Below are 71,656 nucleotides of genomic sequence, written 5' to 3' on the forward strand. Positions count from 1 at the left end.
GTTGATATCTCTTTGATCTTAGACATTTCAGATCCTTGACCCCCTCAGAATTATTTTCATACCAAAAAAAAAAAAAAAGGCAGAACAATTTCAGATTCTACTTGGAATTTATTTTCTACCTTCTCCTTCTGAGAAATGAATCCCAAAGCAGAGCACAGACAAATTTACCTTCCCTCCTGCAAAATCCAGTATAGCTAAGATGTTTTTTAGATAAACAAATGTTACCAGTTTTCCAAAACAGCACCACTGGGGTTGAGCTCACATAACTACATATGTAACCAAGCAGAAAGTTCCCAAGATCCCCAGCTGCTTGGACTCATGGAAGATGAGTCCATTCAGTGCCAGAGGGATTTGGAGCACGTGCTGTTGGTGGCATGTAGGGTGTTATATTTTTCTTGATTTTGAAGCCTTCAAGCATGAGATTTGATTATAATCATTGTCCTGTTGCAGAGCTGCATAATTTATGAGCATTAAGAATGCAGCAGTATAGTGTATGTGCAGGGTAGGCCCCAGATTTCAAACACGCATACACACGTATGCACGCACACTGAGATTTCTCTGCTGTACCCACAGGTGAGACGGATACATAACTCACATAAATAGCCTTACTCCTTTCAGGGGTAAAGTTCTTGATCATTTTCTTCTTACTTCCCTTTCCTATTTCCTTCTTTCCTTCCTTTCCAGCAATTTCACTCAACTGGAAATGTAGAGAAATAACCCCTTTCCCTCCCCTCCCCAGTAACTACATGTTTCTGTAGATGTTAGAACCAATCCTTTGTTCTACAATTGTGTCATGGTTTTATGATATTTTTTAATAAGGTTTCCACATCATAACATCATGAGGTGTACTGGGAGTTAAAGAGTTAATGCTCCAGTCCCACGAATCATCGGAAGTTCTGGGTTTATCTGTCTCAGAAGAGAAGAAGAACTATACACCTTTGTGTTACTTTGCATTTCTGTTTTCTGTTCAGAGGGAAAGATGAAACTGTTGGCAAGTCACAAGACATCCTCCCTTCTCCCTTTCTGCTCATCTGCAGTGTGTGTGCACCCTAACCATCTCACCTTCAGCATTCAAGTAGGGCCTTCAGTTTTTGGATGCTCTCTCATTTTACTTATTAGCTTCAATTTTAATTATATTGTGTTATTTTGCATGCTAACAATTAGTTTTCCTCCTCAGATTATTGCCACTGTTTTGTTTTTAGGCCAATCTCCCTGCTCTTTCCCCTTTCCCAGGGTGGGGGTCCATGTGTCCTTCCATCCCATTTTTTACAGAGCTGGGCTGAACCAGCCCATAAACTATTGACACATTATGGCCATGCACATAACTGACCCAGAGCATACCAATTCCTCATATATTTTACTGATGCAGTCTTTAAAGATTCAATTTTTTTTTCTGGCAAAGACGCTGTGAATCATTCTGTGAATCATCCAGATAAACAGTGAATAGCCTGGGAAGAGAGACAAGTGCTGAAGCAGAAGCAGCCCAGCTGGGAAAGCCCACCCAATCAGGCACTCCCTGGGGACTTCTGTCCTTACCTACCTCAAGAGTTGTCTGTGAATACCTGCACTTCCCTCCCACCTTCTTAATTTCACCAGGTGAAAGCTTTCAGATGTCAATAGCACACATATACATTCACTGCAGAAGCCCAAGAAGATTGTTGGCACATTTTGGCTGTTGCCCAAATCATCACTGAGTCAAAGATAATGAAAAAGGATCTAGTAAGATCTCCCTTGCACGGAGCCAATGGTGTGGAGAAGCATCAAGGGGAGGGTCATGTTGGAGACTGAGAAAATGTTCTTCACCAGAGAGTGGTAGGCATGGAACAGGCTGCCCAGGGCAGTGGGCAGTGTCCAGAGCTGCTGGAGTTGAAGAAGTGTCTGGACAATGCTCTCAGGTATAGTGTCTAACATCTGGGTGGTCCTGTGAGGAGCCAGGACTTGAACTTGACCTTTGTAGGTCTCTGCCAATGCAGGATGTTCTATGAACTGTGACATTTAACCAGTTTTTTAAATCTCTACCTCTTTCCTGTCTTACAGAAACCATTCCAATGTTTTCCCTGTTGAGTTATCTTTCATGTGTATGTATATTTTTTGAATTATTTTACTGCATTGAAATAGTAACATAAGTGATTACAAGATCTTTTGCCGTATTTAATTTCTGCTCTTTAGTGTGAAACCTCCAGACCCATACATTTGAAATTGTTTAAATTTAGCACATATCACTTTGCATTCTTATGTTACTTTTACAAAAAAAATGAGAACACCTGAGCCCCACAGGACTGCAGACATTTGTCAAGTAACATCTCAGTGACTGTGCCAGCCTTAACTGCTGTCCACTGGTGAGTGCTATGCTCGCTGCCACATACACACACTCACACAATGCTATTTCCTCTTTGGCTTCCCCTTGAAAAGGGACTGTAAATTGAGTTCCCTTTTGGCAATGTGATTTGTAGCTTTCTGTTTGTATCCTGATCAGATGCAGTGTGAATCACCTGCCTCCTGATCAAATGCAGGTGGTTTTCTAAGCACTGACAGTGGTGGAGGAAGCAGCTCTGCTATTATAATGCTGTAGACAGTGTTTAACAACATACTGCACCTTTCTTCCTTCTCTGTTCTGCAGCATTCTGCTCCCCGGCATTTCATTCTGATCATCAGGGTGTATTTAAGCCCTACAAAATTTAGAAGATTGCAGAACATTTACTGTGTGTCTGAGCAGTAATTGCATTACTGGCCTCATTTTCTCCTACAGCTATTACTTATGATACCTACACCAGACCATCCCCCAGAGAGCCTAATTGGTATCAGTGTTATTAATGGCTGTGGTTGGGAACTCTGCCTCTCTGTTGTGGAGAAGTATTTTGCTCACAGGCTGCACCAAATACTAATTATCATTTTTAATGTGTTGAATCTTAAACTGCATAAATGAGAAAAGGATTATTTAAATGATTTGCCTTCATCATGAAGCAGACTTCCTACAGCTAGCTTACGTCCAGCACTGGAGTGGATTTAGGAGAGAAATCTCTCGTGGCTGTGTAGCCAGGGTGCTGCCCCTCACTGCTGATGCTCCCTTTGGTGGAGGCAATGCCACAGTCTGCTGTCTGTTCTTAGGTAACTTGAATAGGAACCTAAGCAACAGCTCCTTTAGCTGAAATATTAAATTCTAAGAGCTTTCTGCTGTCAGCTGGTTTTCTAAAACACACCTGATGCTTTAACCAAGTTGTCCCCAGCAGCTAAGTAGGCAAATAAAATTGTGTCCAGTCAAAAGAAAGTAATGCTTGCAGATATTTAGATACTGCATTATATTATTTTGGATTACAAGTACTTTTTAACTTAACGTACTTTTGTGTGAGTTTAGTTCATTTTTTACTGTGTTAGTATCCACTTGTAATCCTTCCATCCTGTTACATGACCTCACGTTCTGAAGGAAGTTAGATAATACTAATGGAAGAATTAAACATGAACCCCACCCACTTTTATAATAGCAGATAGAGTAATATAACCATGAACATGTAAGTAGGGGTGAATTCTTTTTCGTAAAGGCTCTTCAAGGAACTGTCAAACCTTGAGAGCCTCATTTCGTGCATTGAGAGCAGTTTCTGTTTCTCCCTGCTGTTTCTCCTCCAGCTGAGCTCTATCAGAGTATCAAAGATGAACAACATCAAAACAACCAGATCGTGCAACTGAGCTTCACTCTGCTTTTCATACATGGTAACTACAGGTTCCTTAAGCAAGCAGTGATTCTACAAATGCAATGCAAATCTGGGAAGATATTTGCCTCGTGTGGGAAATCAACCAGTCCTCCTGTGAGACAGAGAGGGGACAGTGAAAATACCAAATGAAACACCTTGCCATCTGAGAAAATAAGGAGTATTTTCCCAGCTTCTGTTAAGAATGACAGAATCATTAAGGTTGGAAAAGACCTCTAAGATCACCTAGTCTGTCAGCCCACCCCTATTGCACACACTAACTATGTTCCTCAGTGCCATATCCACACAGTTCTTGAACACTACCAGGGACAGTGACTCCACTACTTCCCTGGGCAGCCTGTGCCAGTGCCTCACTGCTCTTTTGGAGAAGACATTTTTCCTAATATCCAACCTGATTCTCCTCTGGTGCAACATAAGGTCATTACCTCTCAATCTAAATACAATTAGCTGTCAAAATCATTGCTTACTTCCTTCAGTGGGCAGCGTGGAGAATGTCAACCTTTACAGTGATTAAAGAGTCACAGGAGATGGCAAGTGTCAGGGAGGTTTTGCTGCCAGATCCCTCCAGTGGCATGTAGGAAACTCACAGCCTGTGCCACGCCTCAAACAGAAATTAGTGGGAACCCTCAAAGAACGTGAATGGGAACCCCCCAAGATGCCTGGGACAGAGTGTCAGCAACATCTGAAATGGAAGGCTGCTGCTTTCATTGATCTGATGGGAGCATGGGAAGAATGATATCTTTTTAACGACTTTTCCCCAGGGGATAACCATGTAGGAATTGTAGCTCTAATGTGGTACAAGTAATTTAAAGGACAGGGCTTTTCTTAAAAGATACGAGCCCATAATTCAGGAGTTATGTCTTTACTGATGGTTGGTTCGGAACTAATGATTTGGTGGTAGTAATTAAAAAAAAAATTAAGAACTGAATCTCTAAAGTGTCTAAGGTAGTAAAGCAGGAAAAGAGAGGAAGCATTAAAACACAGAGCATGCTAAAATGAAATATTATCCCTATAAAAATTTTTTAATCAAGTGCCCACTGTAAGTAAATCTGCACAAGAACGTGTTGCATAGGCATTTCGTTGGCTTTCTGCATAACTGAGAAGTTAAAAAAGATATCTCTGACTTGAGACATAACAGAGCCACAGCTTTTGTTTTGTTGGACCCTGTGAGTTATGGTCCCCGCTGATGTTAATTGAGGGAGATATCACCACAGCTCTAAGAGCTACATTTTTTTCTTCTACCATAGTGTCAGTTACAGAGTTTTGATTTTTCAGATTCCTTATGTCACTACTTTGTATCATAATATAAATATGTAACACATACAATTGTACTTGTACAGCCAGCAATAAATAACTCAGATACTTCACTACCTGTGACAAAAATAAGGTGATTAAACACCTTGGGATGAATGCCTGTCAGGGTCATCCCAAACTGAATTTCTCACGGTGTTGCTTTATTTTGTGCGGTTAGATCTAGCTGAAAGAAAACAGACTTTGTTTCTTAAGACTTTGTTTCCTTCCACTATTTCTTTTCCCCTGCTAAACCACAGATTGTAATCCTGTTTGTCATTACAAGCTGTGTGGGAATTATGATATGATGCTGTTCTCACTGATGCCCAAACTTGTTTTGATGTAGGAACACAGGCAACCACTTTGTGTAATCTCTTTCCTCAGTTTATATGATATAGAGTTGACCGTAAGGTATCATGTGGGATAGAGTAAAACATCCAGTTCTCAAATACAGAAAAGTATCACAATGTTCCAGATATAAGAAATATAATCAGAAGTGTCAGCATCCATTAGTTACTGAAAAACCTTTTATTCACTGGACATGGTCAGAGTTGGAGTAGGAGATGTGCTGGCACTGCTCATCCCAGCATGGCTCACGGCAGTGCAAGGGGACTCCCTGGGAACTCAGTGGCTGCCCATGGTTAGCCCTGGTATAATCTGCTCTCGTGTCAGGGTGCGACTCTGGTTTTGATATCCGTTCATCATGAAGAAGTCTTGATCGTATTCCGTCTCAACCACTGTTTCCTTCCACTGCTCTTTTGTCTGATCAGTATTAGCAAAGGCAGCAAAATTTGGCTACTGAACATCTGTATCTAATCTTGGCCCATTAAAAATTTGGAAAGAAAGAAATCAAAACTACTGAATTTGTCTTAGATAGCATCTTATTACAAAGGAAAGTTTTTAAGAGAATTAAAATACAGGCTAACATCCGGTGCAACAAAATGATCTGTGGATTTCCCGCTATGTTTTTATGCACCTGGAATTAGGAATGCACTTTCAATCTATTTTCATTTTACATTATGGAAATACACAGCCTAAGAATAACACTATACAAAATCTCCATGCATTATGAGAGAACAGGACGCTCATCCTCTAAAAGATCCTCACCTTAGGGCTCCACACAGATGCTGCCTAACACAAAGGCTGCCAGCCTCTGTACCAACAAGTAATCCCACCTGAAATTTTGCTTAATTCTGTGCAGATGAAGGTTCGGGCAGCAATACTCGGTGAATTGCAGAGGTTATCAAAAACCTTGAGAGGTTCATAGTGAGGAACAGAAAATGAAAGGTTTCATGCTAGCAACCGAGATATTGAGGGGAGAGATGCAAGCAGCACACTCTCAGCTTCTTTTCTGTGCTGATCTTTAGAGAAAAGGAAGGTCATCTTGTTACTGGATAAATGCCATTAGTCAGAGCTTGAAATTGGAGATCAGAAATTGTGCAGAAAGAAACAGAATATGTAGAAGGTGAAAGAGTGGGAAAATCAGGTAGAATCAGTGCCAGCTCACCAATGTCAGGATCGGTGAGGGAAGTTCCCAAGGAGGAAAAAAGAAGGCATTGGAAATGCTTCTGTAGAAGGAAGTCGATCAGGCAAAGAGAAAAGAGACGTGTATGACCTACAAAGTACATTTTAACAAAAGTGGTGGATGAGGACCTTGAGAACAACATGCCTTTCCTCCTCTCAAGACAGCCACACCAGTAGGCATAAATCACACACATTTGACAACAGCCTTCTCATGAGGACAGCAGGCAGAATTCCTGTGTGGACAGGCAGTGAATGCCTTGTGACTGTGTCCTCTCCTGCCAGCCCTTCACCTCTGCTCTCTCTCTGGCCACACCTCCTCCAGTTTTTCCTGTGTGTCCCTCTCCTTGCACCTTTTCTCCACCTGGCATATCTGATGCTGCTGAGAGGGTTTGGACTCCCACCATCCACTTGTCTACCTCTGCAGATTTGGAAGATGGGGAGATGCTTTTCTCTATCTTAGGCCAGTGAGTCTTGAAATGCTTTCCTGGGCAGTAGAAACTGTGTACTTGGTTAGGGATCTTCTTCCTCCCCAGCAGGATGTCCTGTTGCCTCTCAATTAGTCTATATTCTAGGGAGACTGAAGGCATACGTTTCAATTCTTCCAGCCCAAGGTAACAGTCAGATACTCCCAGGCCAGAGCTCATCTGAGATCTCCCAGCTGCTTTCCAAGCAATCCCTTCTAGCTAGAAAAGCAGATAAAAGGGACAGGTCCCATGGCACTATGTGGTCCACTGTACAAAATCCCTAGTTAGCCTTCCAAACAAAGTGCTTTGTTTTTGTGCTCAGCTCAATGCACACAGCTCCACAAACATGAATAGGAAGTTCCTGTTTGTATTACATCCGAAGTGTTTATGACTATGGTGTAGTTTTGGCTTCTAGGAAGGCTGGTAAGGCATGCAAATGTGAAAGGAAATGATCCTGATGACAGTGATAAGGACAACCAAGTAACAAAGGCATACTTGGTGTTTAGCTCTTGTTGCCTGAAAAGGAAACAACAAAAAATGATGGATGAGAGTATGATGCATAAGAGGAAAAAAATATAGCTGCAAACAAAGAAATGAAGTAATACCAAGACTACAAAGCATGCAGGGCCTTCCAGTAGAGCCTACATGGCATATCGTTCACATAGATCAAGAAGGCTTGTTGGTGAATATAGGCATATTTGTAAACAAGGTGCAGTCTGCAGTCAATGAAAGAGTAAAGACTAAATGAACTTGACTAAGAGAAACATTAATTGGGTCACTCAATCTTAGAACACACACAGAACTTCGAAGATTTATTTAAACAATATCCTTAATCTATATTTCAAAGGTTAACTAGTCATGGGTGCAAGCATTTCTCTGTTTTCAGGAAAAATTACCTTTTAACATTAGTACAACCAACAAGCATAAAAACTTCATGACTGGACCTATTTTTGTTCTTGTTGCATTCACTATGGATGAAACAGAAATGATAAGGAGTATCAAGGCAAGTAACCAGGCCTAAGCTTAATGTGTTTCAGTGCAAGTGAGTAAAGATACTTTGGTTTCCTTTTACAGACAATTTAGAGACCCCTTCAGCTTTCTCTTTCTACACCACAATAAAAGGTTATTAATAAATAAATAATTATAGTCATAAAACAAATACATATATATATATATTTAATAAGATTTTTATTTTCTATTTTATCATAGCCTTACTCTGACAAATTTAAATGTGATTTAATTCAAAAGTGAGATGAGATTATCTACTGGTTGCACCAGACACAGAAAATCACGAGGCACTTCTACACTGTCACGGACAGTTCATGATAGTTCTTCCATACTCCCACCTGCCAACATCAAACAACGTTCAGCAATGAAAAACAAACCAACAAAACAATCCAATAACAACAACAAATAGAAAATGAATTCTGAGTAGAGTGTTATAGAGCCCTTTGGATAGGGAGAGAGTAACCAAGGGATTTGCCTGGTACATTGATGCATTCATACAGCCACCCGAAATGTATGGGAAACACTGGAATGCCATTGTTGGCTCTTACTGATCCATGTATAAGCCCATGTGTAACCATGCACGTGCCAATGCACATGTGCCCTTTAGCTATATGCATAAAATGTAGGTGCAAATTTGGACTAAAATTAACTCTGGCCCCTCCAGACTGTGTCCGGAGTTAACTCTTTAACTCCCAGTACACCACATGATGTTATGATGTGGAATATCAGTAATACAACAGAAATCATAAAACCATAACAACTGCTAAAACCATAAGCTGATCTACTACATATCATTGCAGAATATCTGCAGATTTAATTTCTAGTTATGTTCTGGGGGAAGGGGGGGTTCTTTCTTTGTTTTATTAAAAAATTCTAGCGTGATGATTTAGAGGCTTCTCAGCACGTTTCCTTCCCTTCCTCATTCCAAATAAATCACTTCACATATCCATGCAAAAGACTCCACTGGTTGAAAGAACAGCAGAGGAAAATTATCTTCCCAAGTGAGAAGCGGGATTAACACTTGCTAGGAAACCTTTCAGGACCATTTGCAGAAATAGCTTAGGTTGTGTTGTTTGTGTTAGCACTCCGAACCGTTCCCAGGCTGAGACCAGATCTCTGTGTTTGCACAAGCATGAGGGGAAGTGTTAATGTTTACTGAGCCAGAACGCTGTTGCTTAAGGAGCTTAATTACGTTTATCGTTCCTGGCTTATGGTGCTTCAGGACAAGGCACAGAACGCACTGAGCCACCGGAAAAAGGCAGATAAGCACAGCACCATTTTCCACATTTTCTGAGTAATGATTGATAAAAGAGAAAGTATTTGTCAGAAAACTTTTGCTGTTAATGTATTTCTTAACAAATTCTTACCGTAAAAATTATTTCCGTGTGAGTGGAAATAATTGACTTGTGCACTGAAAGGCATATACTGCATCTGAGTTAAATACAGGAAACTGCTTCTTCGTGCAATTAAGAATCACCTGATATTCATGTTATTTTCCACTTACAAATGAATGCCCCTGGGACATGATAACTTAGCCAGAACTGTTTATCTTGAAATTAACTCTTGGAATCCAGGCCAGTATTCAAAGGTTAGTACCTGATTGGTAGCACTAGAGAAAATCTCCCTCTGGTTTTCTTTCCGGATCCTCAGTGCCTTCGATCAGAATATGAGGGCAGAGCCAAGCAGGCCAGTGACAGGGCCAGCCTTCTGCAGGCTCAGAGAAGGGCTCTTGGGAGCAGGGAAAGCACCATTCCTCATTCTGATTCCCCCAGTCAGACAGATCCCCATGTGATCCTTTTTAATACTCTCTGACATATCTGCCTTATCTCTGTCTGATCCTTTCAAACATCCCTATGCTTTTGGTCTCTATGGCACTCTGTGGCAGCAAATTTCTCAGTTTAATCATATCTTATATAGAAAAGCATCTTCTGTTAATTTTAAACCAGCCTCATGGCAATTTTAAATGATATTCCTAGTGATCAGATGATGAAAAATAGTTGTTTATTCTCTTTGTATCACTAACAATTTACTGATACCTAATAGAATTATAGAACTCTGTATGTCACTTTTTCTTCTAAATAGGAGACTGCTGCAATATTTACTCCCCTCATCTAGATGCCATTTCCGGACTCTTAACATAAATGCTGCCTTCCTGTGCCTTTTCTAGTTACATTGCATCCACCCTCATGAAAATGGAGCAACGCTACATGCAATTCTCACCACAGTTTCACCATAGGCTCTTAATTCTTTTCACTTTAATAAGTGGTTGACACCTTAAATGCCCAGTACATTAGTTAAGTGCCACTTCCACATAAGCCATGTATACTTCCTCAAATCTAAATCATTTATCTTTATTCTTTTATGATTCCTGCAATTTGATTTTGACTGGCTTCCTCATTTGTAAGCAGGTCCCTTCTTGAACTCGGATGCGAGGTAGTTATTTATCTGCAAGTGGTCGAGCGTAGTTGTATGTTGGTGCCTTTTCCATCTTTGCAGGGATGCTGGATGTGAATGACATAGGCTCACCACTGCAGTTTTTCCTCCAGAGTCATATGTGGAAATAGCTCCTGCAGACTGCTCAGGACTACAGCTGGAGTGGCTTTGGTTCTTGTGAGATATCTGAATGGTTGGGTCAAGAAGTAGCCATTCATGGATGCCTCATCCCTGGTGGAGTTCAAGGCCAAGTTGGATGGGGCCCAGGGCAGCAAGAGCTGGTGGGGGGTAGCCCTGCTCATGTCAGGGTGTGGAACTGTGTGTGCTTTAAGGTCTCTTTTAACTCAAACCATTCTATGATTCTATGATTTTAATCCATTCTCATATGCTCTATTTTATTTGCAATGTATGCACTGATCTTTGTTGATTCCTGTCTGGATTTTGTCATTTTCTCTAATGTATGCAGAGCGTTTCTGCTGTAATCCTGTAGATGATGAGTCACTCCGGCTTGTGTGCTCTCCAGCACCTGTCATCTTTTCCTCAATCCTTCATTTAAAATCTCTCCTATGCTCTTTTTTTAACCCCAAGTGCTAGCAGACTCATCCCGCTCCACATTTTAGGTTGTGTTTTTCATCCATTCTGTGTTTGCCTTTACTTTGTTTGCTGGAATACTGGATTATGGAAGCAAAGACTCTTAAATTTCAATTCTGGATATGTTCAGGGAAAATAAATCTTAAGCGGTGAATATGAATGCATGCAATGTCTTCATGGGAAGCTCAATCAGAAATCCATCTCAGGAAGAGAACAGAGATGTGCACAGTCTGTCTACCTCATAGACAAAGTGAGTGTTAAGTCAGGAGGGAGTGCAAGAACAGTTTGTGCATGGTTTATGAAAAATAGGGATGTGATTTTAAGCAGACAAACAAAAAATCAGGTATTTCTCAGACTATAGACCTATTGTCAAAATAAGGAAGCATGCACATGCATGCACAGAAATGAATCTTTTTAACTAAACAGTTAACTGAAAATTCTGCTCCCTTCTCCACTGTTCAGTGAGTTGTGCTATTAAGTGGAGCTCATTTCTCATGTCTGTGCAATGAAGCCATTCCTCTCACCATCAGAGGGTGTGCATATGCAGCACAGAGGCTAAGGATCACGAGGGGCACAAGAACAAACCATGCGTTCTCTTCCCCGTGGGACTTTGCCCAGAAAGCTCACACCACCACTGCTGTCAGTCCTGATAGCCACACAGGTTTCTATTGCTATTTGTGAGAATCTCATGTCTATACAAAGTCCATGATAACAACAAGGCTGGTCCTCCTCTGCTTTTTCTACATCACTAACCACTGCACAAGCTCACCACAAGCACCTAGAGAGGCTATGGAGTCTCTAGCCATTTTCTGTACCATAGAATCATAGAATCACAGAATGGCTTAGCTTGGGAGGGACCTCAAAGACCACGCAGTTCCAACCCCTGCCATGGGCAAGGCTGCTGCCCACCAGCTCAGGCTGCCCAGGACCCCATCCAACCTGGCCTTGAGTGCCCTCATTGATGGGGCGCCCACAGCTCTGGGCAGCTATGCCAGTGCCTCACCATCCTCCAAGTAAAGAATTCCTGCCTAACACCTAACCTAAACTTCCCTTCTTTAGATAGCCACCTAAAGCCACCCCCCCTATCCTATTGCTATTAGACTGTTTAAGAAGTCCATCCCCCTTCTTGTTTATAAGCTCCCTTCAAGTAATAAGAACTCAGTGAGGTCTCCCTGGAGATTTCTCCTCTCCATCCTAGTGCTGAGGTAAATCAGAGCAGCTGCTTTGTCAGAATGTTCCTGGAGTTCTCCCTCCCATTGCACCGCATCATGGGCATCTTGTATGAGAGAGAGGATGAAGCCCAGTCAAGCCAATAGTCCACAGGATTATTACCCCCCCAAAATACATTTCGAATTCCCCAGCAGATTAAAGTTGTTAGTATTCTGTCAGTATTCATGACATGATTAATGAGAGAAGACTGTGTGGAACTCCCTATATGTGCATCCAGAACTCCCTGGGTATTTTATATATAAATGTTGATAACAATTATAGTGCTAGAACATCGTTATCTGCCAGAGTCTGCCTTGCACCTGCTCTCCTACCATGGAAAGAGAGCAGTGAGGAAGAACAGAGACAAGAGCAGGAAAGGTAAAAGCAGCACTTCCGAAAACACTCCTTCAGTTTTCTTTAAATAAATTATTTCTTTAAATAAATTATTTCATCGTGGGGAAAAACAAACATGACTCCTCTCTGCTTCTCTATCTGTGGAAGCAAACAGTGTTGTGAAATGCATCTTGGCTCTCTGAAGAGGTTCAGGAGGAGCATGGGACCTCAGAAGATGATGTTTCCTCTGCACAGATTGGGCAGTTCTAACACAAGCTCTTTCCCACCTGCTCATAGGAATGCTTTTATTGGTTGTGGGTGGCAGCTGGAAGATGACACAATTCCTCTGGAGCTCAAAAGTAAAATCACTTCAGGTTTCAGAGGGAGCCAGGGCGGGCTTGAATACTGCTTTACCTTTTTGAGGCAATAAAATCCCCTTTAAACTGCCAGCTTGGTGTCAATCAGCATGAGACTGATTTTTATTTTTATTTTCTGATAAAAGCAGAAAAAGCACCAGGAAATGAAGCCTCCACCTACACTGCAGTTATTACATAGCCCTAGCTGTCAGTTGTGGCTAATATAGGTTACAAATCAGAGAAAACAACTGTTTCAATCGTGTGCTGGACAATATATATGTAAGAGTTGCTTTAACTCAGTTCACTCAATATCTGCATAAATTAGCCCAGCACTTCCTATTCATGTCATCTGAATCCTCTCTCAGGAAATCAGTGAATACATAAAACAGATGTCAAATATACATGCTTAAATGTATTTAAATTACGTCAGACAAACAGCTGTTTAATTGGTAGGCATTTCGAATTGGATTTTAGTTCAGCGTGTTTGCATGATGCCAATGTCATGTACAATTTGAGTGATTTCTTGCAGCGCTGAGATAATGAATGCCCAAGGTAATAATTTCCATGAGGAGATCTGCATTTTGGCTGGGAAGCATTCTGAAAATCCTTTGCATTTTAATATTTTTTCTTAATAAGAAGAATATATTCATATATATACTGGTCAAAAACTTAGGTACTCAGAAAGATATATCTGACAAGTTGTATTTTTAATGTGTTGGTTTCCAACTAGGTCATATTTATTCAGGTAGAGGTGCATTTAAAATGTATTGCATATATATGGATATATAAGGTATGCATGTATATACACTATGCAAGGTTAAGAAAAGTAACTGGTGAGACTTTACAATATCTAGCACAGATATGTAGTATTTCAACAAGAAAAAAAAGATGGACAAAAGCTGTTATTTGGAGTAAAGAACTAGTTTAAGAAGACAGCAGGTAAAAGTAATGGAAAAGTTTCAGACTTGTTCTACGTACATTGAAGTAAGACTTGGAGGCCAGAGAGGCACTTGACTAACAGAATGATCACTGCTGGGAGTCTTCTGCTCCACAGAGCAAAGCCACCCCAGTAACTTGGCAAGAGTGATCTGTGGAATTTTCACAGAGTACTCACGAAAAATGTCTAACAGAAGAAAATTTAAAAGGTGAGACAAGAAAACTTACAATATCACAGTGATTTGCAATTCTGTATTTTGTATTATGAATGCTGGAATGTGCAAGAATGTGATGTGTGATAACAGATCGTAACTGCATTTCAGAGAGGAAAGAAATCAATAAAAGGTTGAGCAGAGGAAGCTGATAAAAACATGGTGAATGCAGCTTTAAAAATTCTTCCATGATGATCATCTGGTTGTTTAAAGATGACAAGTCTATGCCTATCAGAGAACATTTGCTACCATCTACTTTGCAATAATCTGAATTCCTATCAACACCAAACATTGTGCCTCATAGTTTATCACTGGATATCAAGTATTTTGAATATTGTGATGTACTTTATCTTGAATATGTTAATACTTTGACTATTAAGTCAGGGCATATAAATATATGCTCAGAAGCTTTTAAGAGAAATTGACAAGGAGATCTTATGCAAAATCTCCAGATAAGATGAAACAAAGACATGTTCACACTCCTAAGCAACTACGTGCCAAAAAAACATTATTAAGACTGTGACAGCAAGCACCACAAAGTTAGAAAAATGCCAGAATCATGGTTGCCTGCACAACTTAAATTCAGTTCATGTGTGTTTATGCATCATGGCAGTTTCAATGGCATCAACATATTCTGTTTTTCACAAGTCTCCTTCCTCTCAGTGCCCAGAGGAGGTGATGACAATTTGTTGAGTTACTGTTCAATATATTGTTTGCTCTCTATAAAGTCTGCACACTCAGACATTTTTCTTGCACACCAAAAGCTTACAGACAGGATTTCAGAATGCTGCCCTGATGAACTTCCCTATGAATGTTCTGCATGCCAGAAACTGTAGTGGCTGTATAAACTAATGAACAGTCTTTCCCAGAGATTTTAGGGACTGATCAGTGTATTCCTAACATTCCCATTTTACACACAGACAACTAAGGATACACACTAGTGTTAAAAAAGCTCCTTATGTCTCTCTGGTCAGTTTGAAATAGCTGTGATCTCATTTTTACATAGGTTTGCATACACTACATTTCAGGCGTGATTCTTATTCATTTCAGCAGCAGTCTTGAGCCTCACACCCATTGTGTCCAAGCTATTTAGGACACAAAAATTACAAGAAGGAATTTGCACTTACGAACCCTGGGGGACCTGCACTGAAGCATTTCTACAAATCACATTGCAGACTCCCATCTCAGACACAAAAATACATCATTAGGATTTATACTATCTAGTCTGAGGCATCCAAAAGATATTTTCAAGCTCATTTAATCACTTTCAATCTAAACTATTTTTTTTTTATTTTAAATCAGTAGAGAGACAGAAACTGTGCCAGAGAACTCATCAGCTTGACTGCTCTGTGCATTTTAAACACCCTAGACATCTCCTCTCAGGATGAAATACATTTAACACTGAAGGCAGCCTAAATAAATCATTGTCTTAGGCTTGGATGACCGGCTCCTGAACACTGAACTTAGATGAGACATGATTAACAAGTGAACCGCTAATAACTTTTTTCATTGAAAGTTTCAGGATTTTTGAATAATTGACTTTGCATCAGACAATGTTTTACAAGCATCTAGGTGGGAGAACTTTGGCTGCAAAACGCAGGTGGTAGTTATGTTAGTAATTGTTAGTGGTACCAACCTGCAGCCTCCCTAGAAGGCTTTGCCAGGGTAGGGACCTGCCTCTTCTCTCCTTCTTTGTTCCCATTTATGCTCATCTGGGACTTGGACCCTCCCTCTATGCTCAGACATGACCTATCCCCAAGCTACTCTCTTCTACTGGAGCTGATTTCTCCAGGATGCTTTCTCAGGACTTCAGTTCTGTGGTCAGCCAGCTGCAATGTCTCTCATGAACTCAAGCCTATTGCTTCAGGATCTGATTGTCCATCTGCAAATGGGACTGATGTTGACATGAGGGGAAGAAGTGAGATGGCCTTAAGTGCAAGCCAAGAAACTCTTTCCAAAACCTGAACTGTCTGTCCTGTTCAGTAATGCTACTGTGAGGGAGGCCATGACATGGGAAACAATGTAAGGAAGAGTCAGGCAGTCAGCAGGGCCACCATCACCAGAATGGTTGTGTTGTTCTGTGAGAGATAGGTCTGCCATGAAACCTCTGGGTGTGAGTTGCTATAGCAGATGTGGAGGGGATCTCCATGATCACACAAGGCCTTTGGTGTTAGCACAGATCTCACAGGTTGAAATGTATTCAACTACATATGCCCATATTCTGGGACACCTGGTAGCCTAGGTGCCAGGTCTTGTGTCCTCCAGCTTCTCCCATGCCTACCTAAGGCTGTGGTGGTTGGGGACCAATGTCTGTGGTGGTCTCCAGTAATTAAATTCTTCAAACTGTGTTCATCGGGCAACTCAAGCTATCATTTTATAGACTTGAAAAGTGGCCATATTTGAAAGTCCTAAGTAGTAGCTGTTTAACTAATATCTCCAGTAGAGACAGACATCTTTTTTCTTGCTAACAGGAATGAAGAAAAGAGAACCTGCAGATCCTGTTGGTGTAATCATGGTCCTGGCGTGCAGTCTCAATTCCCATTTATCTTCTTTCCCAGTCTTCCAATGAATTAATTAAAACTCTCTGCTGCTTCCCCTTTATATCATTTCTAGTATTGGTTCTCAATAATCGACAAACCCCAATGTTATCCTTACCTCTCAGTAACTGCCAGTCACCAAAGCACTTCTCCCTCCTCCTCTCCTTCCTGCCACCCCCATCTTGCTGCAGCCTGTGTTCGGGTTATGTAAAAGAAGAGACAAAAGAAAAGAAAGAATCTCTGAATCTGGATAACTCAACCCAAAATGTACCCAGTCTCCAGCAATACAAAGCTGAGGCTCCAAGGTGAGTCCTGGCCTGTTCAGGGTGGAACGAGTCTCAGACACAAGCAATTCTTCAAAGAATTTAGTAATTAAATTCTTCAAACTGTGTTCATCGGGCAACTCAAGCTATCATTTTATAGACTTGGAAAGTGGCCATATTTGAAAGTCCTAAGTAGTAGCTGTTTAACTAATATCTCCAAAAAAGGCACTAGTTGTTTTTAATGTTGAAAGATGATGTTTCAACCATTTCTCCTTCATTCTTGGGAATGGCTCAATGGTTTGAGCTGTCTTATTTTGATTGCAGTTTTCCCTCAAACTAACCCTGAATAAACCTAGTGTGTAAAAAATCATGGCTCAAATAAGACTTGAAAAGCTAGGAGCAATGGAAAACGTGATTTTTAAGGGAACTGACAGACAGTCTTAAAAGTGATACCTATATTTATTCTTCAGTACCTCTTCTGTTTATGTGCCTCTTAACTGGAATGGGCAGGCTACTGCCAGCCCACAAAGAGAGCCCTATATTCCCTGTTCAGTGCTACCAGTTAAGACTGTGAGCAAGAAATTATGCCATGATGGGATTTTCAGCCTCATGATACCACTTGCCAGAAACCACCCTTCCTGGTGGGGAAGAACCATGAGCCCATGTCAGGACTCATCTCCAGGCACCTGTGTGAAGACTCTGTCAGCCACAGAGCAGCACAGGACACTGCATGTACTCCTCAGGGCTGGTACTGCTATCTTTAGGACCACATTGCCTGTCCTGGGTGCTTGTTTCTCTGAGGCATAGTTGTTTCATTCATTCCTTCCTGTCAGAGGATAAATGCTGACTTATCTCCATCCAAAATTTAGTGACATGCATCCTGTTTGAGGGCTGATGCTGTGCTGATGCCTTAGAGATACAAAGGAAATTGAAAAGCAACCTCTCTGTTTCTATAAATACCTCTGTAGCCAGGGAGGCGACAAATCTGAAGAAGCACTGAATTGAACGGTGCATTGTGAGAGGAGAGATGACACTGCTTGGGACTCTTATTACCAGCCGGAGGAGTCAAACCAGGATATGCAATGATTATCTAATTTCTCCTTCTTTTCTGTCAATAGCTGTTGGGCTAGAGTGACTGCACCTCATTTCTCTTTAGAGGTGGGAGGACAAATCCTGCTGCTGCCACACTGTAGCATGGAGAGCTCTGACTGCAGCAAGTACTGTGGCAGTGTACTGCATTGTGCTGATTGTGCCAGACACTTCTGCTGAGTACCAGCATTAGTGATGTATCAGTGTCTTATTAACTCCTTTTGTATTAAAGGAAGTGGCAACACTGATGCTCAGCATTCAGGCCTTCATTTCTTATTTGCATGGAATGCAAAGTGCTCATAACTCAACAGTAAATTATATTCATCCTTTAAAAAAGTTCCCTGTAATCAGTAGACAAACCCGTTACACATTCTTAGCCCCTTAGTGTGTCACTTTCCCATATGGATTTATTATCCTTTACCATTTGCTAGCATGGGCTTGGGAGTGGAGTGCAGCGTGGGAGGGAAAGGAGGGAACCAACCTGCTGTGTGGGTCACACCTTGCCACATGTGTGGGGGCCCTCCAGTAGGTGCACATGTGCTACAAACACAAACATGTTCCTTCTTCCCCAGCAGATACCAATGATCACCCCAACACTCACACAAGTGCACACCCATAGGCACACACCTTCCAGTCCAGCCACATAGAAGAAAGGGAAGAATCATTTTCTCCACGACATAAAGGCACTTAATCCTAATGCATCCCAGTCCAAATACAGAGAGATGAGGAGAGGAGGGATGGATGTCTCCTTGAATGATGTCTCCTTGAAAGAGGAGTTTGTGTTGGTTGCCTCTAACCAATAATGGTGAGAACAGAGAGGTTGGTAAAACCTTCTGTTCTTTATAAACTAGTGCTTTACTTTCGAATTACAGTAGAATAAATGTTATCAGTCAATAGACCAGGTGTAAATAAATGGCATACACATGTATGTTATATATCTATATGCAAACAGTAAGTATACATTTTGTTTTCAATATCAGTTCTGAAGTTTTGTCAGAACTGGAAATATCAAGAAGCCAGGTTATTCAACCCTCAGGATCAAATGTCTGCTCATCACAGCTCCCTCATCCCAGTCTCAGCATGCAGGGGTTTGATCTTTCTCACTAAGCAAACTTCTAAGTAGATGAAGCCCACTTTCTCTATGTATGAACACATTCAATGCATGCCCATGATTTACTAATAAATGAGAGCTATCTCTGCCTTCAGGGTGGCTGACATGAAGCCAGCTTAGTGTTCTCTATCCAGATATTCCCATGTCCAAGTGTGATTAGCACTGTCTTGTCAAATGTAGCTCTAAGCCATTTGTGAACACCCTCTTTGTTTGTAGTAGCACACTCAAATCTGCACAGGCTTCTATGTTTGCTCTTCCGTCTATCCTTTTAACAGTGCATCACATTTCAAGATGTCATACTGCAGAGAACCACAAAAGCACTTTTAATCAATTGAAAGCAAACCAAGATAATTACTTTTGCTCTGAATACACACTCCTTGGTATACCAACCGCAACATACATATTCTGAGAAAAATAAACTGTGTATTGAGTTTTTTTGTTGTAAATCCACAATTACCATGCAAGACTTCTTTATACCACATTTGAAACTGTTCAACTGTAATTATATCATAATACCTATGATAATTAAACTGTGGCTAAATAGAGTTGAACCCTGTAAGTTTTCCTACTTGGAAAGCAATAATAAAAAAATATCCATGATCTTGAGAGGTATTTTCAAGAAGCTGAGAACTGATGAGATGGCTGGTTATTTTTATTGCTGTATAAGAGAGTAAATAAAATCATACAACATCATTTTTTTCCTGCTTTGATTCCACTATAATATTTACAGCACAGTGTATCATTTTTCCAACTCGCAAGTTTGCTTTAATACAGTCAATTTAGTTATACAGGTACAATCCAGAAAAACTCTCAGTTCAGCACTTGTACTTCTTTTGGAAGTTGAAATACAATTAAGTAAAAAGTAAGACACAGGAAGGAGAACACTCTTTTAATTGGAAGAAGCAAGAATGCATGGGGGAACTGCCTATTGCAGACTGAATGTTCAATTCACAACTATGCTTTCTGATACTATATAGTATATATATTTCAAGGCCTATATTTCATGGCCAGTTGGAATTTGGCAAAACATTATGTTCTCTTTTTTCATGGTGTCAGTGATAGTAAGTTATCATTGCAAATACAAACGTTTGTATTTCTGTCAACAAACATGACTGCATTACTATCCTGTAAGGCCGAGGAGTCACGTAGTGCAAAAATATGCAGGAAGCAACAGCTGTTAGCCATTATTTTCTCCTTATCCGCTCAACACCTCTGTGTCAGTTTGTTTTTAATGAGTAAATCACACTTTCTTCATGGGACATTTTCTCATTTGGGGCAGACACTTAGGAGAATTCTGCAACAATTAAGGGCCATTGGCCAAAGATATTTGCTCTTAGTTACTGTACACATTGAACCTCACTTTTATGCTTTATCAAACAAATAGTGCTGATGTCAAGTTGTTAGTCCTTTGTTGCTACTAATATGATGATGCTTCCACATTTCTTCTTTAACAAGGAACCCGGCTTCTGTTGTCCTCTTCTTGTACAGCCTGTGTTATATTTCTCAAGAGAGAAATACCAACTACAGAAATGACTCTCACTTCATTTAGGCAAGAGAAGAATCTGCCACCAGACAGCTTTTAAACATCTGTTTTACACTTTACTGCATTTGACAAAGTTTCACAGAAGCTGTTTGAAAGCTGATGAAAAATAGATACAATCTTGCTTATGATCAAACTCACCTTACTGTGCTAGTCATCTCAACTTCTGCGAAGGGTAAAGTGAATATTTACCACCAATCTGAGCCTTTTGCTCACTCTGGTTTTAATCAGTCCAACTCTAGGCCACGGTGAAAATGAAATCATAGAATCATAGAATGGTTTGGATTGGACAGGACCTTTAAGATCATTTAGTTTGAACTCTGCTACTATAGGCAGGGACACCTCCCACTAAACCAGGTTGCTCAAAGCCCCATGCAGCCTGGCCTTGAATGCCTAGGGAGGGAGCATCCACAACCTCACCAGGCAACCTGTTCCAGTGTCTCACCACCCTCATGGTAAAGAATTTCTTTGTAACATGTAGTCTAGATCTATCCTCTTCCAGTTTAAAATCATATCCCCTCTTCCTGTTGCTATCCAACCTTATAAAAAGTCCCTCCCCAGCTTTCCTGTAGGCCCCTTCAGTTACTGGAAGGCTGACAAAAGGTATCCTCATTGCCTTCTCTTCTCCAGGCTGAAAAGCTCCAGCTCTCTCAGCCTGTCCTCATAGGGGAGGTACTCGAGTCCTCTGATCATCTTCAAGGCCCACCTCTGGACCCACTCCAACAGCACCATGTTGTTCTTGTGTTGGGGGCCCACATGGGCAGCCACAAAGTACAGCAAAATTGTTCCGTAAATTTTATTCAACATTTAGCTTATCTCTAGCATCCTACTAAGTTTACCTTTCTCCTTAAATACATCTTAAGTTGTAATCATTACCATGGATCTTCAGTGGGACAGTAAATGAACTGGGTCTGGGGCTCTCAGTCCAAATCCAGGGCAGCTTGATCTCCACAACCTCCCCAGGGCTCTTACTGCCTCTTACATATGACCTCTACTGCTGCTCACATGCTTCAGTGATTGCAGTCTCAGAAAGAAAGAAAAAAAATGTGAAAATAAAAATAGAAAGAATAGAAAGCCCTATATGCTGAGGTGTGTGGTACGAGTCTGGCATAATACTGCACACATGAAGCAGCTGATGCTGGCAGTGGGATAAAGCACCAGGAGAGCATGAAAAAGAATAAAAGAAGGCACCTTTCCTCGATAAAGATACCCTACCAAAAAGCTGCTATGCTAGTGAAGCCTTATCTCATGAGGGAGAAAAAGTCACGGAGTGTAGTATCAGCAAGACTATGTCAGGGAACTATCGGAGAAAGAGATGCTACTGTCACTGCCTCCATCACCCCGGAGGTGGAATTCCCCTCTCCGTGCCCAAGCTCCGTACTCAGGCACACCCCGAGGACCGACGGAAGCGTCTCGGCAGCAAAAGACCGCTCCTGCAGAGGCGGTGCCGGGGCTGCCCGGCGCCCGCAGCCCGTGTGCTGCACACCGCTTCGCACCGAGCAGCCGCCGCATCTCCCCCCGGGCCATTTGCGCCTTGCACGCGTCCGCTCTCCGTGTTGACACAGCGGCTCATTCCCGCGGAGCCTTTTTGTTGACAGCGCCGGCAAATGAGCCGGGGGAGGTGGGCTCCTCTGCCGCCGGCACTGCGGGGTATAAAGCCGCCGGGCCCGGGGCGGGATGAGGTACGGTTGCGGTGTAGCATGGAGGCTGGAAGGCTGCGCAGCGGCTGCCCGCACTCAACGGCGCTGCCCCCGCGGAGCTGCGCCCGCGTCCCGCACGGCTCCGCGTCCTTCGCCTCCCCCTCCTCTTCTTCCTCTCCCTCCTCTTCTTCCTCTCCCCGCGGCTCCGCGCCCTTCTGGAGGCCGTGGGCGCCCGGCCCCGCCGCGGTGAGTGGGGCTGCGGGGCTGCGGGGCTGTGCGCCGTGCCGCGGGGTGACCTCTGCTCTCTTGTCCCCAGGCACGCAGTCCCCGCGGGCTGGCGGAGACCTCCCGAAAGCTGGAACAGTACACGCACCCTGTGAGGTAAGTGGGCACTGAAACAGCTCGGGGCTTGTTGGTGTGCCCGGGGTGAAAGCAGAGAGCAAAGCGAAAGGTCCCTGCCGGTGTCCTCCCAGTGCAGCACAGCCGTGGGAGCAAGTAGCAGGAGTAGGGTGTGAGCGCTGCCAGCTTGTGTAACTGCTGCTGGAATTAATGGTGAGGGCAGCAATGCTATCTGCATTGTCAGAGCTCAGAGAGAAATGAAACAGCTCCTGTTGAATCCGTGGGAAAAACTGTCTTTGAAAGTGCTAGCTGTGAGATGCCAAATCTTATTGCACAAGGTGTTCTTCCAAGTAAGGTGCAGCTTTCTCCCTAACCTAGGCTCTGCTCTGTCAAATGCAGGTCAAACCATGTAAGCGGTTGCACTGACTCACTATCCTGATGCTGTGCACGAGTGAATGCTGCAGGGAGTGCTGGGAATGTGCTTTGTGCTGCAGAGGAGGCAGCGTTTTATCAAACCATTGCCTAGAAAGCATTTTTATTCTCGCTAGAAACCCCTCTAGTACTCTTCCTTAATGCACTTCTGTTGTTAGCAGCCTGTAGTCAGCACTCAATTTGTGTTGTGTTAGTCTCAGCTTCTGGGATTTCCGTTGTTTCTTGTAGCTACTTCCAAATGCTATGCAAGAGAATGTTAGTTGAGAAGGAGCAGAAAAGATTGTGTATATTATATTTATTGTGCTAACATCACTAGCCAATAGCTCTTGCTACACCATGTTGTCAGCAGTTTTCATGATTTTCATGATTCCTGGGTACAGCACCAACTGCTTTGAAATCCAGAGTTAGGTGGCATCTTCTGTAACAAGTCAGTGGAGGATGCTACTTAGAAAGACAAGACTTTGGAGGAATATCAAAGCCTGATCCTCTGAGGCCATCATCATTTCTTTCACCTTTCCTCCTTTCAGTGAGACTTGTCTCAGACCAACATCCAAGATCTACCCATCAGTAATAGAACTACTGATTTAACCCAGGTATTTTGAGGATGCTATCTGACACCCACAGTGTCCCCAAGGAACTGTTTCACTCAGAGCAGCAGAGCTATTTGGGTTAGGTCCAAAGAAATACTGATAACAGAGAACCAGTGGTAAGTTTCAGGCACGGATCCTGGGCTGTACAGCAGTTTTGTCGCAGCACTGCACATAAAGCACTATTTTTTTCTCTCTTTAGGTGGAGTTACAGAATCCAGAGAATATTCTACTTAAATGTGGAGATTAGTTTAGTTATTGATCATGCAAGGGGAGTGCTATAGAAAGGTTGTCTAACAGAAGGTCACTGTTCCTTAACTGTCATCCTTCAAGTAGCATGTGTAATAACAATAAGGAAACTTATTCTATGCTTGTTTCAGACTGTTTTGGCCCAAATCAAGGTGCTATGATTACTTATATCAGGAAGCTGAAGCACTTCTGAAAAACTTTCCCGTTCAAGCTACAATTTCCTTTTATGAAGACTCAGACAGCGAAGAGGATGAAAGTGAACTGGAACAAGATTCAAGAACAGAATTGCATTGCTGATGGCAAGAGGCCGACCGAGACTACTTCTATTAATATAAAAATGGATTATAGTATTTTTAAAAGATAATTTATTTGTATGTAAGTTATTCTTAATAAAACTGGAATGTTTTGTAATTTTACTTGAGCCTCTATTCTAGTCCTGCCTTGCTTTCTGGGCAGGGAAAGTATTGATGAGTAATCTGTATTTTTTTTTTCTCTGAAGTCCTATATTTTGTAGGCCGTAAATACCGGTTTTAGGAGCAGCCCCTTGTGTTGGGCTTACATGGCAAGGGAGCTGGGCGAGCAGGTGGAGGGAAGGGGAAATCTGTGCAATAGCAGCTGGGAGCGCGGTACGTGAGCGAACGGCCCGGCAGGCACCGCGGTGAGGGCAGGAGGAGCGCCAAGCGCGGAACGGCAGCACCCATCGCGCCCTCCGCTGGGAGCAGCGGGCGGTCCCTGCCGCTCGTGACGGGCTGAGCCCGCCCATCGGGCCGCGCCTGCGCGCTGTGGCGGAGCGCTGCGCCCGCCCGCCGGGTGCAGGCCGGGCCGGCAGGATGCTGAACGTGCCGCCGCAGGCCTTCCCCGCGCCCGGCTCGCAGCAGCGGGCGGCAGCGGGCGGCCGAACCAAGGTAGGGCCCGCGCAGCCGCCTCGGGGCCGGGGCTCGCTCGCAGCCGGGCCCTGTGGGGCTGGCGGCGGTCCGCGGCCGGGAGCGGGGCCGGAGCTGCGTCGTTACCAAATAACAGTACTTCTGCTTTCAGTCTCTGCATGTCTGCGCTGTTTGAAGACCGCAGTTCTTTCACTCTGTTGTCCTCTGTCAGTATTTCGATCAAAGGGGCTCCCACTCCATCGTGTACTTGGAGAGAAAGGAAGGAAGGTGCTGGAAGTCTGTGAGACCTATTTGTGGCCTTACCCTGTGAGCCAGTAGGTCGCTCTCGCAGCTTCCCCTGGGTGAGACCTGTTGCCATGGGGTTTGCAGTCTTCATGAACGTTTGAGAATCCTTTTGGCTGGGTCACAGAGTAGGAAGCTTTACTGCTGGGTAGGGCTCCCAAATGACAGTGAAGAATATTTCTTCTTTTGCCCCGGTCCTCCTTGGGAGCTTAGAAAACATTTTGAATGGCTCTTTCTCCCCTTAGAGTTTAATAACAATCATACGTTTGTTATTTTCCAGGTTCCTTTAAAACCAGGAAGGAGTCTTATGGATTGGATTCGATTAACTAAAAGTGGAAAGGACCTGACAGGTTTGAAAGGGAGGCTAACTGAAGTGACTGAAGATGAGCTTGCTAAGCACAACAAGAAGGAGGACTGCTGGATATGTATAAGAGGTTGGTTTACGTGATGTTGCTTCTGCATATTTTGCCTCGCTTCCTTTCTGTACCTGAAACATAACAAAACAACAAGCTACCACCTCCAGATTTCCTCACCCCAAAACAATGTAGTGTGTCATCTGTGTTTAGACCAGGGATAATGGTGATGCACTAGGACACAACTTTGTCCAAGTTGGCAGTTTTATGTAAAGCTGTTCTTTGCTTTCAAACTTTTCTCAAGCAGTTTTCAAAGATGTACCTAACACATATTTTATGGGAAAATAATAAAACACAAGAATGTAGTTAATGGTCCTCACAACAACAGCTGAGCAAAAATAAGGCATTAAAAATGCCTTCAGGCTTAGAGTGTGTATCATCATTAACAGCTGAAGTTTTTCACTGATTACTTTAAAGCATCTGGAGTCATAAAAATGTAAAGATGTTATTTAGATCTGTGGGACAGTCTCTGGGAAAGGTGTAAGCCCATGTACCATTTCATAACATTCAGAAAGATGAATAACTGCCATACTGATAAATTTCTGCCTATATCTACCATAGCAAATATCTGTGGTAACTGACTCATGCTGTTTGTTTGTTATTACTTTTATGGCATTTTAACTTAAGTTGTAATTATTATATATTGTAAGAAGACAATGTGCTAAAGGTAGTTTGGAGCAGTAGCCCTGGCTAGACAAGTGTTTTCAGTGCAGAAGATGAACTTTGTAGCTTTACAGAAAGTAGCAAAATTCTTGCTCTACTGTTTAATAGTTCAGAGGCTAAAATTTATTCATATCACTTCAGGTTTGTTATGAGATAATCTATTCTCGTGGAAGTGCTGTTAAGAAGATCAGAGTGGCTGACATGACCTGTATAGGAAGAATGCTTTGTTTAATGCTAACTTAAGGAATTTAACATAATATCCTTGCAGAATTGCAGCGAAATTAAGAAGTTCTTGATGGGGATGATTGTTTTTGTTGGGTCAATAAGGAGAATGTGAGTGAGCTTTTGGAGCGAAATAGTGGGATTGGTAATGCTCTATGTACTGCTGGTGCAGATACTAGCAGAACTAAAGGAGGCAGAAAAGCAGATCTCCACTGTGAATAATTTTCCTATGTACCTTTCCAAAAAGCACATCTACTGCTGTAGGTGGAATCACTGCTTATAAGTGTTTCTTTCTAATCCCACTAGACTGCCTTTCTGTGGCTTCCTTTTACAGGAACTCAGTCACACTGTTTCAGTAGCAGTCTTTAATTTTTCACTTCTCTGTCTCCTTGTTCAAGAACTACTGAAGAAAAAAAACCAAACAAGTGTAATTAAGAATGCAGCTAGATTATCTGTAGGGCTGATATGCAGACAAGTAGTAAAATAGTTTAGCTTTTCCACAGAGCTGTTCTTTGAGTTAGTGTAGTTAGACTACGGGTCTGTAGTAAAAGGCAAAAATTGAGGGGAATGTGAAGCAGATCATCAGGAGCTAACTTTTCAAAAGCTGATGATTGAAGAGAGCTTTCAGATAGGGCACAAGTATATAAATAGGATGGCAGAGGGTTAAAGAACAGCTCATTAGATGGAAAACTGAACGTTTAGTTGACATTCGGGAGTTCTGAACTGTTCACATTTTCCCTAGTGCATTTTCTTATGGGCAGTAACCAATCCTGTACACTAGATGGCGCAGTGGATACATCCCTCAGAAGATCATGCCAGTAAAGTGCACAAAAAACTTTCATATCTGGGAGGATTGTTCTTACTAATTAGGATTGTCCCGAGGATGTCTTCCCTCACCCAGTGCTGAATGCCTGCCTTTCTGGGGTAATGTACACTTTTTAAAAGGACACTATGCTTTCAGCTGACACAGTTCCCCTTCAGTAACTTCTTGTTTTGATAATGTTTAGTGTCTTGAAATATTTGTTAGTTGGACCTGCAGTAGTCCTGTCAGAAGAAACTTGTCTGTGGTTATATCAGTTTATAGCTGCATTCTCCAAACTCTGATTGCTCTGTTGGTGTTGTGGTAATTGGAATTCATAATTCCAGACCAATAAAGCATTTTTTTTTAATCTCACTAGAAGTACAGAGTAGTGCTTGTGTAAAACAGATGCTGAATCCTTTTATTAAGACTAATTTTTCATCAGTGTTATCGGCCTTTAATGAACAGAGAGTAAGACTAGATTTTTTATATCGCTGCATCTATAGAGGCAAAGTTTTCTGCTGATGGTAGCAGTTTTTATTTTTGGAAGGCAGTTTCTTCCCATTGTCATTTTATTCCATAGGGGATGAGTGATAGGGAAACAACTCCAGCAGCACTTCACCAGTGACTTAATTCAAAGGGATAACAAAAAAATTCCTTGCACTAACTGGCTCAATTTCGTGTCTATTTAACTGGCCTCTGGCTCTCGTATACATTAACTAAGCTATGATACCTTCATCTTCAGGTATTTATTTTTCATTATGAGTCATTAAACCTGCTGGTTTTTTCCAGATGTCTATCCTGCAGTACCACATCACTCATCCTACTCAACAACACTGTGTAATATGTATTGGGTTCTGTATGATTGTGTGACTTGTGTGACTTCTTTTGTGACATTCGAGACCTGCCTGGACGCTTACCTGTGAAACTTGATCTAGGGAGCTGCTTTGGCATGGGGATTGGACTCAGTGACCTCTGGAGGTCCCTTCCAACCCCTACAATTCTGTGGTTCTATGACTTCTGTTTCTAATTTTGGAAAATCATACTGCTTGCTATTACACTGTATACTCAGCTTTCCACTGTTTCTGGGGATAGTTAAATAGTTTAGTGGTTGTTAAAAAAAAAAAATGTTACCCACACGATCTTGTGTTCCATTTTCTGCAGGATTTGTATACAATGTCACACCATACATGGAATACCATCCTGGTGGTGAGGATGAACTAATGAAAGCAGCTGGAACTGATGGTACAGATCTTTTTGACCAGGTAAGAGCAACTGGCAGTGAATGACACTTGCTCACTAAAAGAAAAAATAAACAAACATATCTTTTATTTTAGGTCATTCCAGTGGAAATGACTTGCTGTTGTTTAAAAAACGTTTTCTTCTTGGAGAGCATTAACTTGGGTACTGCATTATCAGTGAACCATGTATTAAGGAAAAGGTGCTGAGACTGCTATTAACTTGTGGACAAATCAGAAGATGGCAGTTGGTCTCTTTTGTTCACCATTTCTTTAAGGCTGAAAAGTCCGCAGTCTTCCTGTAAGACCTGGTTTTCTAGAAGGTCATTCTCTGAGTTGGTCTTTTTGAAAGCAGACATTCTTTCCCTCTCCTTGTCTCACAAGGATTTCCTGGGAAACTGGGGAAGAGCAAGAAGGGAACTTTTCTCTGAAAGGAATTCTGCCATTTATTAACAGTTCTTACATCACAGTATGTTGTGTCTTTAATTGCAAGATGTATTTGAGATTGAGTGTAAATACAGAGAGATGTGATGATGTTTTAGCTTTTTGTTGTTGTTGGTTAATCTCTTGACAGATGAAGTGCCTGAGCACAGGATTTGGGTATACTTCTCTGTTGGTCACAAAGCTGTTCGAGTTTAAAGAAGTTTGCATTTTCCCTGCTGAAAATTTATGCAGTGTCAAGTTTTGGCCTGAAAGTCTCTAGCTAGATCACTGTCAAGTATGTGTGATATGGGAATCCGGGCAGCAGAGATGTTTCCAGAAGCCCAACAAATAGTATCTAAACTTTGTAACATGCTTGCTACGTTTTTGTTAGTTTGTTTTGTCATAGGAGTGGAAAACCACCTTCAGGTTTTTAATTCTGGCTGATGGCTTTCCTGTTCTAGAGGCTTTTCTGTTGCCTGTGCATTCTGTACCTGTGAGATACTGATGAGTTTGGTAACCAGCAAACACAGGTTGCTGGTGTTTCTTAGACTTCTGAAAAAACAAAGCTATCACTCAAAATTTTTCATTTCTTTCCACTACACGTGTAAAATATAACTACAACTTGTGGGTGAGACTTCCTTATCTCGTTTGCTTAGCTTGTCCAATTGAAGGTTTTTATTTTTAAATCTCTTTGTGCCATTCAAATTTGTCATGCTGCGCTCCGTTACCTTTTCTCTTCTTGAGGTGTTATCCTGGATGCCCTATCAGAGTTGGCTTTTCTGCTATCTATTCCCTACGAAAGTTCTTCAGTTCTGGTCTGTAAACCACTGCTCTTTCATCACTTTATTTGACTTTCTAAATTAGATTATTTCTCAACAATTCAGTGATTGTCAGACAGAAACAAACAGAAATGCACCAACTCCACAGGAGATGTTGATGTGTCTAAACTACCATGCTCTGTTCTGTTTCCTTCATCAGTCCCTTTCCCCATATTTGTTTCTAAACAAGGTTAATTTCCTTTGTGCTAAGGACAAATTATATGATTCATGTAGTAAATGTCATAAAAACACTATTCAGATTTTTTTTTTCTGTAGTTCAAGGTTGTGGCGTTCAGATACTGCAAAACATGTTGTGGGTAAATTAAACTATTGTCACATACTCAGGGTCTTTTTTTGTTTGTTCAAATACCTGTTGCCTGTAAAAGAAGTAGAAATAAGTACTGAAAAATGTGAACAGTTGGTGTCTGGGTTAAAAACAGAACACTAAGAAATGAATTAAATTCGATGTTACACAAAAAATGGTATTTATATCTTAGTGTGTAGAGCAACAACACAGTTAAAAATTACAAAAGTTGTGAAAACCAATTTTGTTAATATAGGTTCATCGTTGGGTCAATTATGAATCGATGCTGAAGGAATGTCTTGTTGGGAGAATGGCTTTCAAGCCTGTTGCTGCTCCAAAAGGTGAGGGCTTTTAGAATGAAATAATTTCTGATAATGCTTTATTCCAAAGTTGTCTGGAGGTTGCAATAAATCATCATATTTACAAGAATTGTCTCTGTTTTGATACAGAAGTGGAGGCTGTTGCATATACGTAGTCTTTTGGGTAGTATATACCTGAAGAAGAAATTATTTTGTAAGTGAAGACATTTATAAATAATGTACTGCTATTTTTTTATTTTGCTGTCAATCGTCAGAAAAGAGTATGTGTTTATAGAAATAAATGCATGCTTTTTCCTGAGGGCTGCTCTTTCTTCATGTCCCTCCAGGCAAACTCTCATAGACAGCCCTCTGGTGTGATTTAGAGCATCTTAAGTCAGTTTTTTCACTTGGATGATTTCAGCAGCAGATGTAGGCCTTGAACATTACATATGAAATGAGATCTATGAACATCTATGAGTTTATGGACAGTTATTGTTTTTAGAGAACACCTTACTGGGTCTGCTAACATTTGAATTTATTTGGAGGAAATGTTCCTGATTCAGCAGACTCATCAGAGCCACAACAGCGAGAGGAAGTAGTGTATTGTATTCAAATGCTGGCAGTGGTTTCCAAAGACTTTACTCTTCAGTATTTGTTTTGGTTTGTAGGCCACAGTGAAAAACACCAATATCTTGCAACCAGGTGATATTACTGAACAGTGACTTTTAGCAAAACTCCTGTGAAAGCATGACGGAATTAACATTTGCAGCTATTTTTCACCTTCTGTGGCTTCTTGTTGGCCACAACTTCAAGTTGTCTTCAACTTCTGACAAGGGAACATGGCATAGTTGCTCAGCACTTAGGTCACTTGGTCATTTAAGTTGAATTTGTTCTGTATGCAAAGGGACATAGGACTTTACATCTGTGTTGCTAGGTAGCTAATTCCATTGTAGAGTTTTTAAGGTGAGTGCTGCAATGCAAACAGATACCTTGACAGCATAACTGCTCATGGAGTTGTTATGGACAAGTTACTGCCACTTTGTCATCTGAGTCACAAATATAAAAAGTAAACCTGACTTTTACTGATTTCATTACTGTAACTTCTCTAACTGGAAGGAATTCTCTTGACAATACATCAGTAAAAAAATCAACATATCTTTGCTCTTGCCGGCCATGACAGTCCATTTTCTGCTGTTTATTTTCACTGCTTTATTCTGTAGCAGGACTGCTCTTATCCATTTTGCTGTAATAAAATTTGCAGGGTTAAGCTTATGTATGAAAGTAATTTGGTTGCCTGTGTCTCTTCTGGCCATTTCAGGCTTGAAAATTATTTCATTAAAGAATAAAGCTGATGAGGCCATACTTAACTGATTTTTTTAAATTTTTGTTACAAAATTCTCATAATTTACTGTGCTTCATATTGCTTTTTTTGTCCTTTTCTTTTGAATATGGAATTATCAAGCTTGTAACTGACCAGCTGCACTGTCAGGCAGCGATACTTCTTGTGTTTTCTCCTTCCAGAAGACTGCCTTTGACAAAGCTTGGATCTGAAACCAGAAGAGTAAAATACAGATAGAGTATGAATGGTATATAAAAAGGGCTTTGAATTACAGTATAAATTGCTTTATTTTCATGGCAGTGGGTGAACGTTTGACAGTGGGGTGTCAATGTTTGCATTGGTATGTTCTGTTTGGTACTCCATAGTATGCAGTGTAGCTTTGCTGGGGCATTGCTGGTAGATTTGTGATCATTTAGTTTTGTTTCCTGTGTTTTGGAAGATAGAATGGTTGAATAAATAATAAATTTGTATTATATCACTGATATTATGCTGAAGGAGGTCTAAGGAAGAGAGAGGTAGGGTCATGTCTACAAAATTCTTCTAAATAAATGTCCTTGAATCTGCAGTGCCAGTTTCAGTGCTGCGTGGTAAAGTGCAGTGAAAAGAGAGTATATTTTTGAGCTCAAACAATTACCTTTTAATGACAAATGAGACTTTGTGTCTGACTTGCCTATTCTGGCAGATGACTTGTAGTAGTGTATAGCAGAATATACAGAGAAATACAGCCTGAAGCAGCAGTTTTGGAAGTACTGTCCCATTCATCCTGTGGAGTGTTTTCACCTCAATGTGAAAGTCTGTGATGAGGGCAATTCTTGTTCAACTTTAAAGTCCTTTTACAACACCACTGCTTGGTGGATTGTTCCAGGAGCCTTTCCTTCATTGCTATCAGGCTGGCATTTTTCCTCTATTCCTGACTGCTATGATGGAAAGTTCAGAAGCCCATAATAAGGGGAGAAATGTTCATCTTTTTGCTTTCTTGAAAGAGGGTGGGAAGAACGAATTCAATTCTCCTGCTTCCCTCTGACCAGTCTCTTAATAAAGGTGAATACAGAAGAGGTCTTTTTACTGGTACATTATTGGAATGTGTGTGTAGAGCAGATGGAAAGGATTTGAGTACTTCCAGAGGACTAGAAGAAGGATATATGACCTAGAGGTGCTATGACTTTGTCCTCAATTTGAGCAGTATGTATACAAACGGACACTATGCATTCTTCTACCTGTGGTTTTCTTTTTCTGCTTTTTCTACTACTTTGTTTTGTTTTGTTGTTTGGAGGTAGTTGCAGCATACTGGAGATTTAATGAAAAGTCGTGATGATAACTTGTAAAATTAAGTTTAATCTCTCAAGTAGTTTAAAGGAATTTTTCTTTTATTTGTGTTTTTGCCAGACGGTTTAGGTTGGTTGAATTCAGTGTCCACTATACGTTGTCTTGATTGTGTCTTTCCAAGTCTGACAGGCTTGGCTTCTTGGCTATGAAGCTTCTTGTTGCACAAGGAAATCTGTGCTCTTTGTTTCTGAGAGCCAGATAAGTTCTTCTTTCCTACCCTTTAGTGTTGAGCAACTTTTCACATTGGGTAGTATAGGGTTTTATTTATTATTCCACGTAATCTTTTGGAATGGTATCAGTGCTACTGCATTTAATTGTGACTTATTGATGCCTGAAGCATCTTGGTCAATCTGTTACTGTTGAGGAAGGTTTATTTGGTGAGCTTTACTTTGGCTTATTTCTTTCACATGGTGCATACAGATATTGTGCTGCAAGTTCTTACTGTCATGCTCATTTTTCTTAATGCTTGTAGACATTTCTTCTACCCTGCCTGAAGAGAAGAAACAGCTTAATGGTAAGTATTCTTCTGAAGGAAGGTGGGAAGTGAATCTTAAACTTACCTGAATATTTTTTAATGCACAGTGCTTATCTGGCTTCTCTCTGTCTTTACCATTTAGATTCAAATGGTATTATGAAAATTAGATTCAATTTTCAGGCTGTAGTGATCTTTGGGAAATCCAAAAGGCAAAATCCTAATCAGACATTGCAAATGCAGTGATTAAAAGCATTAGAAGATGGCAGTACAGTAGTGCAGAAAAGGGAGGTATGCGGTATACAATAATAATTGTATTGGATAAGCTTTCTACTAGAGAAGGTAAATCAGAAATAGAAATACGCTATTGAAATCTGCCATTGCAAGAGCGACAAGCTTTTTGATCCTTCTTTGTGTCAGAAAAACTTAGGTGGCCATGGGAATGGAGTTGCAGAGATGTGATGGAAAGTCGGATGATGCGTTGAATGAAGTTTATCTCTGGAAAACGAGTTGAAATAGAAGTATATTACTTGAGCATAGCATGGCTGAACTACCTGAGGTGTAACTGTGAGAATAGCTGGGCTGTAAATTCACGTACTGTAAGAGGAGAAAATATTCTGTCCTGTGAAGTATAAGGTTGATGATGGTCCATGTAGAGATAGAAAAGCAGACAAGCTTTGCACAAGCCTTCACCGATCTCTCCTTGAGTACCTGGAATAGCTTTATGATTCGAAATACATAGTTCAAGAACTGTGTATTTGATTTTGATCTTTCTATGAAAAGTTACGGAGTGATTAGTCATCTTAGTGTATACTAAGAGGCTTCCTAAAATAGTACCAATTATGAAGTCCAATCAAATAAGGTGAGTTGGGGTTTGCTGGTGAAGGAAATACCTGTAAAGGGAAGTAAAACAGTTGGAGCTGAAGGCTAACTTTTAGGCATTATAGGGTACTTTTATTGTATTGGTATTTAACTTTGTTCTATTCTTACTGTCTTTCTTGCCATCTTGTGTTCTGTGAACACTGTATGTCGTATTTGATTTGTAAAAGGCAGTTTACCTTGTAGTATGCAGAAGCACTGTAGTACACAAAAATACTTATGAGTAAATATACATCATATAAAAATAAGCAAATTTATTTTTTGTTCCTGTTTTTCTGTATATACTTTTATAGTGCTAAGCTAAATGTTGTCACTGGATCTGTGGCCTGACTTCATCAACAAACATGTTGGAGCATATTCATCTAGCTTTGAAAGGCAGGAAGCACTGGAACTCAAACTTAACGTTATTGTATCAGAATTATCACTAGGCAGCAGTTATTAGTCATTAAGTATACCTCAAGTATTTTGATTCAAGTAGTAAGTTAATTATACCATCTATTTTCATGTTCATCTCTTCTTGGTTAAGAGGGTTCATGAAATAACTTGTCTAGAATGTGTGACTCCTCAGGAAATAGGAAATAATTCTGATTGTGGTTTCCAGTGGAATTGCCAAAATGCTGATGCTTGTTTCTTGTGTTCAGTTTACCTGCTTGGTAAGACTTTCAGAAGCAGGAAATACTTGTGCTGTTGTGGATGTACTTGGATTACCTTCTAAGACGTTTTTATTTATCGGTTGTTGTCTCAACTCTGTAGCTCTTGTAAATTTAAGTCAAAATTAGTCTCGAAATAAGCCGTGCTGCCTGAAAGTTAGAAAGAGGAAAGTGTGGGCTCTGATTTTTCTTTTTTCTTATCTAGGAAGTTGTTGGTATGGAGAAGACATTTTGTTGTATTGATCCAAAACTTGTGAATAATAATTGTATTGCATAGTGTGCTCATATCTGTTAACTTAAATGTATCCTTGATTTTGGTGAAAATCAATTGCCGGTAGTGTAAGAGACAATGAAAGCTGAAGTTTTGAGGACATCCTGCACATTTTAAGTCTTAAAGGAAGATATGTTTCTGGACATCTCTTCTTGTTTGAGTTTCAAACAAAAGATGTAAAAATTTCAACAGGCCAACATGTCTAAAGCATGCTTTAAAATTTCATATTTGTTTGAAAGCGAGTAGGTATCAAAGACATTCAAGCTAAACTGAATTTCTTGTGTACCTAAACTATTAAGATGAATATTTCTGTAATATTAAAAGTAAAACAAATGTCTTCGGCAGTTCCACTGTCTGAAAATAAATTGGTATTTGAGTATAAACATATGAAAAATTAAAAATACATATGATGTGGAAAAGAGTGGTGGGAGGAGAGCTTGAGTTAGGACTTCAAGTGAACATTTAGAAAACTAAATGTTGTGGTTCAACCAGCTGAGATTCTTCAGTGTAAGTAATGTGTGCATTCTTATTTTTCTTAGTAATACTTAGAGTTTATAAATATGGATTGAGCTTGCTGTGGACCTTCAGAAAACAGAGAAAAGAATAGATACAGAAAGTTTTCACAGAATCTTAAAATAGTTTTGGTTGGAACAAACATGTGGAGCATGTTTTGCCTAGTCTCCTGCTCATGTCAGGATGAGCTTGGATGTTAGCTCAGACTACTACGAGCAACACCTCCATCATAGAAAGAGAAGAGTTTGTGGTGGCATTTCTTCTTGTTGTTTGAGTGTGTTTCTTTGTTTTTATTTGTATAAGGAGATTTTTTTTCTCCGTGCTACTTGTCCGTTGCCTTCAGCTGTTCCTTCTGAGAAGCGTCCTGCTATTTTGTCCATACTTCCATCCTCTCCAGCCCTGTCTTTGTTGGGTACTTGAAGGTTGCACTTTAACTTCCCCCATAGTCATTTATTCTGCAGATGGAGCAGGCCCGGTTCCAGCCTCCTTTCAAGCATTCTATGCTGCTGACCAACTTGGTGGCCCTTTGCTGAACTTGCTCACATCAATGTTTGCCCTGCACTGGAGAGCCATAACTGGACATAGTACTTCAGATGTAGTCTTACAAATGCTAAGTAGAGGGGAAGAAGTGCTTTCCTCAAGCTGATAAGCTATGTTTTTGTTCAGGTTGAGTTTGGCTTCTGTCGCCACAATGTTGTAATGTAGTATGCACCCTAGCTTTTCTGCAAAACTGCTTTCTATCCAGGCAGGCTGCCCAGCCCATTTTATTATAAAATTATTCGTTTACTTTTGAGTTTCATGCAGTTTTCATCAGCCTACTTCTTTAGTCTGTCAGGTTCCTTTGAACAGTATCCATAACTTTAACGTTTCATCTGCTTCCTCTCATTTGTTACTGTCTGCAGCAGGAATGCCAGCTGTAAATAGCCAGCAGTTGTACTATACATGTGGAGTTGATCCTTTGCACCTAGCAGTCCTGCTAATTTTCTATACAGATTTGAATTCATCTGTCAAACTCATCTCTTTCGGGTTGGCAGTGAGGATAACACAAGAGGCTATCTATCAGTCAGTCATCTCTCTATCTGATCTCCCATGAGATTTTGCCAGCCAGTTCCCTGAACAAGCTGAAGTTTGCTCTTCAGAGGTGAAGTTGTAGTTCTACTCATCACCGTGCTTGTTTCTCTCAATAACTTAAACTCCATCATTTCATAGCTGCCATCAGCCTTTGGATTCACTGCCAGTTCTTCTGTGTGACCATCATGTGCAGCAGAGCGCTAACCTTAATTGGTTCATTCATCACCTGAATAATTGTCTTTTTAATGCACTGTGACTTCTTATTTTCAAATAACATTTTACAGCATTTCAGAATAACACACAAATAACTTAGTTTGCTAGAATGTTCTTATTCTGGCAGTTGTATCTTTCTTTTGCCTTGCAAAAGCAAATAGTGTGTGTGATCACACTGTTATCCACAGAGGCCAGCCCGAGCATGAATTGTATGTCTCTGTTATGGTTTTAACACCAGTAAACCCCATTCCTGTATGGATGATCTGTAGTTTTGGCAGGTTGGATTAAAACAGAATGGCACTCTTTGTTTTATTTACTTTCTGTATAGTGAAGACGTTCAATTCTTACAGTTAAAGTTCTAGTCAAACTACCAGACTGAATTGGCATGTGGAAGATAATTTGTGCATATGAATTCTCACCTACCTAAATCATTATTTATATGCATGGTGGTTTCTGTTTTGCAAGGTTTGCTTTGAATGGACTTGGAATCTTTTCCACTTGTCTGGCATTTACCAGCTGTTAGCTTAGACCTCTGCCTAACCGTTGTCTGGTGGAACTGCTGCTATTCATGCAGTGTTACAAATGATGTTATATTTCAGTCTGTCCAGCTCGTTCCATCATGTTTCTCCTTAGCTTCCCTGTATTGAAATTGAGGAAGGTTTGCAATTGCTTTTATCTGTTATCTCTGTTCAATATTTTCCAAATTCCTAGCGAAGTCCAAAGTAGAGAGATGTAGGCTGGAATCAAGGCTGAGCAAATAGTTCTGTTGAAGTTGTTAAGGTGTTTTATCCCTGCTTCACTGTCAGAAGGTATGAAAGGACAAGTTAATACCTGATGAAATGGAGACCAGCTTACACGTACCAGGAAACTCGCTTGCAGGGATTCTGTGGGATATGAACTCTTAATTTCTGACACGGAGCTTCATGTTCTAGGAACCTGCTGTCTTAGAGTGAGTGCTGAATAAAACCAAAATAAAAAAGCAAATGAATGCTTTCCTGTGAAAAGAAAACCACCATATATCAAGAGGGGACATTTAGCATATAAAATAGAAAAAAGTCATACTGTGATTCCTAATAAATGAGTATCAGCATGTGTTTTGACAACTCTGCCCTTTGTAGGTATGCTCTCTGAGAGGAAAGTACTGGGTGCTTCTGCAAGAGATACAACTCCAAGGTAAACTTCTGGCTTTCATTCTGTTGGACATTCTGTTTAATAACTCTGTGCAGTATTTAGTAAATACAGGCAACCTTTTCCATATTTAGATCTTGATGTTTCAGCTGAATGAGAATGCCATTACCGTCACTTTATAAGTAGGAAAGCTGAGGTTCAGATTTAAACAGCTTGCCAAAGCTCTTACTGACCTTACAGGTAAAAGATTAAGCATATTTCTTGGCTTGGTCTCTTGGCTTCTAATGCTCTTACTGCCCTGCATTGCATACAGCTCTGTGGTTTGTTTTCACTGGCTCCTCCACGTTTTACTTAAGAAAACTTCTGGGAAGTGATTCCAAATGGGCTGATATGTTTGCTTTTTTTTGTTGGGTTTTTTTTTTTTTGAGTTATTTGTCAGTCATAGTTGGCATGCCTTGGAAACGTACCTCATTTCAGGATGGAATGTTTTAAGATAAGATAGAGCTATTCAGGTTTCTGCAATTTGAAAATGTAAAATAAAGCAGGCCTTAAAAGCACAGTGAAATACCTGCTGTTGTCTCTGATGTATCATTCTGCTGCATGATTCCTTGAATCCCTGGGGTTTACTTTTTGATTTTGCATAATGTGAATACATAATCTCTGGGCTAGTTACGTGCAGCCATGTAAAATGGGGCTTATGAACAACTGTAACATGGCTTACGTTGTGGGGCTGTTCCCCAGACCTTGCTTCCTTTTTGCTCATGTGTGTCTGGCATGTCCAGCAGTCTGATGGGAAGGTGCTGGCTATCAGGAATGTGTCGTGGAGGGAGCATCCCTTCTTTCTTCTCTAAGAGTTCAAATTAATAAACAGAAGTGGTTAGGACTTGGAGAAGGGAGAAGACAGTAATGTGTACACACGAGGGATTACCTTACTGTGGAGGTAGTTTGACTTTCACTTACTGTGGTTGCAGCCTTCATGATGCTGGAGTTAGGTCAGAACTACAGGTGCTGTATGCTTCAGAGCCAAGTATAAGATGCAGTCAGATGTATAGGCCCCATGAAAAGGGGAAGGGGAAGGAAAAGCTTTTCTGGGCTTGGGTAGGTAAGTTACTGTGCTGAAGAGGTCTTGGAAACCCTAGCAAGTGTATGGTAATTGAAGCAATAAGAAATATATAGCGTGTCCTTCAAATGCTTACCTTGCCCTGTAGCTAGTACAAGGTTTGGGTAGCTTGGGAGTCATGAGAACGTAAAACCTGGGTTTGGGCAGAGGAAGGAAACTGTGGTTTTGTGGTATGTAGGTGAAACCTGTAACTCTTGGAACCTGCTCTGGCAACTTAATAACTTTGCTTGGAGCCAAGGACGGGGACCACCTTTTTGGAGGATTCATATGCTGCAAATTTGGTGCATGTGCTCTGTAACAAAAACCACTGCACATAACTTTAACTTCTCCGTGCCATCAGGATGGATAATGAGAGTGTTTTTATTTTAGTCCTCTTTTCAAAATTATAGTCTCTGGTCTTACCTCTTGAAAACAGAGTAAATAATGTATTTGGCTGGAAACTGTGAAAGAAGTTCTGCTTGAAAACTGCTGATTAAATATATTTTGGTATGCTGAACAAAAGTGTATATATATGTATATATTTTCTTCCTGTACTTCTGTTTTACAGTTATGACTGGTTTCAAACAGATGATTTGATCACTGTTGTCATATATACTAAGCGGAAGGTAAATGTATTTTATGAAAGAGATAATTACAGGATCTTGTTGTGATCCAGCTTGAATTCATGGAGAACTTCATTAAAATGCTCTTATTCCTTGTCTGTGAAAGGATATGAATGCAGAATTGGTGATAGTTGACTGTCAAGACAAAAGATTAAGGGGAGAGATCATCCTGGATGACCATTCATATCTTGTGGAAGTTGGTAGGTCCTGTATTTTTACATCTTAAAATACTGAATTTTCATTCTATTATTAGAACAGTCACATCAGGACACGTATATTTTGCATATACCAATTAAATTTTATTCCTCTTTATTGAAAATGATTACATTATCAACTCGTGTCTTCAACTGGTTAGTATGTATATATGTTTTAATCTGTTTCTTATTAGGTGTCCTAAGCCACAAGGAATAAAGAAGTAGTAAGAAACTGATATTGAAGTTATGCAAAGACTGTAAAGACTAGTAAAGTTCTTTATTTCTCTTTATTTCAGACTTGGATCATGAAGTTCAAGATGACTTTGCTGGTAAGTTGTCTCTTGTAGCTCTTCTGTATTTCTATCACGGGAATGTAGAATTTTCATTCATTTTTCCCACTCATCAGGTACTTTACAGCTTTTCTTACCATCTCAGGTTCTGACACAGCCAACCAAATCAAACATTACTATTCTCTTTTTTTTTTTTGACACTTGAGCTTGTAAAAATAATATGTTGATGATGCTCTGGTCCTTCGGAGTGTCACTAAATGCTGAAATAATTAAAAGTGAATTCTGTGGTGTATGTGTAAACTGTTCTTTACATTGAATGGGATTTTAATAAACTTATTTATTCATTCAAATGGCCATTTGTAAAAAGGGGAAGTCCATGGTAGCAATTAACTATTTCCAGAAAACGAGGACTCCGAATTTGTGTTATTTCTGACCAGATGGACTGTGAATCTTTTCACAATGTATTTATTAAATTTATTAAATATAGTGCATTAATTAAATGTATTAAGTCAAAACTTGTGCTTCTAAATGCACTGTAAAACATTAGAGATTACTGGAAGTATTTTTTCTTTTAATGTAATGCATTAATTCTGTGCTTCTTGAAAAATGACTAATCCTTCTAGAGTTTAGTAGAGGAGTGAAGTTATATTGTTGTGTGAGCTGTAACTAAAAATAACAGTAGGAAATTATTTTCTCTTGTAGTAAATGTTGCTGGAAAACTTGGAAAGGTAGAGATAACTTTAAAGAAGAAGGATCATTTTCAGTGGAAAGTGCTGGGATTGCCATTGGAGAGTCATAATACACTGATGAAGCGCATGGAAAGAGGTAAACACGGCAATGTTAGCAGTTAAGACTTCTTGCTACTTCCCAGGATTGGTCACAGAAAAGGCTTTTTTTAAGATTTTTTTTCTTGAAAACTGCTCAGATACTCTCCTTGAATAAATTTACAGTAGAAGGTTTTTTTGTTTCTTTCCTCCTGGTTTGATTTTTTTGTTTTGTTTTTCAGTTGAATTGGAGGTCTTTGAGGTTTGCAGAAAGATTAGGAGAATGTAGTGGGGGAATATGAAAACTGCTTGAGAGTTGTTGCATCTCATGGCTGCCTGTGTGTTTGATGTGCTTGTTGCCCTTCTGTCTGTATGAAAACTTCAGTAGACCTTTGCCTTGTGGAGGAGTAGCTAGGGAAGAAACGAAAGCCTCAGTGTCCTACTGTTAGGACAGATTTCAGTGCTGTAACTTTCTTCCAGCAATCTCTAACCTGAGCTATGCATAAATGAGGCAAAGTCAACTCTATTTAGAGTTGCTTATTTAAGCTGCTGCATCTGCAGGGGGCAGTAGATATTATATATGAGTTCCTTTTGTGGTAAGGGAATAGTAATGATCTGTGGCAGTGCTCAAGTGCATTACACTGATCACTGTGCTTCTCTTGTTTTTTTTTTTCCAGCTAAACTAGAAATTTCTGTACCATAACATAAAATGGTATTAAGATGTTTCTGATGTTACTGTGAATGTCCTATTTCTTAGAAGCACTCTTGATGCTCTGCCTGTTTATGCTCAAAAGCTGACTGAATTTAGACTGCCTTATGTGTGAGAGCAAAATTAGGAACTAATTAAACATTCTTAACTATGCTGTATCCCTCTAACTGGCTCTTAGTTATTGTAATTAGGCCATGAAAATTGAGAGATTATTGTGGTTCAAAAAGGAAGATTGTGTGTGCAAAAGCACATCTAGTTTGCTACGCTTAGGTTGTGTAGAGTGTAGTTTTGCTCATGCAGTTTTCAGAACCCGATGAGTCAGGGCTTGCTGAGCTTCAGTTCCTCAGTTACAAAGGTGAGAAAATATAGCAAATGTACTGATATCTCTAGCCTTTTAAACCATCATCCAGAATTTTTTATTCAGCCATTTACTAATAAAGAAATAAAATTGGACACACTGAAAGATTTATGGAAGAGGAACGTTCAGTGCTAAATGTCTTTCCTTTATTCTAGCTCTCAACTTTCAGCATGGCAATATCTGCACACTGGAGGCTTCTGTTTGCGTACTGCAGATTTAATTAGCCTCACTGAGTTTGTGCTTAGAACTGTGCCTCCTGCCTCTAAATTGTCCAAGTTTCAATTCTGCTTCTCTAGAAAAAAATACTTTTAACTGTGAGAAACTTGCATCTCTTATACTAAGAGCACAGAAATAGTAATCTATAGCTCAGTTGTTTTTCCTGTCTTTACTGGATGTGAAATTGGTATAGTGTACAAAACAAACTTTTATGAAGCATAGTAATTATGTCCTGGAAGTAAATAATCATGACTTCCAGCCTGGTAAAATAATAGTGACCTGATAGGTAAATAGCTGCATTTTTGTATGTGAGGTTAAGCAAGTCTTTGAAGAAAATATTACATTTCTCTAATAAACTGTAGAAGCCATTAGTATGAAGTGTGTTGCAAACACAGTGGCTGTCCTTGACACAATTTACAGTTCAGTGTAGTGTATTTTGTATTATGGAGCAGTAATTTTATCAAGATTGGGTGGATGCAGTTTGACTGTTCACCTGTGCTAATGCTAGGGGCACTTTTAACACAGGCAGAACATAGTGTCAAGTGGAAGAGTAATCCCTGCAGAAAGGTAGCATGAATGTGTATGCTGCTGGCCAGGGTGATCTGTGGATACATGGCTTTGTGTGCTACTCTAGTGTGTAGCTGTGAGATAACTGGGAAAGATCTGTGAGAACCATTACAGTAGTAGAGGAAGGACTTACTGGTTTTGTAAATAGCTGTGCTTACGTAACGTATCAGTTGCAATAAGGTTGTAAAAAAAATAAATAAATCCAACAAAAAGTGTCTTTGGTGTATATGAAGTAACTTTACCCCTGTTTCATGGAGAAGCAAAGTTTCCCAAATGTTACCATGTCTGAGAAGAGCATGTAGATCAACTGATACAAGGGGTGTTGTGACTTGTGTACCCTGCACCAAGCTCTTGAAATCGGTGCCTCTTGCAGGTGGGCAGGCAACAGCAGGAGCAGTACCAGTGCTGAAGGAGAGCCTTGAGAGCTGCTTTTCTTCCATGACCTGAGCTATTTTATAGCTTTACATCTGGCGTTTTTAGGCCACACTACGTATAGGCTATCACAGATGAAATGCCTTGAGTTCTGATTATTCTCATTTGTTGTTGTTTTTGTGTTATGGCAAGTGTAAGCATTTAAATGCTGATATTGTGTCCATAAAGCAGTGTGCAAATGTGTTGTTGAATGCTGATAGACCGTTAAGCTTGTCTGTCTAAAAGTACAAAAGCTCCATATGAATGTGGAAGTTTTAATTTGGAAACTATTATCACTAATTAAGTTCCTGCTGTACTTTGTTTGGCATTTTGAATAATGGGGTAGAAATTCCTGTGGGCAAACACAAAGTGTTCTGATACAGCATAGCAGTAACAATGCTGTAACTGTAGGTGCACTCTGCTAGGGTAGTATTTGATGAAAGGTTGCCAGTGCATACACTTTGGCCAACACATGCCATCTTTCTGCAAGAGCTGTTTTAAGTACCATTCCCTGTGCACAGCCCTATCAGAAATATTTGCTGTGTTAGTAGCAGTGAAAAAGGAACAATGCAGAGTGGTCAGCTGAACAAATACCCAGGGTGCTGGGTGGGTTTAGGCAGTGTGGTACTCTGCCTCACTTAACTTTTCATTACCCAAGCTGTTTCTACAGATGTATATTCACACTGAAGTTCTATGGTGACTTCAGTACAGGTAGAATGTGGTACAGATGGTTCTGCTTTCTGAAAGAACTACTGGATTTATTTTCTGCTTCTTTATAGGCAGTGCTAACTAATAAATTAGATTCAGTCTGGTAAAAGCCTAATGTAAGTCTAAAAAATGAGCTCCAAATTAGAAAAATAATTTTAATGATAGAAAAGCATCTATTTGTAGTATCTTTATAAAACATTTTTATGTTGCAATATATTGTTTTTTTTTCTCTCTCATTGAAAGATATGTATGTAAGTAACAGGTAATCAATGCTTTTAGGATTGTTCTACAGGACGTGCAAGTTGGTTTCTAAGACAGAAGTTACCCATGACACCAAGCTCTTCTGCTTTATGCTGCCTGAGGGCACTCATCTCCAGGTTCCCACTGGACAACATGTTTACCTCAAACAAATCATTGCAGGTAGGAAAAACTCAGAATATGACCATGGGTGTTTTAACAGATTCTTTAATGAATATGTCTCCATTTTGAGCCTCTGCTGTTTGCAGATAATTTATTTTATGCACTTTTCCTATTCTTTCAGCTACCTTTTTCTTTTCTTTAGGGACAGAAGTAGTAAAACCATACACACCTTTATTGCCTTTTTTGCCACTGGATTTCAAAGAGCTGTCTCACCAGGATGGTGCACATATATATTTAATGATCAAAATTTATTCCTGTGGATTGTTTACACAGGCACTTGACCACCTACAAATAGGTAAATATGTGGCTTGGGGTGTTTTGTTTAGTTCTGCAGCAGTTGGCTTTATCTTTTCACATATGTCAGCTGGATCAAGCAGTTACGTACTTGTATGTGATTGTGTGTGTGTGTGCATATATATTATAAAATATATATACATGTATATATATACTTTTGAAAATCAGAGCATCCGCTTGTTTTCATCTCACTAAGGATTACCATTCTGTTTTGATTTTATAGGAGATGACATTTCTGTCAGTAATCCTGAAGGTGACTTCAAGACGTCACAAGTTCAAGGCGTAGAAGACCTCTTTTTATTGGCAGCAGGCACAGGCTTCACACCAATGGTTAAGCTGCTGAATTTAGCTCTGACTAAAGCTGATTGTCTCCGGTATGTACCCTAATTATGATTTAACCTCAAGCCAAGGTAATCCATAGGAGCAATGAGATGCAGTGTGATGAGCTATCCTCAAAAACAAGGAGCATGAAAGCGTTTTCTTCAGTTTATTTCAGAGATACTGACACAGAGCACCTCTTCTTTTAACAGTATCTGTGCTCAAGTTTTCTCACCCTTTCTTTTACCCTTTAGTTTTCTACGTGCCACTTGATTATGCTTTGCTAATGTAACTATACACATTATAGTTTTCCCCCTATTTTCAGCAGGAAACTAATTTCATTTGCCTTAAACTGTGTCATTGCAGGATTGTAAACAACAGGTCAATTTTTGAATAGTTATGACATTTGTTTTACCAGTTGTAACCTTGAGATTCCCCCAGCTTCTCAAGTCCCTGGCCATAGCTATCTCAACCCACTTCTTAGTAAATAGTAAGACTGTGTTTTAGTCTCATAGTAAACTGTGGTTTGATGTGAGACATGAATGCTTTTCATGAGAGTTCAACTGTTTCTTCAAATACCTCTTAGAAAAAGGTCTTTTGTTGAGAGGAGAAGAATGACTAGGAACTCAAAATTACTTCAGATTTAATCAGTTAATATTCTGTTGTTGCTGTTTTGTTTTTGAGTTGGACCATGCCACTGTCTTAAAATATGGATTTCAGTTGTGTTCAGGCAGAGCATATAGGAGATTTTTGCTCATCTTGGATCCTGTTCTCTTGTAAAGGGCTGAGCAGTGTGGATCACTACAAGACAAGAATCCTTTGTCATGTGTATCTTTGTTTAAGCTGTGATGTAGACTAGAATTGTAAAATTCATAACTGAAGAGAGTTTAGGTAAATTGAGTAATGTGATAGCTCAACTTCAAAAGGAAATGCAAAGCATGACTGGGGGGCATATTTTGAAAGAGGTATGAGGTATTTTTGTCCTGCTTATAGCAATGGTTTGCTTCCAGCATCATGCTTAGTGGCATTTCTTAATAGATTTTGTCAGTGTGGACTGTTATAACTTGGGTGAGCACAGAGCATGCCTGGCCTTTATTTTCCTAAAAGCTGTTGCAGAGGATAGTTCTACATACTTGATGCTGTTTTCCCGTATCTTTGAATTCAGACTTTTGTAAGAGTTATTAATTTGTATTACTGGGTTTTATTCTATACAGGCACAGGATGTTTTGGCTCATTATGTCTTCACGAAGCACATTTTGAGAGGATAAAGGATTTAAATTGAAGGCCAGTCTTCATAATAAAGCTAAAAGGGATTACGTGTAGACTGCAATAATCTGTTTCTAGAAAAGAATCTAAAAGCATACATTATTCTTGTATTGCATATTGTCCAACACAAATGATACTCTTTTGTGAGGACACCGCATAGGTACTGTTTGAGGCCAAGGCTTTTCTGAGGGATCATGCATTGTCAGATGAAAATAGCACAGAGCAGTCTTGCATTGTGAAATAGATTTATCATCTGACAAAATACTTGGGAAACACTACTAATTGAATTTGATTTCTTTTTTCCTTCTTGAGTGGAAAACTAGTACGTGTAAGGTAAGGATAAAGTATAAAATCAAGGAGAGTAAAACCAATAGTAAAAGATGCAAATCTTATTCTGATTATGGACAACATGTTAAACATAGTAGGTAGTGTGTGTGAAAGGATGCTCCTGCACAGCTAGTGCTTGTGTCTGCTCTGTCCTTGGAAGATCATAGCATCATAGAGTGGCCTGGGGTGGATCTCAGAGATCACCTAGTTTCAACTCCCTGCCATTGGCAGGGTCACCAACCACTAGAGCAGGCTGCCCAGAGCCACATCCAGCCTTGCCTTGAATGCCTCCAGGGATGGGGCATCCACAACCTCTCTGGGCAACTTGTTCCAGTGCATCACCACCCTCTGAGTGAAAAACTTCCTCCTAACATCTAATCTAAATCTCCCATCTTAGTTTAAAACCATTCCCCCTTGTCCTATCACTATCAACCCATGATAAACAGTCATTCCCCCTCCTGTTTTATATGCTCAGGATGACCAGAAGTGTTCATTTTTTAGCTCTCTTCAGCATGGTTTCTTATGGGAGCTCAGTACTAGCAATTACTTCAAGCCGCATCAGCATGTCATTTACTTTAACTAGTAAGAAAATACATTTTCTCAGCTTGCCGTGGAGGCTCACTAAGTACTACAGCATCTTGAGCCTGTACAGGTACAGAGCTTTGTGTTTCTGACTACTCTAGGCATCTTCTTCCTTTTCTTATTTTCACTATTTACCCTTAACTTTTTTTCTAACTTCTTTTTTTCAAGCAGATGTCGACAAACTATCTTTCACATGTGTATACATTTATTTATATATTTAGATACATGTGTGTATAATATATATAAAAAATATGATTGTTATGTTCTTTATCTTATTGTGAAATGTAACAGAATCACAGAACTGTAGGGGTCGGAAGGGACCTCTAGAGATCTTCGAGTCCAGCCCCCTGCCAAAGCAGCTCCCTAGCCCAGGTTGTGCAGATTGGCCACAGATGTGGATCACGTACACAAATTGCAATTTGGAACACAAATTGCAGAGAGAATGCCAAGGAAGGATCTGCTTGACTTTATGATCACATCACCTACAGAAGCAGCTTCTGTCTACTTCTAGGCAAGTGCTGACAACCTCTGAGGTAGTGCTGCTAACACTGGGGGACCTGCAGGTTTTCTGCATAGTGTTTTCCTTGGCTTTACTATCTTGTTTCATTGGTTTTCCATTCATGTTACATAGCTTGTCTCCTTATTTATTTTTTAGGTCTGTTATTTCCTGTCTCAAGTAAATGTGGAATGCCATTTCTTCTCTTCCTGTCCACAGTATTCTTTTGTGTATGAAGCCACAATGATTTTAGTTCAGTCTTGTTTCATCTCTTACTGTCCAGATTGTATCAGGACACAGTATTCCTTTCAAAAGAATATTTGTGCAGGTTTCATCCTTTTTGAGGTTTTTGTTTCTTTTTACTTGTGGTGTATTGGTGCAATTAGGTGGATGCATTTAATGAATAAGGCTGAAGCACAGAGGCATTAAACTCTAGGCAGAGGTATAACTTCACTAGAACAGCCTGTTCTTCATTCTTTGATAGTTGTATTGTTTTGTCTCTAGGTTTTCATTCCTAAATTGCCACATCAATTTTATATTCATTCTTAATACACTGTTCCACTTTTGTCAGCATTTTTTTTTCTGGTTTTGTAGCTGATTTTACAACATTCTGTACCTCTTCTTCCTCTGAGTTCACGTAAGGATCATTTTTGTTCCTCTGTCAAGCACCTTTCTTTAAGACCTTTTGTAGTAATTTCCTGAGTTTATTGAGATCTGCATCCCTTGAAGTTTGCATTGATTGACTCTCTCATCTCCTTTCAAAGAACTGGCAGTTCCTCATTCTTTTTCTAATTTAAAGTTCTGTCATTGTTCTCTCAAATATCTCTTCTGTAGCAATGGGAATCATATCTAAATCTCTATGTTCTTCCTTTTAGCTGCTTTCTCCCTCTTTTGTAGCAGCACTCCTACCAGTTCCTTCCAAGTTTTGGGGATATTTATTTTTATAGCATGTTCTGAGCAGCACTGCACCAGATAAATGTACGTACAATGAGTGCAGAGTATCAGTAAGAGCATCCAGAATTGTTTCTCATACATCCCAGTTCCAACCTTTGTGCCCAATTAATAAATTCTGTGGCATTCCCATGCATGTTTTTGTTGACTCTTTTCCCCTGAGCAGTACTTGATGCTGTGGAGCATCATGCTAGCTCTGACAGCATTACTTTCTTGAAGTAAGCTTTATTTTGCATTTTCAGGGCAGTGGGCCCTGGAAAGCATGTAAAGAGCCCTGATCTTTTGCATGTGGTAGCTTTTGATAAAGTTAACTTTAGTATTTAAAGATGCAACATGGCTGATTTAGAAAGGATTTGCTCTATACCAGAGAAGTTTTCTAGAGCTTCTATGTTGCAAAATATTAAGTTGTACTGTATCTGAAACTTCTCTTGGTAACTGTTGATGATTGGTATTACACATAACTGTCATACCTCAGTGTTGTAGTTTTGACAGCTGAAAGTATGTGTTCTCTTAAGGAGAAGATAATCTTTGGCATCTGCTATAGCTTGTGGGAGATTTGCTGATATCTTGAGGTATAACCAAGATACCAGGAGGTATCTTGGAGACAGGTTAGGAGACAGAAAAACATGATGTCTTCACACTGGGAGAACATGGGCTTTTAAATTGCAGTTAAGGAACAGTTGGAGACCATGAACTCTCCACGGAAGTTGTAGCATATGTGACATCCTTGATGGCTCTGCAGAGTACACAGGTGGAGGAGAGGGGAACTTATAGCTTTGGTGAAGCTTCATGTAGCTTCATATGTCTGTTGCTAGTCTCTTAAAAGCCAAGTTGTCTCTATGTAGGAGAGTATTGGTGCAGTGAACCATGTAATGAAGTATGAATAAGGTAACCAGGTACGTAGCTGTAGTTTTCCCTTCAAGTTGATGAACTAGGTTTCTTCTACTCCTATATGTTTGGATTCTCTCTTCAGGAATTTAGTATTGACGTGAGCTTCTTGAAATTCCACTTACATCTTTACAAGCTGGAATATGTAATACAGAAAAGATCATCAGAGTTTGTAAATGATATATTAACTACAGCAGTAGTGCTTAAAACAGTACTGAGAAACCACTGGATAAATCTGGGCAAGCAAGTATACTGTATTCTCAGCCAGGCCTTGGTAACTTTAAGATACTTTATTTTTCTTAAAACAGTGGTTCCTGAAGGATAGGTTGCAACCATAGGCAAGGTTAGTGTGTTCAGAGGAGGGCATCACAACTCTAACAGATTTCAAGTACAGCAAGAAAGATATTAGAGGATTAGAGGCAAAAAGATTTGAGAAGAGAATTGAAGGGTGTGGGGTTTTTTTTGTTTGTTTTTTGTTTTTTAATTTAAAAAGCTCCTCTATATTCCAGTAAGTTCTGATTCATTAAAGTGTTTCAAATACAGAAACAACCTGCAGTTAAATTATGTCTGTTTGTTTTTAAGGACAGTGAAGTTGATCTTCTTCAACAAAAAAGAAGATGACATACTTTGGAGAAACCAGCTAGAGCAATTAGCTCTTAGAGATGAAAGGTATTTGCAACTCTTGTGAAGAGCAATTTGTATCATCCCAGTGTATAGCAGAACACACCCTGAGGCATACAAATAACTGTACAACTGTGGCACAAGTGCAGATCTGCTTCTGGAAACTTTTAGCTAGAACTTAATGAGACATAGGAGGTGGAAGGTGATTCGGTTATATAGGTCACAGGTGTATATCAGCAGGGTATATCATGTTCTGGGAAGCTGAGAGTTTGGTGTGACTGTTTAAGAGGTGTTTGCTGGAGATGGAATGTTGGATGCAGTGGTAGCTATGGCTGGCAGAGAAGCTTTCTGAAGGTGAAGAAAATTAGATTTAGTGATAAGAAGTATAGACATGCAAAGAGAATGAAATCATACACTAGGATAGTGCACTCTTTGGACAATGTTCTGAATTTACTAAAGAGTCAGGAAAAGTCTCTTTAGTGTCACTTGTGGCCAAAGTTCTTAGCTTGAAATGCAGAGTTCAAATTAAGCCCTACTTGAATTTTTACTTACTGTTTATTCACTGTTATTTTTCCCAGTTACAATCTAATTTTGGGTTAAAACATTATAAACTGGAAATACAGATTAAAAAATGGTAGTGCATGTGTAATATTAACTTCATTTAGGTCATACTTCTGTTAGGAGATGTAGGAATATCAGGTTGCCTTCTAATTTCAACACCCCTGCTTTTAGCACTGGTTAAATTATAAATACTTGAGTTTTTGGTGAAGCAAGGATGTTTTGCTTATGCTTATGTAATTTTTAGTCGAAGTTGTATGAACAAATTAATTTCATCTGTTCCTTCACAGCATTGATGTGAAAAATCAATGTTATTTCATAACATAGCAATGTCTGGCACCTTCAAAACTTCCTAGTCTAGACATTGTGTAAATTTACAGCAAAATCCCTTTCTCCCTTTCAGTAGCAGCCTCAGATACACAAGTGCTTGTTTTTCACTCGATAGCTGCTGTTAGTGAGTTTTAGAAACAAGTGGGAGCATTTTCTCATTAATTAAATTGTGCTGATATTTTCAAAGGTTTGGCTAAGCATTCTTATTTCCGTGCTTGTGGGTTGAGCTACGCCAACATTTGGATAAGTCAACAATGGAGAAATAAAATGAGTGCTTTAGTATCTAGATTGGTACTTACTGCTTTTTATTTCTTTATTTTAAGGTGAAATACACAGCTACGATTCTTAACATTTAAAGATTGTGCTAAATAATTAAACACCCAATTTTGGAGGCTGTTTGATTGTCTTGGTGCTAGGAACGACTAAATGTCTGTAAGAATTAACATTGTCCAGTAGGGGTAGAGCAGATCAACAAAGTAATCACAGCAATGGCAGTAGCATATTGTATAGCAGCTTTCTAATCAAAGACAGTCATTCTGGAATATTCTGCTTTCCAGGTTTGAGGTTCAGTTCATTCTTTCAGAGCCAGCAGAAGGCTGGGTTGGTAAAAGGGGAAAGATTTCTTCATCTCTTCTCTCTGAGTGTATGAAAAGAAGTAAAAAAGACTCCAAAGTGCTTACCTGCATCTGTGGTCCGACACCTTTTACAGAACAGGGAATACAGTGAGTATTTTAAGTCATGAGTTACAGAACGAGGAGTTTGTTAAAAGAGCTGTCAAGGGTGATCAGTATTGTTTGTGACTCAAAAGTCTTTCAAAAATGGCTTTATTTTGTGCCTTACAACAGAACTTTTGTATGGGAACTGTTGAATCACGGCCTGAACCACTGATTGATCACCTGAGATGAGCTGCAGGAGCACAGGTGAAGGCAATGCTCCTGTGTGACCGGAAGGGGTGGAGTCTGGCTCCACCTCTCCCAGACCCCATTTAAGGGCTGACCACCACTGGGGAAGGATCTCTTCTTGGAGATCCCTCCTTTGTGGAGTTCTAGGTGAGCCTTGACCTCTAGTGGCAGGTGAGCCCTTCCTAATTTATTGGGTGTCTTTATGCTGTTTGAATAATCCATCCAAAAATATAATGTCCATCTTCATTATATTGAGTGGGTACTATTCTTTCAGGGTATACACCCTACAACTTTAAATTTAAGAGTGAATGTATTTTAGAAAGTTTCCTTTACAATTTGTGAGTTTCACTAGTGCTAGTAACTTGTCAAAACTTTCGAAGAGCATCTCTTTAGGTTTTTTTTGAGTCCTGCTTTAAGTTCATTACTTAGAGAGATAGAGTAGGAAATAAGCTTACTGTGTAGGAGTTACTTAATTTGTCAAGCTAAAAGTAAAAATCAAGGCTGCTGTTCTATTGCAAGCAATTCTCTGGGTTATTATTAATGTATTTACTTACATCTGTACCAAATCATTTCATGATATGGTGTATATTTAAAGATGAAGAGCTCTCTTTTCTGTGGCACTACTGAGGACAGCTGCACAGATTTAATTGAATGGTGGAGATGACCAATAATTATCTTCTAATAAAGCAGATATACATCAAATGATAGCTCTATTAATTTTTAGGTATTCTGTTGGCATCCTGACATGTCATATATGGTCATGAAGTGTTACCTTAATTTACCTCAGTAAATGCATTTAGAAAAGCTTTACTATTCGTGTCTTAAAAACAAGATAGAGGTGCTGAAATTGTGCTTCTTCACCTGTGTCTGTGCTGAATTTTGGGTTCCAAATGTTGATGTTACAAATTTGATTTATCTTTCAGATATCTGAAGGATCTTGGCTACTCCCACAAAGAGATGCACGCTTTTACTGCATAAAGCTGTATGAAGATATCAATATCTGTTTGTTCAGTACAATCTCATTTATTTACCTTTGTGAATTTAAATAAGTGAGAAGTGATTTTATAAGACTTGAAATTTCACACTTGGTACCAAACTGTTCCTTGAAAGAAATGCATCTTTGGAAGAAAAAATTTTATACTGTTTTATCTTGTTTTTGTAAATATTTTTTTCTAATACTTCAGTCTTCATGTTATTAATTTATTGTAGAGGGAAGCAGAAGTGTATGATATATGTTATGTAAGATGCTTCTTGGGTTTAGTTCATGAAAGTTCTTTTTATTGCAAGCACTGATACAGGTTTTCAACTGAAAGTCTTATTTCTTACTGTAAAATGTCTGAAGAGCAATACTGTCTGAATTTAAACATGGCACTGTAACTCAGGTATCCAGTCACTGAAAAATGTTCTTTTTCATCTAAAGTCTCTGACTTGCAAGTGATCCAATTATGTCTTTTGGCTTTGTAAAGAAAGAATACAAGTACCTTTGGTAAAATAGAAAAATTACCTCGGAAAATAATAATAAAAGATTTTACATTACTTAATGTATTTTTATCAGGGTTTTTTTATGAATTGCCAGTTTATAATGTGTTACAGGAGGGCTCCTAGCAGCTGTGGGTGCCAACTGAGAGCTCATAACAAAGGCAGTGTCTTGGTCTGCCATGAAACTTTCTATATGAAACCACTGACTTATACATCCCTTCTCTTTACCTGCACTGTGTAAAAACATGACAGCCTATGGTCTGCAGATTGCATGGAAAGGACCACGTAAGTACCTAAAAATATCTGACTTATTGTAGTGGTATGAATGTATGAGAATCTGTGGGTTTTTTCTCTCACAATCACAAGACTATTGTGGTGACTTTAAAGGTTACGTTTTGCTGTTAACCAATCTTATGTTTTCTGTTGGGATGCTGAGGGATTACTAGTGTTCCAGTCACTCAGGATCTGATGGATTGCTGTGTTAAGGAAGCTGTTCTGTCTCCTGTGATAAAGGACTCCATTAATTTCCTCCCTGTCAGGCTTTTTGCTTCTAACGTGTTGCTTTTTCAGTGGCATGCCTTTTCTGCTATAATTGTCCTTATCTCCAATAACCCTAAAGGACAGAAGATGTTGTTTTGCATATGTAGCTGCTGTGGCACAGTACCTCAGTTATTTTTATCTTTTGCACCTAAGATCTAGGCTGTATTTGTCAACAGGCTGTGACTTCCCAGAGGCTCTGTGCAGTCCTCATATAGATGGTCACTTATGCCATGTTTTATGTGCTTATATTTCATGTGCATCTCCAGGAGAACAACGTGTTAATTACCTGAAAGGTGGATTTTAATTTTTTTTTCAGTACTTTAATACTATTTTGGTTGTTTGGTTTTACCTTTGACCTTCCCATGATTTTGTGGTTGGTTAAATAGACTTCTACGCTTGGTGATCCAGAAAACAACAGTACCCAGCTGCTGTTTAAGCTTGCTTGCAGATTCAAGAGATATTGGTTAGGAAGGGGAGTGAGTAGGCTCTCATATCCTGTGCAGAGATTGACTGTAGAGCTCCATTTTCTGAAGACTTGAAATGGAAGATGATGTCAGAAAGAATATTTTCCTCTACTGCTACTTATCCTGGTTAATTATTTCCTAATTAATTAATTAGGTTTCAGAGACAGTCTCTGAAATTGATGCTGCTCTGTGCCATCTCTGAATGGTAGTTTGTCAAGAAACAGACCTGCATCTGTTTACCAAAAGGAGCTTCAAAACATTTATCAGGACATATGGACTTAATTACTGTGTTGTCAGGCTCAGATGGGGAAAATTCTGTGGGAAATCTTTTATGGGAAGAAAAAGACATTTGCAACCTCTCTTTCATTGGAATATGTTCTTGGCTAGCCCCATCATGTAATTCTTGTTATGTTTACAGCTGTATATTTATTTGTGGTGTGATTAGAACAGGAGCTTGAAGAAGTAAATGCTCTAGTGCAGTGTATTAACGATATCTGCCAAGAAACTGTTCATAAAGTATCTGCTTGTCCACACAAGAAATACGAAAAGTACAGTAGTTAATATTTATAGTCTATAAGGTTGATATCATACTCTGTTGTCAAAGATATTTGGATTGAAATCCTAATTATACGCTGTAATCCACTGCTGTTTTATGGTTAGCTGCTGTGAACTGCTGATAGCAAAAAGGAATAACAAATCGTAATTTGTTTGTTGACCTTGGTATGTGTGAAGAGAACCATTAAAAAAAATAATAATGTTCAATCCTTAATAAAACCAAACAGTAAATATGGGGAATTTGACAAATTCAGCCATTCAGTAGGTCTTCATTAACAACAATAAAATTAAACAATAATCATAATGTTTTGCTTATTGCAGTGCATTGGTAATTCTGGGTGTTCTGGAGGAAGTTTGGGTAAGGCAGAAAGATTTGCCCTGTTGTATTTTTTTTTCTGAGCAAAGTTGAGTTTTAGGGAGAGCCCCAGAAAGGCACTGCGTGGATGGATCTTTTGTTGTATTAACCTTTAGGTGTTTCTCTAGAAAATTCCCCATGCTCCAAAGCTGTGCCACACCCACCTTAAGGCATACATCTGCCTTTCGTGGCAGACTGCCACCTCCTGGTTTTGCAGTTTTAGACACCAGCCAAGTACTGTGCGTGTTTGTGGAGGTTACAGACATAAAGTCTGCGTGCTAAATCAGAGTGGGAATTTTCAGGAACTTGGCTTTATGAGAGAGGTGAGGTGTAGGAACAGGCTCCCCAGAGAGGCTGTGGATGCTCCATCTCTGGAGGTGTTCAAGACCATGTTGGATTGGGCCCTGGGCAACCTGGTCTAGTACCAGATCTGGAGGCTGGTGGCCCTGCCTGTGGCATGGGGGTTGGAACATGATGATCATTAGGCTCCCTTCCAACCCAAGCCATTCCATGCTTCTGTGAGCACATTACTTCATAAAGTGATGTTGTAAAATAAGACGTTTTCCCTCTCTTATGCTTCTCTTGCAGATAGTTCTGTAATGTGGTCCTCTCTGCTGGGTGGTTTGGAAAAAGGGGAGCAATCACCATGTTTCAGTTCCATCTACAGTCTTCCTATGCCTTATGAAGGGTAACATCCCAATGGTGATGGTAGCCCTTCTAGACTACAGTAAGGGAACTTCTTTAAGCATGATCTGCATTCCCTGTTTGATAAACACTTATTTAAGCATCTTTTTTCAGCTGTTGAAATCCAGATCAGGGCCAACCATGTAATGAGAACAGTCATAATTTCACACCTTCACTGATATTAATTGAAGGGGCACTGGTTTGCAGGTGGGCTTAGATGAGCAGAGTTGTTCTTTTCTCCCATGAAGGGCACTTGAAACTTCGGGCACTTTGAGGACTTCTACAACGTAATTTCAGATGAATTGTCACAGTTCTAAAAGCCTCTGATTTCCTTTGTAGTTTTGAGTAGGGCCGATACTACTCATAACCTGCTTTGCACAGAGTAGCCTAGCAACAAATGGCAACTTGACGTTATTTCAGATTTCTAATGTAGATGTGCTACTGTGTTGAAAGTGGCTGAAGTTTATCTTCGAGTTTTACTTCCATTGTTCAAATACTTGAAAGACTTGTTGCAGATTTCAAACTTTGTAATAAATTCCTGAAGTGATGAATGTTGGCCTGAATACCTGAAAGGGAGATCGATTGGTGTTAATAGTTGAAGGCAGTGAAGCTCCTGGTTTCCCTGTTTGTAGCTAAGTGATGGTGCAGCTTATTTTTTGCCTTGGTGCTGTGACAGGCTGGTTCACTTCTTTATTTTTACCTTCCTTATTGCTGATGCTGTGGTCAAACAGCTGCTTTCCTGCAACCGTTCTGTTTTATTGTGCGGGCTCATGTGTAGAAATATTTACTTTTTCCTTTTAATTGTTCACAATTCAGGTCATTTTCTCTCTAGTGAAAGTAATAGAATGTAGATGTGATTATGTATGCATGAAAACTACAAAATACTGCTGAAAAGATTTTACAAAAGGAAATCTTAATAGACCAGAATGGAGTGATGAGAGATTATAGAGAAAAGCTGCAGAGGCAGTAGTAAACAAATAATGTGGCTGGAAAGAAATGTGTTGCTTTATTTGAAATCGTGTATTGGAAATAAGGGGAATAGCCTTATTAGCAAAGCCATTGGCCTCGACTGAATGGTTTTCCTTTACAGAGGGTGACGGTGTGTGCATTTAATGAGGTCAAAACCAAGGTGGTGGTTAGTAGGAACCCATTGCAATTCGCTGTGGCAGCTGAATGCATGTGTTTGGTGCAGGGCCTGAGCTGGGAGCTGAGGGGTGCTGCTGCCCCTCTGCATGCTGGCTGGGTGCTGGCACAAGCCCTTGTGCCAGTGGGACCCTGGAACGTGGTTCTGCTCACCTCTTGTAGTCCAGCTGGCCTGTGGTCGTGTGTGAGTGCTTTACAACATGGTACGTTGCCACTTAGTGCTTCACTACATACAGAATATCTCGTACATATGACTGTGCAGAGAATATTGTTCCTCGGTCTAATGTTGCTGTTTGTGCTGGAACAGTTTCTATTAGCTGTTGACAAGTGTCTCACCTATGTCCCATTCCATAGATTCTGCAGAAAGGACCACCCTGGATGTTAATCAATGTCCTGCTCTGCTGCAAAAACCCATGTGCAGCTCTGCAGTCAGAGCTCCAAATCAATGCAGTCTGTGCAGCCCAGAGCTGTGGCTCAGCCAAGCATCTGCTGGCTGTGGGATTTAGCATGACCCAGTCTATACACAGGATGGTCAAATACAGGGCAGCTGGAAGACCTTCATCTTCAGTCTAGAGTGGCAGCTGGAGGCCAGGAAGGCATTTTGGGTGCCCACAAAGGCACTGAGCCACTGTGCCTGCTCATAGGTTCATAGATTCATTAGGTTGGAAAGGACCTACAAGATCATCTAGTCCAACCATCCTCCTATCACCATCCCTACCCACTGAACTACTAAATCAAATCCCTTTGCATGCAGAATGAAGTGGGTTGCTCTGTGGGTGATGGTAGGAGTGCTGACACTTGAACATCAGTGACTTATGTTGGAGCTGTCTCAGTGTACTGCCAGGCTCAGAGTTAATCCAATACGGGATGTTCTTGCTGGAGGTGTGGGAGGTTTGTGGTCTTTTTTTCTTTTTTCTTCAGTACATGACTGCCAAGCAATGTTTTCTATGCTCCTGAAGCACAGTTGGCTACCTTGGAGATCTTTATTTTTCTCTGAATGTATGTAAAAGCCCTTCTGTGGGGGGGAATGCAGTATTCAGAGATGTAATGCAGTGCAGTGATGCAGAACTTGAATAACTACGATTGCTGATCCGAGCTAACCAGCCCTTAATTCCACAGATTTTTAGGCTAACGTGAGCGGTCCTGGCCCGTGGATTGACTTGGATTTGATTTGCATTTTGTCTTTAGAATTGAGCACCAGTGAGGGAGGGATGTGTTTGAGATGGAGCAAGCCATCAGCTTTCCCACCATAATAGGCTGTCTCTGACAGAAGATCTTTTCAAAACCATCCATAACCCGGTGCTGAACCTCTAAACAAGTGGGCATATGGCCATCCCCCATGCGTGTGGCAGGGAAAGTTCCAGTATATGTCACTAAAAACCCTGACTCGCTATTTAAAGCAGAGGTAGCTTTAAATTATAGCTGTGGTCTGGATGCATCTCCTTGGTGTTTGTGTTTTTTTTTTACAACAATTACAATTGCTGTCTGCAAGACTTTTTTTCTGTGCAACTACATATATATATAAATGAACATGCTACTAAAAGATGGACACTTTTGTAATGCTCTTGATCTTATGGGATGGTCTTATTAACAAAACATTTCACAAAATCAAAAAGGAAGAATAATCTTGCTTCGTTTTATTCCTTTCTAAGGTTTTAAAATCTACTTTGTGGCTGTGTGGTTTTCCTATGTTGGTTGGAGAAATTCAGATTTAAAAAGAAAAATCACTCCTTAATCCAGTCCTACATCTCAGCTTCTCAATTGGATATTGCAACTGCTTAATTTGTTGCTAACTGGCAGACAAAAAAAAATCCACATCTCAGATTTTAATAGAGCTGCCTTAGTGTGTGTGGTCAATGACTTACCATTCTCAATAGGCCAAATTTACTTAATCTTGGGCCAGAGTAGATGTTCCTGGATTGTCAGTACAACAACAATATCACATACATTTGTAGTACAGATTCTCCTCTCTGTTAACAGTCTGTCTTTCATTCTTTGATTTTCCTTTCATTGGCAAAATTTCACGTTTCAACAAGCAGAAGTTTCAAGACAGGCTTTGTTCCTATGGAAACAGAAGACTGTCTTCAAACAAATTGAGTTGCTGTGGCAATGCAGGTGGGTACAGAGGTGTGCTGAGGCAGTGTGGGGCCATCCTTACATCTGGTGGGAGCCAGTGCTGGATGCCCCAGGAGAGAGAAAAGGGCTCCCTGTGAGGAGACTGAAGGCTGTTTAGCCTCAAGAAGAGGAGGCTGAGGAGAGACCTTATTGCTCTCTTCAAATACCTGAAGCATGATTGCAGTGAGAGTGGGTTTGGTTTTTTCTCACTGGTGACTGGTGAAAGGACAAGGGAAAGTGGCCTCAAATTGCACCAGGGGGAGGGAGGTTTAGGTTGGATATGAGCAGTTTTGGATGAGATGGAGAGATTTGAGGGTTCTGGTTGACAGCATGTTGAACGTGAGCCAGCAGTGTGCCCTGCCAGTCCAGAGGGCCAACCATGTCATGGGGTGCACCAGGCGGGGTTGTCCTGATCTGCTCCACACTGTGCAGCCCCACCTCTTGCATTGGGTGCAGGTTGGGTGCCACAGCACGAAAAGGACATCGAACCATTAGAGAGCATCCAAAGGAGGGCTGCAAAGATGGGGAAGGATCCAAGGGCAAGATGTATGTGGAGCATCAGGTTGTGGATTAGAAAAGGGTTCTTTGCCAAGAAGGTTGTCAGGCACAGCCCCGAGCTGCTGGGGTTTCGGGAAGCAAGATGAACTTGAAAATGGAAAAAGCCTTTACTGTATTGAATGGTTTATGCTGTGAATGATTAATGCCACAGATACCTTAGAACTCTGGGAGGAGAGTGTGGACAGTACGTAAAATTTAACTGTACTTTATATTTCTGGGACAAGACTCCTAAAAAATAGCAACCTTTGAGAAGGTGCCTGAGTGTGGAGGGGTGGGAAGTCAACTTTAAGAAGGACAAATAACAGCTGAGTGCCACAGTGCCCATCAGATGAGTAATTGCAATTTGTGCCCAAAGGAACAGCCATGTCCTACATCTGTTAAGGGCCGAGCTGACTCAGAAGTGTACCTGGTAGATCAGACTGAAGGAGGGGGGTTTGCTCCTAATGTCACAGCCACTGGGAGTTTTATGTAAGGCAGTCTTTCCCTACCCATCAGCCTAGGTCTTCCAGCAAGATGGATGAGTAAAAACAGAATAGGTTCTGTACGGCAGCATGCTTAAATCCAAAAATATATTCTAATAACTATTTTCAATCTATTTATAATCCTGCCAAGATTTTGTGCCACTCCTCCTAGGACAAACATGCCTATTAACAGGACTTCTCTCATTGCTAAATGAACAGCATTCTTCAGTTCAGACTATCCCATGAAATTATTTTCCTGTAGAGAATATAAAAAACTGAAGTCTTGAATAATATATTTCTGGAGTGGAAGGGTTTCCATGCAGATATTCCACTACATGTTATCAAAGCAGAGAAACAAGCTTAATTATTAAATGTCTTTCCTATTTTTATCCTCACAAACAGTTCACAATTTGCCATCGGTGCTCTGATTTGCATGGTGAGCTACCATGGGGTCCTCTTTTTGCAGGACACCAGTGCTATGTGGGAAGCAAGATGTTCTCCAAGTTATAGCTTGGATTGAATTAATTTCTTATATTTGAGACGTCATCTCTCTAAATCCTCCCCTCAGCAGGACATTTGGTCAGGCAGTCACGACTGTGTCCTGCAGAACCACCAAAGCTCAGTGAACAGGGAAATGCTGTATCGAATAACATGCCAGTTACTGCCTAAGCAGTGTGTTTTGGTGGCTTATACACCACTTTGTCCAGTAAGACTGATTGCTGGTTTAGTTTACCTCATCTGTGCTGTCATCCCTAGACATATTTCTCCATGCACTCCCTTCAGTTTAAAGACTCCAGCCACCTATTGTACGCAGACATAGCATCTCCCAGCAATCCATGCCTTAATAAGTAAGAATTAAAAAATAAGCCAACTCGTTATTGCATGTTGAGAACATGATGTCTTGCTTGTGTAAGGAAGAGGTTTGCCAGTCTCTCTTGATAATGCCTTGTAATGAAAAGGTAACTTGTCTTGGTAAGCACCTGAATTCCTTGCATTCTGAGAGAAAAATAAGAGTAAGAAAGTAATAAAATGTCAGTATGTACCTAGGGGTACAGAAGAGCTTTTCCCAGCATTAGGTTGTTGCTTTAGAAAATGATTTCTCAAACTTTCATGATTAATGAAGATCTGATAGGAAAGTTGACAGGTAGAGATCAGATTTTTATGTAGTCTGTTTCTGATTATCATTATGACTAGTTCAAAGTAACTACAAAGAAGAATTTGGCGTGTCTCCCTTATCATTGTCAGAAGCGAAGAGAGCTGCTTCCATGAAACTGCTTCTTTTTCAATTAGAAAAATCTATTGTGAAGGTGCCTTGGGAGAGAATACAGCTGGGACACGCCACAGCTGGTCTGCTCATCTTCTAGAATGATTCTTGTTTTAGATATTCCTCACTGGGAATCATGTCAACAGAAAAATGTGCTGGATGAAATGGGACGCCGACGAGACCGGAGTGTGTCTCTGGTGGGTGAACTCCTACAGAAAGAGCACATCATGCCGTTTTTGTCTGTATCCTACGTGCAGTCGGACTGCTAATGATGCACAGTGCTCTTGGCACTCCAGGCAGCTTCCCAAGTGTGTGTGCTTGCTTTTACTTCCTCTTCCACTGACAGATGTTGTGGCAGAGTTTGCAAATAAACTCTGTTTACTCGAGGGAGTATGAGGGTGAGGTAAGTTCAGAATTTGTGTTCTTCTAATCTAAGCTGTGTGCAGTGAAACCTGAAGAGTGAAATTTTAATCAATAAATAATGATTGCATAACTTCTTTTTTAACACAGTGGGATCTCTTCTTTGCAAAGCCAATAAAGCTAATCTAATTCGAAGCACAGTGACAATACTTAGGAACTGTGCAGAGTGATGTGCACACAGCCTGAATGGTAGAAGAGGAGCTGACAGAACTAGGTCCAGAAAGTAAGGGTTACCTGGGGGTGTCTCTTGGCATGTGCTGCTTGGTAGGTGAGCATGTGCCTTGTGAAGGATGAATCTATCACTCAGGACAGGGGTGTCTCACCTGTAGCTACACATTGGAGGTGCCTGTTCTGCCGCTGTAGAAAGTCCCCTCCTGATTCAAGCCAAACTCAGTGCACACTCAAATCAATGCACACTGAGGCAGCAGAGCATTTTTTTGCTGGGGCTGTCCCACTCCACTGTTCTGTAAAGGCACAAATGACACTGCTGCCAGGACATTTCTCTGTCACCCTCAGGCCTGACCTCCTGTGTGTATCTCAGTTTTCAACGCTAGATTGAGAGCTCTGTTTAATGAAGCTGCCCTGGTATCGTGCTTGCCTCGTCGATCCAGCTACTGCTTCCTCACAGAGTAGAAAATTGCACAGTAGGTCCTGGAGCCCTGTGCTGGGATACCACCAGTAAGTTGGCCCTTTGACAGAATAGGACCTACTATCCTGTCAGTGAACTTGCACTGACACCTTTGGGAGCAGACCCCGAGCAAAGATAGTTGGAAATAGAAAGGTTGGTCTCTTGGGAAGAGGGCCCTCAAAAACAGTCCTAGGGTCCTGATGCTTTCTAAGATTCTTTCTGTTGGCCCAAAGAAGACTGTAGATTCTGTTGCTCAGCGAAGTTGATAGTTCAGTTTGAGCTTGAAATGAGTGCTAAGCAAGACTCCCCTAGGGCATCTGTTGGACTCTTTTCTCAATATGAGAGATGTGGCTGGCTCACACTTCTTCAGTGGTGTTTTTTCAGTGTTTTCAGATCCTGGTCATACGTGGTTTCAGCCTGTATTTCTTGTACCTCAGCAGAGGCTTTGTTCTTGTGCTCTTGGAAAAGCAAACTGAGGGTAATTGGCTTAGTTCTATGTCCACTAGTCATCCATATGTCTGGAACTGAAAGTGGTGCTTCTGACTGTAAGGTTCAGTAAGTAAGCACGCTAATTTTGGTGAGTCCTTTTCAGAGAAACACTGTTGACTCGTTATATGTTTGTGCTGGCACTGCATGTACTTTCCAAACTGTCTGGCAGATAGCCTGCTACAACATGGATTGCTGCAGTGCACTTATCTAAGGTTGACATAGGTTCTTCAGTATCTGTCACTTACAAAAGTGTTACTGGTTTGGGGTAATTTCATGTGTTGTACAGGGGCAAAAACTGGTGCATTTCTTCTCCATCTCAGCCTTCACTGAAGTGAATGAATGACAGCATAACAAGGACTGAAGAGACTGAGGAAAACACGGACTTGACACAAATGGCAATTTCAGAGTGCCTCAGAGCATTTCTTGAAAAAATGCCAAGCTCAAAAACAAGAGAAAAGAGCTGAGATAAACGTAAATGCTTTGACCAGTGGGTGTTACTTTGCTGACATGTACACAAGGGTGTTTAAAGGCAGGAATACGATGCACTTAAAAGTGTTTTAAAAATAAAACGGTATTGGCTTGTAGTTCTGTGATGTGCTTGAATGAAACAAGGAGTGGTGCCAAACTTTAGCTCCTTCAGTTCCCATAAGCCTGAATTCAGTCTCAAATGCATAATCTCTTGTTGTCATCTGGACCTAAAAAGGAATGATTTGGCAAACCAATAAACATCTTCTCTCATCTCTTGCCATTGGAGAAAATCAATTTTGGCATGACAGAACTCATTCAAATATCAAATTTGTTTGAAATCTTCCTTGTTTCTTTTTTAAGAGTGGTATTTTTTCTAGCCTAGGTTGTTCTTGAAAACAACTATTAAAGTGGGTTGTAATAAAAAACTACCTTGTCTGTGAAAATAATTTGTCCTGTGTAATTACTGCAGATGCTGGCAGAATGGTACAATTGAAGTAATTTGTTTTCTTTTATAACTGGAAGAAGCTAATAATTATAAACATTCCCATTATTTAGGAAGTATGTACTTACTACTCAAAATTAATTCAGCTCTTTGATGACAAGTGCTTTCTCTCTCCCCAAGGAGTGTTTCAGTGCATCCACACAATCATCTGCGTGAACCCTGGGAGGAGAAGGTATGGGACACTCCTTTCAGCTGTGGTGCAGGTAGGTGGAAGTATATGAGTTCTGTATGCAGTATCTGCCGAAAACAATCCTCGTAGAATGGCTTAGGTAGGAAGGGATTTTAAAGGTCATCTATCATCATCTAAAACGGAGCCTCTGCGTGCTCTGAGATCATAGTAAACTGTTCAGATGGAGAAGAGTCACTTAGCAGTCCAGAGCCACAGCCCCTGCCTGGTTAGGTGCAGTTAGGCAGATGGAAGATTTCTTCCTCTAGAATGTTCTACAATACTGTACCTTTAAATCAGTTCTTCAACGTTCTGTTTTTTTTTCTTCTGCTAAGAAACTCACATCTATTAAAAGTTCTGGAAGTTTAAGGTGAGTACTTTGTACGTCCTTTCTGCCTACGTTGTTTTTTTTCTCAATTTAATTGCATCTGTACTTCTGCAGGAGGCAAGATTCCAAGTGTCTTTACTCTGCAGTGCAGTCACAGCTCCCAGAAAGCTGTCTTATGTTTATTCCCACTACTCTGCATCATCGACTGTTACATTCCTTTCTCTCAGTAAGATATTCAGCAGTTCAAATGTGTTAAGCCTGTGATAATGTTGCTCTTCACTTCTTTCTATAGCCTACTGCCACAGCTCTATCACGGGTACCATGCACCTCCCACTGTCTAAATAGCAAGTTTCATTCTTAGGTATGCCAGAGACTTCCTGAAACATCTGGTGAATAAAAGTATTTGGCTGGCATTGGTGTGTTTCCTGTTGAAAGACCAGCTTGACGTTTGTATTTAAATTGCTCCATTCAACAAGCAGATGAGGGGACAACTGCTGTTAAATTCAATGGAAGATCCCTGCACATGAAGCTAGTAGGTCAGAAGCCAAACATGTAAAATTTAAGTATCTGAGTTGAATTTGTCTATGGTGGGTAGGCAAATAGCATGGTTTGCTCTTAACAAGGCAAAAATCTGACAGAACTGCAGCTTCTTTTTGTTTATGTCTTAAGAAAAAAATTATCCCATGTTGGAAGGGGGAAATTGTAGATTGGGCAACGTTCCCTTATGCTTAAGAAGTGCTAATGATATTCCTAACAGTACTACTCTTCCCTTCTGGGAAGAAAGATTGGAAGAATCCTAGAATGTTTTGGGTTGGAAGGGTCCTCAAAGTCCATCCAGCTCCCAGCACTTCTTCATCAGCTGCCTAGCAATGTATTCTGCCTGCTAGCACAAGATGTGTGTGAACATGAGTTCTTCGGATTGAGTGCCCAGACATTGGAACAAAACCCCCAGTTAAGCATGAGGTAGGAAAGGGAATTTCCTACATCCCTGTGCTTGTGCTTTTTTGGGGGGGGTAGATAGTATTGTTGTTCTGCAACACACAGAGCAGATGCTGGGGTATGGCAGTAGAGGCTGAACTTCCTGCCAGTGTTCTGTTCTGTTTTGTTGCTGTATGACAGATGGCAGCAGGGGGACAATTTGACAAATGGCACCTGATGTGGAAATGCATATGAAACAACGTTGCAAAATTCAGTTCCTCTGTGTGGAAAAAAATTGCACCCACTGACATACATTAATTCTTGTGAGTATGGTACAGTTTTGCAATGACACCATCATAGCAGCTGTGAAAAAGCAGGCCAGCTCTGCTTGTGCAGATGCTTATGAGGTTCATAGGTTCATAAGGTTGGAAAGGACCTACAAGATCATCTAGTCCAACCATCCTCCTATCACTATCCCTACCCAACTACTAAATCACTGAGCACGGCATGCAGGCCCTTGTTCAATGCTGGCAAAAATGCAGAGCTAGTGGTGGTGACTATGTTGAAAAATAGTGTTTAGTAGCTGAAATTTTGCTCAATCAAATAGTGTTATTGTGCTGATGGTTGTAATTTCCATGGAAATAAATGAGGGCATTACTTTCAGAGCAACTGAGGTATCAATGAAAATGAGTTGGTATCTGTAAGGAAGTATGTATACATACCTTAAGTGATTAGCTCACTTGCAGTCTGCAGGATGGCATTTACCATGGACTTGAGTGTAACATATCTATCAGTTACAAAACCTAGAAGCAAGTCTAGGCATTTGTTTGCAAAAAGACGGAGACTTCTCACAGTTCTTGAGACACCTTCTGTAGTCAGCAAGGATACAGCGAGTTACAGAATCCACTGAAATATTCTTGCACTCAGACATGATCTGAACTTATTCTCTTTTCCCTTGTTTGCATCTTTTGAGATAATATTTGGGACCAATGTCTTCAAAACTTGCATTTGGTGTCATAAAAGAAATAAATGCAGTGGCTGAAAGTGGCAGCTTTTGGCTGAGAATCCAGTGAGTTATGGTGGCTCCTCAGTGTTTCTATTATGTTATGGTGGCTCTCAGTATTTAGCACTCAACAGTTTCCAACAGTGGTGGATGACACCAGGAAAAAAATATGAAATGAAAGCTATTCATAATCAGAATCCTGGACAACAGCCAAGAAGGAAGGATAAAAGGCTTCTGAACCTGGGAAGTGTAATGTACGCTAAGCACTAAATACTTGGAGAGTGAAGAGAGAAAGCAAGTTGGAAAATAAATATGTGGTAGGTGGAGCCGTAAATAAATTTAATCAGACAGGCAGTGAAAGCCATAACAAATTTAAAAGAAGATAGAAATGGATGAAATAAAAGTGCCAAGAGGCTGGAAATGAAATACAGAGAAACTGATAGATTAAAATTGCCTTCATGTAAAAATGAAGCTACAGTGGAATGAAATTATCATTGTATTTGGGGAAAAAAGAAAGATAGAGATCTCTCTATATTCCCTAATTCAGCATGCTGTTCGAGTAAGCTTCTAAGCACAGAAGAAAATTATCTGTAGCTACAATGTCTGTGGTTATTTGAGCCTTACATTAAACTTTCCTGTGGAACTCTCCCACTGCCATGGCAGTGGAGCAGATATGGTACCGAGGAACAGATTTTAAATGTCTTGCTCAAGAAGCCTGTGGCTGAGCCAAAACCAGAAAGCCATTCTTTCTTTCTCTTGCATGACTCTGGCCTACTGGTCTGGCCATCCCAAAGCAGTTAGCACTAGAAGATCAGGGCTTTTAGAGTTACTGATTGCACTTCACATCATCTTCTAGCTGTAGGTGTCCCTGTTTATTGCAGGGAGTAGGACTAGATGATCTTTAAGGATCAATTCTATGATTCTACGATCACTTACTTACCGTGGGTGGAGCCCAGAGCTAGGCATATGTGCCCATGCCCTTTGTTTTCTGGAGCTCTGTGACTTTTCTCAATGGCGGATGTTTTGTACCATCTTTGTAATGGCAAGACCCAATACTATAGGAATTGATTGTCTTAACTGCTGAGGTTTTTGTTTTATTATTTATGCATATTAGGGATTAGTATAGCATCAGCTGTTGTAGAGTTCATTGGCTGTTACGTGTGAAATGAGTTACTTCTGGGATGGGAAAGTCTTGCAGCCATGATGGTATGGCTCTGTGTCAGGAATAATGAGCCTTGTAAGAGATGTGGCTAATAAAGCAGCTTCAATGCCTCACAGACACAACTTTGGGGAGACAAACTAGCCCTGTGTGTAACTACCAATGTAAGAGGTGCTAGCTGAAATATGCTCATAGTAGGTACTGCAAACGTGGTGATTGAGGGCTTATAGCTCAGGATCAACACTGTTAGCTTCTGTATTCTTTCTAGTTATTTCACTTATCAGGCATGTACAACCAGAGCTTAAAACTCACACAGCTTGTCTTGAAGAGAAAGCTGCTGTTTCCATATAGTCATGTTGACAGTGAAATTTCAAGTGAGCATTTGACAGGCTAGCCAAAGTTTCCATAGTCCAAAAAGATTCTTAAGGGAGCTTGAGGCAATCCTTCAGATGTGGAGAATAAATGTCTGTGACCTCAAACCTATGGTAACTAGATTTCTTGAAACATCAGGCTTGGCCTGCAGCAAGGGCAGTTATGTGTGCCAGCATTTGGATGAGAGAGAGTGAAAGAATAGTTTGTCTGCCTCCAAAACCTGAGAGGTATTCTTGATAATAAGACAATGTTGGTTTCTTCAGCTTTATGTCTTGTGTTCGTGCTCTTGCATCAAATCTTATGTTAGAAACAAAACAAAGCAACCGAGGAAATGAAGAACAGAATCTCCTCAACTTGATTTGGAGTTCCTTAGCTCTCTGTTCTTGGATGTCAATGTTTTTACTTGATGTTGTACTCTACAAGCTCAGAGAACACAGACACTTTTCATTATCTGTAGCAGACTTGTTAGAATATAATTACTTATTCATTGGGAACATGAGTTGTAAGAACAATTTAAGAATTCTATCCATTTCATTTTCAGTCCCTCTCACGTGATCCAAAGCCTATTCTTCCTGAAAGATACATGGAAGGGGGAAGAAGTTAGTAATAAGCTCTTGCTGGAGAGAAGCACCTCCACAATAATTGTGTCTTTCAAGAGGAGACTTCAGGCATATCGTTTCCACCCACTCTGATCACTAAACCAGCACTGTGAATTGTTTCATGGTTGTATCCCTGTCAGGGTGATGCCACTGTTATGTTCTTTTGACTACAAAAATATGATTTTCTTTTGATGAATACAGATAAGGTCTGTTAGTTTTATTGTGAGGTGTGTAGTATAATTCTGTAAAGCTTTTTATTATTTATGTTTGAATTGAACTTCCGTCCCTTTTCACAAACCAGCTCAGCACAAGAATTAGCCTGTCGTGCATATCACTGGAGGGTTTTTCATGTCTGACAGCTTAAATGTACTTGGATTCTATTCACAGCTTAGTATTCTAATGTCTCCTTCTCTGGAGATGTTCAGTACCTGCCTAGATGCCTACCTGTGCAACCTGGGCTAGGGAGCTGCTTTGGTGGGGGGGGTTGGACTTGGCGATCTCTGGAGGTCCCTTCCACCCCCTAAAATTCTGTGACTACAGTGTGTTCTTGTGGTGCTGGATGTTGTGTTACTCCTCCTTGGGAATAGCTGTGAATGTGTTTGTCTGAAATATAGAGGGTTGAATTGTTCTTGAACCTTGTGGCATCTCCCTCTATCCATTCTTTTCCACTCTGTTGAGTTCCAATTTAGAACAAGTTGAGCACCTCAGAAACAGGCATTGACTTAGAAATACAGACATGGTGCTTTTTTAGCTCTGGCAAAATCAGTGAACTGTGTCTTTGACCTAAGTGAGCTGAACGGAAGTGTTTTTTCCCTATCAAAGAAAGATCAGGGAAGGATACAAAATTATTGGACTTATAGAATTCATACTTGCATAGACTGCCAGTAACAAGATACTTTAACTGACATTAGGCTGCTTGCTGTCTCTTACATAGGAAGTTTTCAATCCTTTCGGGCAAACTTTTCTATACTGTGAAATAATATTTCTACAGTTGGATGATTGCAGTGTCTAACCTTCAGAGGAGAAAGGCTTGCAGGTTAGCAAGTTAGCTCCATGATGGGAGCTGCCTTTTTCAAAGGAGCAGGAATGAGTACCCCTCACTTATTTACAAGTTAAAAGTTCTGACTTTCTGCTCTTGTGCTGACCAGCAGGATTCTTATATTGTCCATCCTGATTCTCCATGCTCTCCTTTTGACAAGATTACTTGGGCCTTGGTGCACTCTGGTTTTCATCATGAGGAAGATAAAACATTGTAGTCCTCTCTCTGGCACAGCAGGCAGCTTAAAAATACTCTGCTGTACTCAACAGTCAGATCTGAACCTGTCCAAAAATCTGAAGCCTTCAGACTTCAACATGCACTTAAATATTAAAAACTGTTTCTGAGAACTATCCTAGTCCAAGCTGAAAGATTATTTCTTTGAAGAAATATGACTCACAAGGATTAGAAGCTAAAACCCCTATCATTGTGGAAGAATATCAAAAGTTTTGTGAAAGAAAACTTCTAAAAGCTGAAGGTGGCTAGAAGTCAAAATGTTACATTCAGAATGCAGTGAGCTGTGGTATTATATCAGCTGAGGATTTAAAATTATGACTTTATTTTTTAATACAATACAATATGACAATTTTTTAATACAAAAGCTATTAGAAAGCAAGATTTTTCATTGGAGGTGAAATGAGATACAAGTTCCAAAGTTATGTTTGGTATTTTAAATGCCTAAAGTAAATGAAAACTGCTAGCATTATAGGAGTCCCTATCAATCACCTTGAGGCAGCGAGGCAATTTCTTCCCCTCAAGGATTGTTTCTTTCTTTATAGATGATTCACTTTGATTGCATATTTTTTCCATGCACCTGCCAGTAGAGTCCTGGATCACAACTGCATATAAACAGAGTTTGTTTTCATAATACAGAAAACGGTATTTGAAGGGGTTTCCCCAAATATGGTACATTTCCTTCATAAATGAATGTAATCTTTGCAGTGATTGGTCGTAGTGTCTGTAGTGGTTGTGTTGGCCAGTTGCTGTTTTTGTAGATGTGGTTGTACGTGAATGTGTATGAATTTTGAGGAAACCAAATTGCCACTGTACAGTCAGGACAGAACAAATACCTGCTTATTGTCGTACTGTCAAGGTTTCCACAAAGTGCTCCTGTCACTTCCCTCATGACCTTTGAGGTATTTACTGTAATCAGATGAGTCTGGGAAGTGTAGTTTATAACTGTGCTGTATGCTGAAAACCACAGACTGAAAAGAGCATTGGTTTTGTGGCATATTATTGTTTCTGTCTGCTTCTTGCCCTGCTTTATCCCTTAGAGGTCTACAAAAGATGAACCATCACTTGATGGTTGTTTTGGGGGATTGTTTTTGGTTTTTTTGAGCTACCAACCTTATTACCTCATCCCTTTCTATTATCAATCCTTACTTTACAAATCCTTACTTCACCTTTTTTTCCAAACCATTTAGCAGATTAACATTAATCAAGGTAAAATCTCATTCAGCTTGAACTTATATTTGAGGATCTATCTTCTATTTCAGACCACAAGTAGTGCTTTGTGCCTGTTCTGATGATATCCGTTTACCTAACAAAAGAAATATTCTCATGCAGCTAATAATACCTCACAGAAAGTACTGTCATGATTTTTATGGTGAATCGTGTAGTGGATTCTATTTCTCAAGATGCAGTTTCTGTGGCAGTGAACAGGTTACAGTGAATCTGCTACGACCAAACACATTTCTGGCAGAGTGAGACCCGCTGTAGGTTATGTGCTCTTCTCTACTAAGGAGGAGTGAGTGGCAATAGTCAACAAGAAGGGAAATATTCTAGATTCTAGGCTTGACTGAAGCCTCACTTATGTGCTTCTACTAAGGGGAGATCAGAAGATAACAGCTTTTTTAGAGGGCCATCAAATGAATGAATGAACATCGTCTCTTGTGCCTAAGAGACTGAGGAGGCATTTTCGTCTCCTGTTTTTGCAGTGATCCATCTGTCTGAGCACATTCCTATTTATCCTTCTGGGAGAGAACGTACCACCCTCAGGCC

The 71,656-nt window shown here is 40.2% G+C and overlaps 2 protein-coding genes across 4 annotated transcripts; both read left to right on the forward strand.

The window, feature by feature from the left end:
- Window positions 1-22,295: 22,295 nt before the first annotated feature.
- Window positions 22,296-24,147, forward strand: RIPPLY2 (ripply transcriptional repressor 2). The gene is made up of 3 exons (XM_065731150.1): window positions 22,296-22,489; window positions 22,560-22,624; window positions 23,982-24,147. Exons 1-3 carry the CDS (start codon window positions 22,304-22,306, stop codon window positions 24,145-24,147), a joined length of 417 nt encoding a protein of 138 aa, XP_065587222.1. The 5' UTR covers window positions 22,296-22,303.
- Window positions 24,148-24,657: 510 nt separating this feature from the next.
- On the forward strand, window positions 24,658-53,466 carry LOC136045194 (cytochrome b5 reductase 4). 3 transcript variants are annotated; one of them, XM_065730963.1, is made up of 16 exons: window positions 24,658-24,755; window positions 25,297-25,450; window positions 28,278-28,378; window positions 30,153-30,237; window positions 33,333-33,374; window positions 38,048-38,102; window positions 39,725-39,782; window positions 39,886-39,979; window positions 40,270-40,302; window positions 40,966-41,088; window positions 44,276-44,416; window positions 44,559-44,711; window positions 44,934-45,084; window positions 50,121-50,207; window positions 51,605-51,769; window positions 52,873-53,466. In XM_065730963.1, exons 1-16 carry the CDS (start codon window positions 24,681-24,683, stop codon window positions 52,925-52,927), a joined length of 1,572 nt encoding a protein of 523 aa, XP_065587035.1. In that variant the 5' UTR covers window positions 24,658-24,680; the 3' UTR covers window positions 52,928-53,466. The 3 variants fall into 3 exon arrangements, with proteins under 3 accessions (XP_065587035.1, XP_065587038.1, XP_065587037.1); XM_065730966.1 differs by lacking the exon at window positions 50,121-50,207; XM_065730965.1 differs by lacking the exon at window positions 33,333-33,374.
- Window positions 53,467-71,656: the final 18,190 nt, after the last annotated feature.

Source organism: Cyrtonyx montezumae, unplaced genomic scaffold, assembly GCF_038088225.1.
Source record: "Cyrtonyx montezumae isolate F1298 unplaced genomic scaffold, pur_monq_1.0 scaffold_13, whole genome shotgun sequence".
Lineage (NCBI taxonomy): Eukaryota > Metazoa > Chordata > Aves > Galliformes > Odontophoridae > Cyrtonyx > Cyrtonyx montezumae.

Excerpts from the sequence above, each read along its gene's own strand:
- LOC136045194 (XM_065730963.1), top strand. The coding sequence starts at position 24,681 with ATGCTGAACGTGCCGCCGCAGGCCTTCCCCGCGCCCGGCTCGCAGCAG. Across the intron at positions 30,238-33,332 it reads GCCTGTTGCTGCTCCAAAAG|ACATTTCTTCTACCCTGCCT; the intron begins GTGAGGGCTTTT and ends TAATGCTTGTAG. Across the intron at positions 33,375-38,047 it reads AGAGAAGAAACAGCTTAATG|GTATGCTCTCTGAGAGGAAA; the intron begins GTAAGTATTCTT and ends TGCCCTTTGTAG.
- RIPPLY2 (XM_065731150.1), top strand. The coding sequence starts at position 22,304 with ATGGAGGCTGGAAGGCTGCGCAGCGGCTGCCCGCACTCAACGGCGCTG. Across the intron at positions 22,490-22,559 it reads GGGCGCCCGGCCCCGCCGCG|GCACGCAGTCCCCGCGGGCT; the intron begins GTGAGTGGGGCT and ends TCTTGTCCCCAG. Across the intron at positions 22,625-23,981 it reads CAGTACACGCACCCTGTGAG|ACTGTTTTGGCCCAAATCAA; the intron begins GTAAGTGGGCAC and ends TGCTTGTTTCAG.